This window comes from Lissotriton vulgaris, chromosome 3_1, assembly GCF_964263255.1.
Source record: "Lissotriton vulgaris chromosome 3_1, aLisVul1.2, whole genome shotgun sequence".
NCBI lineage: Eukaryota > Metazoa > Chordata > Amphibia > Caudata > Salamandridae > Lissotriton > Lissotriton vulgaris.
In genome coordinates, this window is record NC_141689.1 from 706,117,070 (window position 1) to 706,189,158 (window position 72,089).

Sequence of the window (72,089 nt, forward strand, 5' to 3'; positions counted from 1 at the left end):
TGGTTTGAGTCTCTCCTCCATTTTTTCTGTTTGCCTCCACCGTTTTACGATGTTTTGCTGGATAATGCTTTGGGCACTGTGCCACTGCTGATCAGAGCCACGGTGCAAGTGCTCCCGATGTTAAATTGATGTATCGATTGAATTCCATGTTTGGCTTATTTGGTTTACTGTCAGTCCCTAGTCTAGTGCACCAGGAGTGCCGGGGCTTGTAAATACAAATGCCGCTCGTGGGCTTGCAGCACGTGTTGTGCCACCCACAAGAGCGGCCTCGTAAAAGAATGTCTACGGGTCGGTGATTGCGAGACCTACGTGCAGTCTGGTACTGTCACGCTGATTGCGCAAGTACACCTACTTGCCAGTCCCTAAACCTCCCCTTGACTTCATGTTAGCCACCCCTATGGTAGGCCCACGGGCAGGGTGCATTGTAAGTATAAGGTAGGACACGCCTGACAAAGTTGGCATGTCCTAATAGTGAATTACAGCCATCTTTGTTTTTCACTACTGCGAGGTAACCTGCTCTCCATTAGTTAGAATGGGCCGCTGGGATTATTAATGCTATGATCCTAGCTGGCTCAGGGAGCATGGTGCAATGTCGAGTTTGGTATCCCTAAACTCGGGTTTTAATTACGCATCCGTTGGTGTGGATGGTTTTTGGACTCTGGGTTTGAAAATAACACTTTTAGAAAGTATCTATTTTCTTGTCTAACCATTTCTGGTTTCTGCTGGTTTTGCGTGTGTGTGACAGGAGCTGGGTGGCTCCAGAGGTCTGGATGAGTCAGTGTGGGATGAGTGGGACATTTGCGTTGAAAGTAGGGGGAGAGTAGTTGCTGATAGCCTGCCCTGCCTGATACAATGCTGGCTCCACCTCCTGCCAAGCGGCTGATGGCTCTGTGCCTGCCATGGACGATCCTAGCCCCACCTCCTACCAGGAGACCGATAGCTCTGCTCCTGCCAGTGACAATGCTGGCTCTACCTCCTGCTGGGCGTCTGAGGACCCAGCCCTGCTCAGTGAATAGGCCAGGTGCCTCTGCCTGGCTCCACCCACAACAGACCCAGGATGTTGGGAAATTCCCCTGCATGGACAAAGGGATCAAAGCCAAAAAGGGGTATAAGAGAAGGACCCTGGAACCAAGAATTTAGATCACTTCTGACAAGGAGCCCTGAAACCAAGGACAAGAAGCCTGCTGATCCAAGGACTTGCCTACCCCTTCTGTCAGTGTGCTGTTTGCTGGGGGGAATCCTGCAGTGCTTCTTTATTTTTGCCAAGGAACCAGGAGAGAGGAACTGTGTGTGTACTCTCTCGCTTTGCTAAGAAAATCTCCAAGGACTGGAAGAGTGCCAGTCTCCTGTTGAAGTCACAGGGCTAAAAGACTTCATCTGCTTAAAGTGCTATTTGCTGGAACCTGTGAATCCAGCACCCCTGAAAGAACCAGCAATCTCGACGCCGAAGGACGTCGCCGAATCCAGCTCGACATAGTGAGTAACGGCTCCAGTGTCCCGCTTCCTCAACGCCGGCCGCCGGGCCTGATCAACGCCAGCAGCAACGCCAGTGAGCAGTGAGTTCGGCTCCAGCTCCAAGGGACCGCGTGTCTGCACCGCTGCTGATCGCATCGACTTCGTGCCCTCTCGACGCCGTGAGTGCTGCTCACACCGTGCAACAGCATCATCGACATCGACGACTACTGAGGCCTGATCGACACCGAAGACACGACCCCAGATTGCTCGACGCCGCTGATCATCGTGTGCTTCATTTTCCTAAGGTACTGTGTTGTTGGGGGGTCCGTGTGACTCCGGGCTCGACGTAGCGCTCCTCGTGGTCGACGCGGAACCTTTGGATTAACTTTGCCTTGACGTCGTGTAACCCCCGTGTGGATTACCCTTGTTGCCAAGAACTGTGTTTCCAGGAAGAAGAGTTGCTTTGATACGAAAAGACTTTTGGGCTAAAGAAGGAACTACATTTGAACTATTATTTTCCCTGCCAAGAGTATTTATTAAGATTGTGTATTTTTGTCGTTATTTGGTCTTGTGCTAAGCCTTATATAAAAATACTTATTTTTATAATACTACTGTGTCATGTCCATTTGTAGTGTATTCACTTTATTACTGTATGTGGTCCTAAATATTTAACACACAGCCTCTGAGATAAGCCTGTCTGCTCTGCCAAGCTACCAAGGGGGTGAGCAGGGGTTATCAAAGGGTGTGATCCCCTTGCCCTGACTAGAAAAGGTGTGTCCCTATTTGTCAGAAGTGCATACCTCTGCCAACTAGAGACAGCCGGTTCTAACATTGGACGCAGCGGTGAGGATTTGAACCTTGCATTTATGACCCATATACAGTAATTAGTGTGCGCTACATAGTGAAAGCAGACAATAGCACAGCCACAATCTACTTGGAAGGATCCTATCTTTGGTTCTCCGCTTTTCTGAAACTTGATTTTTTGAACACTGCCAGTTTTGACCATGAGTGATACCGGAAGCAATTCCCCTGTTGTTGTGGAGGAATTTGATAGAGCAAAGATAAATGTCTACAAACTGAGGGAGCTGAAATCCTTCTGCAGGAAGTTTGAAGTTCCTACCACAGGAATCTCAAGAAAGGAGGAATATCTGAAAGCATTGGAAGCCTTGGTTAGAGGCCAGAAATCCCACTGATCCGGTGGTGGTACCGCCAGTGGAAGGGGATGAGGAGGCGCCAGTGAATAGGCCTGTGTCCTCTCCCGGTAGCAATGTTTCCTCCAAAGGTCTTTCCCCTGAAGAAAGAGAGGAAAGGGCGAAAGAGCGTGCATACAACATGGAAATGGCAAGGCTTAAGATAAATGGGCAGTTGGAGTTAGAAAATGCAAGAGGTGGGAGAGAAGCTGATTTGGAGACCAAAAGGTTGGAGTTTGAAAGAGAAAAGTTAGCTTTGGAGCGTGATACCAAGTTGAGGGAGTTGGAGATCCAAGCTAAGAAGTTAGAATTGAATCCCTCTGGTGGCAGCATCCCATCTGGTCCTGCAGAAAGTAGGTTTTATTTCCCAAAAGATGTGATAAAAGATTATCATAGGAACGAAGATATTGGTCAGTGGTTTAAAGCGCATGAGTTAGCATTGTTGGCCCACCGGGTCCCTGAGAAGGATTGGGGAGCGGGGTTGTGGGGTCGCTTTGTGAATGAGGGGAGCGATACCCTGTTAGACATGCCTGTTGAGGATAGGATGTCGTATGCTCATATGAAAGATGCTTTAATGTTGCGGTATGGCCTAACCCCCGAGAAGTACAGACAAGCTTTTAGAGAATGTAAGAAGTTGCCTGGTACGACGTGGGTTGAATATGTGTCTTATTTTTGCAGAACCATGGATGGTTGGGTAAAGGGCAGCAAAGTGGAAAGTTATGAAGCTCTTTATGATTTGTTTGCTTGGGAGCATTTGTCTAATAACTGTTTTCCAGAGCTGCACCAGCACCTTATTGATAGCAAGATATCTAACCCTAGAAAACTTGCTGAGGAGGCGGACCGCTGGGTCAGTACCAGGGTCCACAAGGGTCCAGTGGGAGACTCAGCCAAAGGTGGGCAGGGTCCCCAGCAGAAGAGTGGGGGGGACAAGGGTAAACAGAAGGAGTCCCAGAAAGGGCCCCAAAGTAATCCCCAAGGGAACCAAGGGAAAGGTTCCCAGCCTACCCCTGAGAAGAAGCCAGGGTCCCCGAAGGGTAAACCTGTTCATAGGGGCCCCCTAACCTGCTACGTTTGTGGGCAGGTGGGACACTGGTATTATGACCCCCAGTGTCCCATGAAGAATTCGAATGCACCGCCGCGTGCACCCCCCGTCAGTAGGAGAGTGTAGCCCTGGGAGGGGAGGAGATAGTTGTCCCTGGTGGGAGGGGTCCCGCAGAAATGTCCCTGGTCTCGCTAGGAGACATGCAAATGGTCCCTCCACCCCCTCTGCCTAGTAACATTAGTAAATATAGGCAGTGGGTGACCATTAATGGCCATAGAGTGGAAGCTCCCAGAGACACCGGAGCAAGTGTGACAGCTGTCAAGTGTCACTTGGTGTCCAGAGAGCAGGTGGTTCCCCACGCATTCTACCCCGTGATAGCTGCTGACAACTCCCAGAAAGAGTGTGAGGTAGCCCAAGTTTCCTTTGAATGGGGGGGAATGTCAGGTACTCTTCAGGTTGCTGTGAGGCCCGCCATGCCTGTCGATTGTCTCCTGGGCAATGATTTAGAAGACTCCCCTTGGGCTAAGGTAGAGAGGGAGACACATCTGAAAATGTTGGGTGTGCCAGAGTGGGTGTGTGCAACCACTCGATCGATGACAGCGAGTAAGGGTGTTGATGGGGTCCCGGAGCCTGAAAGTACGGCCCAGGACCCAGCTGTGAAGAGAAGAGGCAGGAGGCGCGGCAAACCGGCCCCCGTAGTTCCCGTGGTCCAGGAGGAGGTAGACCCTGAGGGGGATGCCCTGGAGCCCACAGGGGAACAAATTGCCGAACTGGGAGACCTGCCCGAGCTGACCCATTGGCAGCAGGATGGTGGTCCCCCCAGGGAGGAATTCTGTGCCGAACAGAAAGTGTGCCCTTCTCTTGTGGGTATGAGGCAGCAGGCCTCAGCCCAAACCTCAGGTGATCAGTCAGGGTCACATTTTGTGTACTGGGAGAACGACCTCCTGTATAGCGAGCCTAAGGCTGCTGAGCCTGGGTCAGCCCGTGTGCTGGTGGTACCCCAGCGCTTCAGAGCCTTCCTACTGGGTTTGGCTCATGACGTTCCTTTAGCTGGACATCTGGGGCAGGACAAGACCTATGACAGGCTTGTCACCCATTTTTATTGGCCTCAGATGAGAAGGGATGTAGACATCCATTGTAAAACTTGTCACACTTGCCAGGCAAGTGGGAAAAGTGGAAGGAAGCAGAAGGCTCCCCTCCAACCTTTTCCAGTGGTCAGTACCCCCTTTGACCGGGTGGGGATTGACATTGTTGGGCCCCTGGACCCCAAGACAGCCCTGGGCAACAGGTTCATCCTGGTCTTGGTGGACCATGCCACACGGTACCCGGAAGCCATCCCTCTCCGAACAGTGACGGCCCCCGTGGTGGGACGGGCACTGATGGGTGTTTTCTCCTGGATGGGGTTCCCCAGAGAGGTGGTGTCAGACCGGGGCACCAACTTCATTTCTAATTACATGAAGTCTCTGTGGAAGGAGTGTGGGGTAACCTACAAGTTCACCACTCCTTACCACCCGCAAGGAAATGGGCTAGTTGAAAGATTCAACCGGACCCTTAAAGGCATGATCATGGGTCTTGAAGAACCAATGAGGCGGAAATGGGATGTCCTCTTGCCATGCCTGTTGTTTGCTTACCGTGAGGTGCTGCAGAAGTCTCTAGGGTTCAGCCCCTCTGAGCTTTTGTATGGTCACCCGGTAAGAGGACCTTTGAGTCTGGTCAAAGAAGGCTGGGAGCAATCTCCCAGGAAACCTCCCCAGGATGTATACAGTTAAATGCTGGCCTTTTGGAACCAGACTCGGCGCTTCAGAGATCTTGCTCAGGCAAATCTGGAGGCCAGCCAGGAGGAGATGAAGCGTTGTTACGACCGGAATGCCACTCTGGTAGAGCTTCAGCCTGGTCAGGAAGTTTGGGTCATGTCCCCTGTGTAACCTTGTGCGCTCAAGGACAGGTGGACTGGATTGTTTAAGGTTGTGGGGAAGAAGAGCGATGTCACCTACCTGGTGGACTTGAAATCTCCCAGGAACACCTTGAGGGTCCTGCATGTCAACCGTTTGAAGCCCCACTTAGAAAGGTCCGAAGTGGGCATGCTCCTAGCTACAGATGCTGGAATGGAGGAGGAGAGTGAGCCTCTTCCTGACCTCCTGTGTGCTAAAGAGCAAGATGGGTCAGTGGATGGTGTGGTCCTCTCTGACACACTGACCCTTGAGCAGAAGCAGGATTGTCGCCAACTGTTGGGACAATTCCCTGATCTGTTTTCCTTGGTTCCGGGTGTCACTCATTGGTGTGTCCATGACGTTGACACCGGAGACAGCCCTCCTGTGAAGCACAAGGCTTACAGGATGACTGACAAGGTCCGAGCATACATTAAGGAGGAGGTCTCCAAAATGTTTGCGTTAGGGGTGGTTGAGTCCTCTAGCAGTCCTTGGGCCAGCCCAGTGGTCTTGGTCCCGAAGGCTGCAGCGCCTGGTGCTTCACCGGAACTTCGGTTCTGTGTGGATTACCGAGGACTCAATTCAGTCACGAAGACTGACGCGCACCCCATCCTTAGAGCTGATGAGCTCATCGATCGGTTGGGGGCTGCCCGGTACCTTAGTACGTTTTATCTAACGTCTGGGTACTGGCAGATCGCCTTGACTGATGGGGCAAAAGAGAGGTCCGCATTCTTCACACCAGATGGGCTCTACCAGTTCTGGGTGATGCCCTTTGGGATGAAGAATGCCCCTGCCACCTTCCAGAGGTTGGTCAACCAGGTCTTGGCTGGACTGGAGGATTTCAGTGCCGCCTACCTGGACGACATCGCAGTGTTCAGCGCCAGCTGGGAGGAACACTTGCGCCACCTCCAGGAAGTGTTGTTGGCCCTGCACAGAGCAGGCCTCACAATCAAAGCCAGTAAGTGCCAGATTGGGCAGGGTTCTGTGGTGTACTTGGGGCACCAAGTAGGGAGCGGCAAGGTTGCCCCCCTGCAACCCAAGATTGATACCATCCTGGCTTGGGCACCGGCTAAAACCCAAACTCAGGTGAGAGCCTTCTTAGGACTCACAGGTTATTACAGGAGGTTTGTCAAGGATTACGGTAACATTGTGCACCCCTTGACTTCGCTGACTTCCAGGAAGCAGCCACGAAATGTAACCTGGACCGATGCCTGTCAAACGGCCTTCGACACCCTGAAAACTGCAATGTGCACAGCACCTATACTCCAGGCACCCGACTTTTCGAAAGAATTTATTGTCCAGACGGACGCTTCAGAGCATGGCGTGGGAGCTGTTCTAGCTCAGATGAATGAAGAGGGCCGAGACTTACCTGTAGCCTTCATCAGTCGGAGGTTACTTCCCAGGGAAACGAGGTGGAGTGCGATAGAGAGAGAAGCATTTGCTGTGGTCTGGGGGCTGAAGAAGCTAAGACCCTACCTGTTTGGGACTCACTTCCGGGTTCAGACAGACCACAGGCCCCTCAGATGGTTGATACAAATGAGGGGTGAGAATCCGAAACTGTTGAGGTGGTCCATTTCCCTACAGGGGATGGACTTCATGGTGGAACACCGCCCTGGTACAGATCACGCCAATGCTGATGGTCTGTCCAGTTTTTCCGCCTTAGTGATGAGGACTCCCTAGGTCAAGGGTAGTTCTCCCCACATTTCAGCTGGAGGGGACATGTGTTAGACCTGACATCATTGGCTTGAGTCTCTCCTCCATTTTTTTCTGTTTGCCTCCACCGTTTTACGATGTTTTGCTGGATAATGCTTTGGGCACTGTGCCACTGCTGATCAGTGCCACAGTGCAAGTGCTCCCGATGTTAAATTGATGCATCGATTGAATTCCATGTTTGGCTTATTTGGTTTACTGTCAGTCCCTAGTCTAGTGCACCAGGAGTGCCAGGGCTTGTAAATACAAATGCCGCTCGTGGGCTTGCAGCACGTGTTGTGCCACCCACAAGAGCGGCCTCATAAAAGAATGTCTACGGGTCGGTCATTGCGAGACCTACGTGCAGTCTGGTACTGTCACGCTGACTGCGCAAGTACACCTACTTGCCAGTCCCTAAACCTCCCCTTGACTTCATGTTAGTCACCCCTATGGTAGGCCCACGGGTAGGGTGCATTGTAAGTATGAGGTAGGACACGCCTGACAAAGTTGGCATGTCCTAATTGTGAATTACAGCCATCTTCGTTTTTCACTATTGCAAGGTAACCTGCTCTCCATTAGTTAGAATGGGCCGCCGGGATTATTAATGCTATGATCCTAGCTGGCTCGGGGAGCATGGTGCAATGTCGAGTTTGGTATCCCTGAACTCGGGGTTTAATTACGCATCCGTTGGTGTGGATGGTTTTTGGACTCTGGGTTTGAAAATAGCACTTTTAGAAAGTGTCTATTTTCTTGCCTAACCATTTCTGGTTTCTGCTGGTTTTGCGTGTGTGTGACAGGAGCTGGGTGGGTCCAGAGGTCTGGATGAGTCAGTGTGGGATGAGTGGGACATTTGCGTTGAGAGTAGGGGGAGAGTAGTTGCTGATAGCCTGCCCTGCCTGATACAATGCTGGCTCCACCTCCTGCCAAGCGGCTGATGGCTCTGTGCCTGCCATGGACGATCCTAGCCCCACCTCCTACCAGGAGACCGATAGCTCTGCTCCTGCCAGTGACAATGCTGGCTCCACCTCCTGCTGGGCGTCTGAGGACCCAGCCCTGCTCAGTGAATAGGCCAGGTGCCTCTGCCTGGCTCCACCCACAACAGACCCAGGATGTTGGGAAATTCCCCTGCATGGACAAAGGGATCAAAGCCAAAAAGGGGTATAAGAGAAGGACCCCTGAACTAAGAATTTAGATCACTTCTGACAAGGAACCCTGAAACCAAGGACAAGAAGCCTGCTGATCCAAGGACTTGCCTACCCCGTCTGCCAGTGTGCTGTTTGCTGGGGGGAATCCTGCAGTGCTTCTTTATTTTTGCCAAGGAACCAGGAGAGAGGAACTGTGTGTACTCTCACGCTTTGCTAAGAAAATCTCCAAGGACTGGAAGAGTGCCAGTCTCCTGTTGAAGTCACAGGGCTAAAGGACTTCATCTGCTTAAAGTGCTATTTGCTGGAACCTGTGAATCCAGCACCTCTGAAAGAACCAGCAATCTCGACGCCGACGGACGTCGCCGAATCCAGCTCGACATAGTGAGTAACGGCTCCAGTGTCCCGCTTCCTCGACGCCGGATGCCGGGCCTGATCAACGCCAGCAGCAACGCCAGTGAGTAGTGAGTTCGGCCCCAGCTCCAAGGGACCTCGTGTCTGCACCGCTGCTGATCGCATCGTCTTCGTGCCCTCTCGAAGTCGTGAGCGCTGCTCACACCGTGCAACAGCATCATCGACATCGACGACTACTGAGGCCTGATCGACACCGAAGACGCGACTCTGGATTGCTCGACGCCGCTGATCATCGTGTGCTTTATTTTCCTAAGGTACTGTGTTGTTGGGGGGTCCGTGTGACTCCGGGCTCAACTTAGCGTTCCTCGCGGTCGACGCCGAACCTTTGGATTAACTTTGCCTCGACGTTGTGTAACCCCCGTGTGGGTTACCCTGTTGCCAAGAACTGTGTTTCCAGGAAGAAGAGTTGCTTTGATACGAAAAGACTTTTGGGCTAAAGAAGAAACTACATTTGAACTATTATTTTCCCTGCCAAGAGTATTTTTTAAGATTGTGTATTTTTGTCGTTATTTGGTCTTGTGCTAAGCCTTATATAAAAATACTTATTTTTATAATACTACTGTGTCGTGTCCATTTGTAGTGTATTCACTTTATTACTGTATGTGGTCCTAAATGCTTAACACACAGCCTCTGAGATAAGCCTGTCTGCTCTGCCAAGCTACCAAGGGGGTGAGCAGGGGTTATCAAAGGGTGTGATCCCTTTGCCCTGACTAGAAAAGGTGTGTCCCTATTTGTCAGAAGTGCATACCTCTGCCAACTAGAGACAGCCGGTTCTAACATTTATTTATTTATTATCAAAGTTTTATATAGCGCGAACAAGATCCTACAGATCCCAGAGTCCTTTACATAAATATGAGATATGAGGACAAAAAGAATACTTAACAAGGCATTTTGTGCAAAAAGAGAACAGTGCAAGGTAACAAAATGTGAATGGGTAGTCGGTTCAGACAATGTAATAAAAGGGAGAGATAAATAGTCACAGTATTTCCACAGATTATGTTCATGTGAATTGAGCCAAGAGGATTGATTTGACTTCCTTCTTGAAGGATGCTGAGGATGAGATAAGTCTTGTTTCTGGAGGGAGGGCATTCCAGATCCTGGGTGCCATCCCTGAGAAGGAGCGTTTATATGTGTTTTTTCTTGTGGAATCTTTGTGGTTTCAATAGGAGAGTTTCTTCACTTCCTGTGGCTCCTGAGCCTCCTGAAATTGTCAATTTCTGAGCAATGTAACTGGGCGAATTGTGGTGTAAGGCCTTATGAGTAATGCACGCGATTTTCAGGTGTACTCTGGCTTGGAAGGGTAGCCAATTCAGAGATTTTAATTCAGGAGAGATGTGTGAGCATTTTTTTGATCCAGTGATGAGTTTCTCTGCAGCATTAATAGAGGCTCTTAAGGGTGCGGTTGTTGATAGGGGGAGGACATAGAGAGCGGCACTTCCATAATCAATCGGAGGGAAAACTAGCGCTTGGACTGCTGGGAGAAAGGGTTTCAGCTTCCTCAAGGTATTGATTTAGAAGTTAGCTCCCTTCATTGCATTGCTGATATGTTGTTGCATATCGAGATTGCAGTCGAGGGTTATACCTAAAGATTTTGCTGAGTCTACAATGATAGGTTGAACGTTGAGTGCAGTGAGGTGTTTAAGCCAAACCTGAGCGATGGGGATTTTGGAGGGGGATGCTATTAGGAGAAATTCTGTTTTTAGAGCATTAAGTTTGAGATGGTTCTCTGCTAGCCATGTCTGTGTGTCCTTAAGTGTTGAGTTGAGGAGTTTGATGTCTTCAGGGGATTGTAGTTTAAGGTAGAGTTGGGTATCGTCCGCATACATGTGAAATTTCACATTAGAGGCTTGAAGCAGTGCGGTGAGTGGTTCCATGACTAGATTGAACAGAGTTGGGGATAAGGAGGATCCTTGCGGGACACCTAGTCTTACTGGAATGGGTGTGGACATAGTGTTGTTAATTTAGAATTTCTGAGTCCGGTTATGAAGGAAGGAGGTGAACCATTTGAGTACTGTCCCTGAAAGAACCATTCTGATATTCAACAGTTCGAGTAAGTTCTCGTGTTTGACCGTGTCGAAAGCTGATTAAAGGTCGAGTAGAATGAGGAGGCAGGTACCATTTTGATCAAGAATTTGAAGCGCGTCATCAATTATGTGTGTCATGGCTGATTCTGTGCTGTGGCCTACACGGTAGCCTGATTGGTATCGGTTGAGGAGGTCAAAGTGCTTGATGTGTTTTGTCAATTGGAGGTGAACACATTTTCTCTAACAATTTGGCCAAGGTAGGGATATTGGAGATAGGGCAATAGTTATTAAGGTCAGTAGCGTAAGCTGGGGGTTTCTTTAGTATGGGGGATACTTGTCCCACTTTGAGGGAGTCCGGGATGCGTCCTTGTTGAAGTGAACTGTTAATGATTTTGGTCCAGAGCGGGAGTACCCATGGGATAAAGTCCTTTACAGCATTTGCAGGTAGAGGGTCTGATAGGTGATTGGAGGACTTCAGGGTATTGAGGATCTTGCGGATGTATGACGTGACAACGCATACTGTTACCACACATACCTTTACAACGCGGTATTTACAACGAATACCGTTACAACGCATAGCGCTTAGAGGTGCTGGATAGTGGTAAGTATAATTTTATATTCCAACTCCAGTCCCCGTGGACACTAGGGAAGGTGTTGGATATAAAATTATACTTATTCCCTATCCTAGAGCGCCCCCCAGCGTAATGCGTTGTAATGGTATGCGTGGTAATGCCTGCGTTCTAATGGTAGTGTGTTGTAAAAATTCCGTTGTAAACGTTGCATACCGATCTTGCCTATAGATTCTTCCGTGTAAGTATCAAAGGATGACCATGTAGCATTGTTTTTTAGTTTAATGGATGTTTTGCTGAGGGGGTTGGAGTATAGGCTTAGATCAATGAGGAGATCATTCTTGATGTTATCTGTTTTTAATTTGAAGAAGGAAGAGAATTCTTCACAGGACGGTAGAGTGCTGGTTATGGTATGTGATTGTTGAGGTTCGTCCTTGGATTGGGTTTTGATTAGCTCAAATTGTTTTTTTAAGTGGTTTTTGCTTGGTCTAGTTGATGGCTAAAGAAGTCAGCTTTCGATCGTTTAATTTTTCTAAAGTAAGCGTTTCTCTTTTCCTTTAGTGTTTTGAGGTGCATAGCCGACGGGGTAGATTCCATTTGCGTTCAGCTAGTCCCATAGCTCGTCTTTCTTCAATAAGCAGACCGTCATACCATGGTTTTGAGTTTTTAGAGTAGACTCTCTTCCACTGAAGGGGGGCATTTCGTTGACTATTGTGGTCATTGACTCGAGGTAGTGGTGGGTGAGAGCCTGAACGTCGTTGTTGCCGGTGGGGGTATGAGAAGATTGAAGCTGGGAGAGGGTGACGAGTTGGGATTGAGTTTCTTCAGGTCTCTTTTCCAGGCCTTGGGTTTGGTGGATTGGGCCGGGCTGCATTTCACATATTCATTGATGAAGAATGTGATAATGTGGTGGTCAGACCAATCACAGGGTTGGATTGAGTTTGGTTCGGTGGCGTCACCTTTGGAAATGATGAGGTCCAGGATAGAACCTTTGTTGTGCTCTTGCAGATTTGGGTGAGGTCTAGGGCGTTGAGGAAGTTTTTGAAACTATTGACCACCGAATCTTTGTGATTATTCTAATGAAGGTTGAAATCACCAAGGAATATTTGTGTGTTTTGTCGACCCGATTTAGTTGTGATCATGTACATGAGGTGTTCAGTGAAGGTGAGGTTGTCTCCTGGTGGGTGGTAAATAATATGTAGAGAGCATACTGGATTACCCTCACTGTTGACGTTGAGGCAGATGTGTTCACAAGAGGAGAATGAGGGGGAGATGGCTCTAGTTACTGAGAGTTTGCTCCAGTGATTACATACTATTCCACCTCCTGTCTTGCCGGTCCTGTTTAATCTGATGATGTGATAGTTAGAGGGTACTAGAATGTCAATGAGGGGAGGAGGATTCTGTTAACCAGGTTTCGGTGAGTATGGTAAGGTCCAGGTCAAGTGAATTTGAATTTGAATTTGAATGGGGATTTATAAAGTGCGTAGCTACCCTGGGGCGTCCCAGCGCTGTAAATGGACCTATAGTTCCGGAGGGGGGGGGGGGGGCGGAGGAAGTGAAATATTATGGGAAGAGCCGTGTTTTTAGTTGCCTACGAAAGGCCAGAAGATTGTGTTCTTTCCGAATGGAAAGTGGGAGGGCGTTCCACAATTTTGGGGCATTGTAGCAGAACAATCGCCCCCCGGAACGGGCCTTTTTTATTCTAGGAACGCTGGCCAGGGAGAGGGAGTCTGATCTGAGTTGTTTGTTAGAGTGATGGGGTTTGACGAAGGATCTCAGGATCGGAGGGCCTCTGCCTTGCATTATTTTGTGTGAAATGCATAGGGTCTTAAAGGTGATCCTTTCTTTAATTGGGAGCCAATGTAGACTTTTGAGGGCTGGTTTGGCAGAGCATCTCGATTTGGTTCCGGTTAAGAGTCTGGCGGCGGCGTTCTGAGCGCATTGCAGTCTGTTAATGACTGATGCGGGTGCCCCTAGGTACAGGACATTTCCGTAGTCCAGTCTGGAGTTCACCAACCCCTGCATCAGCAGTTTCCTGGATTGGAAGGGGATCAGATGGAGGATTTTTCGCGCTGTTCGAATGAGGCCGAAGCAGATGCCAGTGGTTTTTCTGGCCTGAGCTTTGAAGTTGAGGTCTTGGTCCAGCCAGATGCCAAGGCTTTTGACTTTGGGTTTGGGGGTTGGAGGTGATCCCATGCAGAGCGGCCATGAGAGGGATGGAGGGAGTTTGCGTGGGTTTCCCGGGAGAAGCCTGGATTTTTCTCAGTTTAATTTCAAGCGTGATTCACACATCCAGTGGAAGATGTTCTCGAGACACATTGCCAGGTTGTCCAGGTTTTTGCTCGACTGGATTATGGAGACCACCAGCTGGGTGTCATCGGCATACATGACTGTTTTTATGCCGAATGGGGATATGATGTCCTCTAGAAGGGACATGTAGACGTTAAAAAGTGTGGGGCTCAGGGAGGAGCCCTGGGGGACCCCACACTGTAACGGCAGAGCTTTGGACATGACTGTGCCATCGGATACTTGGAAGGTTCTTCCTTCAAGGAAGGATTTGATCCAAGATAGGGCGGTGGCAGAGACTCCTACCAAGCTCAGCCGGTGGATGACGATGGCATGATCCACCGTGTCGAAGGCGGCACTCAGGTCGAGGAGGATCACTGCCACTGATCCTCCTGTGTCTATGATGGTTCTTGCCTCTTCGACCACGGCTAGAAGTGCGGTGTCAGTTCCCTGTCCAGGTCTAAACCCTGTTTGGGATTGGCGCAGGAGATTGTTGGATTCTAGGAAGTTGGAGAGTTGGTGATTGACAATTCGCTCGGCCACTTTGCTGATAGTCGGGAGGAGAGAGATGGGTCTGAAGTTGGATAGGTCCATGGGATCGAGGTGGGGTTTTTTGAGAAGTGCCCTGACTGTGGCTTTTTTCCAGTTGGCTGGAACAGAGCCTAGTGCGAGAGAGGCGTTAATGAGGTGAGTGAGGGGAGGGGCGACAGTGGAGGCGACCAGTTTTGATTTGCTCAGAGGAGCTGGGTTTAATGGGGCACCGCTCTTTACGGATTGTAAGGTGGACAGAAATAGCTCTGTGGTAACCTGAGAGAATGTTTGGAGGCGTGGAGCCTCAGAGCAGAGGAGGGGGGGGTGGCAGGGAGTTGAGAGGAATTGGGAGCTGGAAGTGAATTAAGAATTTTATCAATTTTCGATGCAAGGAACTCTGCTAGCTGGTTGCATCTAATGCCCGATGGGTCGGGTGTGGGTAAAGGGTCTGGGGTTTTAGTGAGAAGGCGTACGATGCGATAGGTTTCTTCAGCAGAGTTAGCTGCTGCTAGTATTATTTCCTCGAAGAAGGTTGCCTGGGTGTTTTTTATACAGGTTTTATAGTGCTTGATGACAGACCTATACTCGTTTTTGCTTTCCTTCGCCCAGTCCTTTCTCCAATAGCGCTCAAGTTTTTTGCACTTCTTCCTAAGATTACGTAGTTCTTGGGTGAACCACAGGGATTTAGCTGTTCTCTTTTTGCTGGGGAGGGTTTCCACTGGCAGGGTAGCGTCGAGGGATTGATTGATCCAACCGTGTAGTTGGACGTCTGCTCTGGAGGGGTCTGGGTCCAGTACTGGTAAGGTGGAGGCAAGTACTTGTGCCCATGAGGTCGTATCCAGTTTTTGCCACGGGCGGGAAGGTGCTTGGGGGGTAGGTCTCTCTGGTGCCTCAGCCGAGAATTGCAGCTTAAAGGGGACTAAGAAATGGTCTGACCATGGGACAGGGAGGGGGGTATTCACGACTAGACTCGCGAGGTTAGTAAATATGGGTTCCAGCAGGTGGCCCTTGGTATGGGTGGGCTGGTTACTTTGTAAGTGGAGGTTCAGGGAGGCTAGGTCTGTTTTAAGGTCAGCAGCTGTTTTATTGGTGAGGTCATCGAAATGGAGATTCAAGTCTCCTAAGACCGTAAAGTTCGGAGATGGACAGGCAAGGGAGGAAATGGTTTCCATAAGAGAATCGCAGAACAGTTGTTGCTGTCCTGGGGGACGATAAACTAATATCCCTGAGAGGGTTGTGGATGGGGGCTGATGGATAGAGAAATGGACATTTTCACAGTCCAGAATAGGGCTGTCCTTAAACTGGCAGGACAGGTAGTCTCGGTGGATGATCGCTATCCCACCTCCAATCCCGGCGGGTCTGTCCTGGTGCTTGATAAGGTAGCCAGAGGGGAGTGATTGAATAATGTCTGGGTCTGAGTAGGAGTTGATCCACATCTCGGTGAGAAAGAGGACCTCGATCTCCGAGTCTTGCAGAAGCATGTTGATTTCTGCCTGGTGCTTGGGGAGGGATCTGCAATTAAGCAGAGCCATCCTGAGCCAGCGTGGTTTAGGGGGGAATCGTGGTGTAAGCCTGTATGGACAGTTTGAGCAGCAGGAGTGTCCCTCCTCTAAGGAGATGGTGCTGCGACAAGGCACGGAGGAGGGGTCCCTTAGCATGTGGAGGGCTTCCTGGGTATACCTCAATGGTAACGGTGTAATTGAGGCAGGAGTCCTGGGCTCCGGGCTATAATGCGATAATGAGGTTCGCTATGTCAGACGCGTGTCTAGGGGCGGATCTACAATTAAGTAGTGTGCATTTGAGCCGCAGGGTGATGAGGGAGGCGGAGGGGTCCAGAGTGAGGGTGACTTTTTTAAGATTATTAGAGATGGTACCTCTATTATTTTGTGTAGGGGGCCTGTGAGGGTTGGAATGGATCATAGGGATGGGAAGGTGTGTGGTGGCTGTGTGGGCCATGGGAGTGGTATCATCGGAGTGTAGGAGGGCACATATGTCATACTGTGTCAGTAGGTTGATGCTTCGGATAGGGCAGGTGGATGAAATATGGGCAGGAATTGAGGTCCAGTAAGGAGGGTTGTGTTTGTGTGAGCATGTAGAAAGGGTGGAGGGCTTGCGGGATAAGAGGGTACTAGTTAGAGAGGGGAGTCTAGGTTGATTTGCAAACTGTTCTTTGAAAGTTTGTAGCTCATCTTTAATTTGGAGAAGGGTGGACATAATCTTGTCCAGAGTGGAGTTAGGAACGGTAGTGGTGGGGGTGGTAGCGCGTGGCATAAATTGAGGAGATTTGGCTCAGTTTGGTGTGAGAACTGATGGAGGCATGGGGAGAGTATGGGGAGGAAGTGGGTAGAGTGTTGGGTATGTGTTAGGCGTGGTGTGGAGGAAGTTAGGGTGGGTGGTGGAGGAAGAGGAGGTGTGGTAGGAGTTTCAATAGTAGGTACGTGGGTGACTACAGTGATAGGGTGGGGGGAGTGCCAGCGTAGGGGGGAGGGTGGTATAGGAGGAGGGGGGACTAGATGTGAGAGGAGGTGGGGTGGTGATTGAGGAGGGGGGCTAGGTGTGAGAGGAAGTGAGGTGGTGATGTGAGAGGAGGAGGGGGACTAGATGCGAGAGGAGGGAGGGTGGTGATGGAGGAGGGAGGGCTAAATGTGAGAGGAGGCAGGGTGGTGATGGAGGAGAGGTAGCTAGATCAGAGAGGAGACGGGTGGTGATGTGAGAGGAGACGCTCAGTGTGATTCTAGACAAACAAATTTAAACCATACATTTTACCAAATCACATTTACTACACTAAAACTTTTTAGTGACTGAACACATTCCATGTATATAACTACTACATTTCAGTGGACAACCCTGACTCATTTTGCAAATACATTTCCAATTTGCTGCATTATTTTTTGACAAGATTACATCCAAAAATGTGACACAATAAAACAAGAAAGAGGCCCAAGGGGCTTGTAAATCTGCCCAAGAGTGTATGCAGCAGTCTATGTATACTGACTGGGGAATTGTTAAGAGGGAGGTATGAGGAGAGAGGGAGGATTAAGAGGACAGAGGAGGCAGTATAAAAAGAAGGGGGAGTATTAGGAGACAGACGAGACAATGAGGACAGAGGGGGGCTAAGAGGACAGGAGGGACTATGAGAAGCAGCAGCACTATGAGAAAAGACAAGTGAGAATAAGGAAAGAGGGGAACTAGCAGAAGAGAGGGGACAGTATGAGCAGAGAGAGGTAGACTGTGAGGAGAGACAGGAGAGAATATTGAAAAGGGGCAAGTATAATTCCTTAATGTACACAGACCCTGAGTGTGATTCTAGACAAAAAAATTAAAACCATACATTTTACCAAAACACATTTACTACACTAAAACGTTTAAGTGACTGAACACATTCCATGTATACAACTACTACATTTCAGTGGACAGCCCTGACTCATTTTGCAAATACATTACCAATTTGCTAAAAATGTTTTGCCAACATTACAGCCTAAAATGTGACACAATAAAACAAGAAAGAGGCTTAAGGGGCTTGTAAAACTGCCCAAGAGTGTATGCAGCAGTCTATGTATACTGACTGAGGATTTGTTAAGAGGGAGGTTCGAGGAGAGAGGGAGGATTAAGAGGACAGAGGAGGCAGTATAAAAAGAAGGGGGAGTATTAGGAGGCAGAGGAGACAATGAGGAGAGAGGGAGACTAAGAGGACAGGAGGGACTATGAGAACAACCTGGACTATGAGGAAAGACAAGTGAGAATAAGGAAAGAGGGGAAATATCAGAAGAGAGGGGACAGTATAAGTAGAGAGAGGTAGATTGTGAGGTGAGACAGGAGAGATCACTGAAAAAGAGGAAAATATAATTCCTTAATGTACACAGATGCTCAGTGTGATTCTAGACAATAAAATTTAAAACCATGCATTTTATCAAAACACATTTACTACTCTAAAACGTTTAAGTGGCTGAACACATTCCATGTATCTAACTACTACATTTCAGTGCACAATCCTGACTTATTTTGCAAATACATTTCCAATTTGCTGCATTATTTTTTGCAGCACATAGCAGATAGGCTTTATTCAAATCAAGGCGAGAGATAACCTTTGCACTATTCAGTTGCGTTATCATATCAGCAATATGTATACCTGGATGTCATTCTTGTTCAATTGCCTTGTTTGCTTGGCACATATCAATGTATATGTGTAAAGCTCCTCTAGTGTTCTTTTTAGGCACTACCACTATGGGAGAAACCCATGGTGTTGGACCAGCTGAACGCAAAAACACAGGCGAACTCGTAATAGCGCGCCGCACACAACGCGAGATTGCCAATAGCGCCTGAACCGGAAATACGCAATGGGCACAAGATGGCCGCGCCTATGTACGACCGCATGGGTAACTTCACGGTCGGTGCGCTGCAAGCGACTTGCGAAGACGCAAAAAACCCTGCGAACACTCAAAAAAACCAATCCGCTAATTTGCACGATTTCGCTGATTGCGAGTTCGAGTTCGATTTAGCACGAATTTGCGCCCCGCGAATCTTGCGAAATTGCACAAAAACGTATTTTGCAAAACTGAAAGCACTTAGCAGGTGCAAAAGTTCAAGCTAATTTGTAACCATTCCCTGTAGTGCTTCCTGAGGGGCCCCTCTAAAGTTCAGTTGCCTACTTGCAACTATTCTCTGACCCTGCTCTGACCCTCAAAGCAGGGTCAGAGAATAGTTACAAGTATGGCACAATGCTCCTGTAAAAAAAAAAAAAATTACTGCAACAGGAAGCACTTACAGCTAAGGAAGCAGGTGCCAGACTTGAAGCTCAAATTCAGTGACACATTAACCAGCCCCAAATTAATTCATCTCAGTTGAGGCTGGGCAGGTGTGCTTTCCCCCATAATCTACAGTGGTGAACCAGAGGGTGCTGTGATGAACCAGATGGTGGCAGTGCTGAACCAGAGGGTGGCAGTGCTGAACCAGAGGGTGGCAGTGCTGAACCAGAGGGTGGCAGTGATGAACCAGAGGGTGGCAGGGACAAACCAAAGGGCGGCAGTGGGGAATCAGAGGGTTCTGTGATGAACCAGAGGATGGCAGTGATCAACCAGAGGGTGGCAGTCTTGAACCAGAGGGTGGCAGTGATGAACCAGAGGGTGGCACTGTTGAACCAGAGGGTGGCAGTGCTGCTAGAGGCCCTTGCGGGTGAGTAGTGCGCTATACAAGTATCAATTTACAATTTACATTTAACCAGAGGGTGGCAGTGCTGAACCAGAGGGTGGCAGTGAGGAACCAGAGGGTGGCAGTGCTGAACCAGAGCGTGGCAGGGATGAACCAGAGAGTGGCAGGGATGAACCAGAGAGTGGCAGTTGTGAACCAGAGGGTGCTGTGATGAACCAGAGGATGGCAGTGATCAACCAGAGGGTGGCAGTCTTGAACCAGAGGGTGGCAGTGATCAACCAGAGGGTGGCAGTGATGAACCAGAGGGTGGTATTGGTGAACCAGAGGGTGGCAGTGCTGAACCAGAAGGTGGCAGTGATGAACCAGAAGGTGGCAAGGATGAACCAGAGGGTGGCAGGGATGAACGAGAGGGTGGCAGTGGTGAACCAGAGGGTGCTGTGATGAACCAGAGGATGGCAGTGATCAACCAGAGGGTGACAGTCTTGAACCAGAGGGTGGCAGTGATCAACCAGAGGGTGGCAGTGATGAACCAGAGGGTGGCAATGGTGAACCAGAGGGTGGCAGTGATGATCCAGAGGGTGGCAGTGGCAAACCAGAGGGTGGCACTGATGAACCAGAGGTTGGCAGTGATGATCCAGAGGGTGGCAGTGGCGAACCAGAGGGTGGCAGTAATGAACCAGAGGGTGGCAGTGATGAACCAGAGGGTGGCAGTGGTGAATCACAAGGTGATGAACCAGAGGATATCAGTGATGAACCAGAGGGTGGCAGTCTTGAACCAGAGGGTGGCAGTGGTGAACCATTGGGTGCTGCGATGAACCAGAGGGTGGCAGTGGTGAACCAGATAGTGGCAGTGATGAACCAGAGGGTGGCGGTGGTGAACCAGAGGTTGGCAGTGATGATCCAGAGGGTGGCAGTGGCAAACCAGAGGGTGGCAGTGATGAACCAGAGGGTGGCAGTGATGATCCAGAGGGTGGCAGTGGCGAACCAGAGGGTGCAGTGATGAACCAGAGGATGGCAGTGATTTATTTATTTCAAAGATTTTATATAGCGCTACTGGACCCAAGAGTATCAGATGGTGAACATAATGAGATAAAATTAACAATTAAGCGAAAACGAGTTACAGTATGATAATGCATTCAACAGGGCTAAGGGGGCAAAGAAACTGAGAGATAAAAATGAAGTGGTAAATAAATAATTAAATGTTAGGAGAGAGAGGGGGGAAGAGAGGGGGAGTGAGAGAATAAGGGATTGAGAGGGGGTGGGAAGAGGAGTGGACAAGGGAAGAGAAAGAAGTGAACATGGTCAGAGTCAGTAACATTAGATATCCCAATACTTGTTGAGAAGAAGTACTTTGAGTTCCTTTTTGAAGAGAGGGTAAGAGGGGTTGCAGTGAAGATCCTTAGGGAGAGAGTTCCAAATTGTAGGAGCGTTACCAGAGAACGCACAGGATTGGGTCTTTTGACATTTGAGTCTGGGCGGATCAAGACAAGGGAGTTTGTTCTCCTCAGGGACCTGGAGCAACCTGATTTGTGTAGTTTTGTTGTAAGGTAAAAAGGGGTGTTTTGGTGAAGAGCTTTGTGAGTGATGCAGGCAATCTTGTAGGTGGATCTTCCTTCTATTGGGAGCCAATTGAGATTTTTGAGGACGGGGGAAATGTGATAACATTTTTTACAATCAGAGATGAGTCTCGCAGCTAGATTGAGGACAGATTTCATCAGAGCAAGATGGATTTTAGGGGTGCCAGCCAAAGTGGCACAGTGGTGAACCAGAGAGTGGCAGTGGTGAAGCAGAGGGTGCTGTGATGAACCAGAGGGTGGCAGTGGTGAACCCGAGGGTGATAGTGATGAACCAGAGGGTGGCATGGGTGAACCAGAGGGTGGCAGTGATGAACTGGAGGGTGGCGGCGATGAACCACAGGGTCGCAAACAGGCTGGACAGGTAGAAACAACATGGTCGTGACCGTTGCGACCACACAAGTAAGTTCGCATTCCCGAACTTGTGAAAAAACCCTCGCGAACTGGCAAAAAACTTTGTGAACGAGCAAAAAAAAACAAATTCGAAAATTTGCACGAATTTGCGGATTTTGCGAATTGCAAGTTTGCTTTCGGACGAATTTGCGGAGCGCGAATTCGCAAATTTCGCCCATGCTTAGTCTGAGCATGACAAGAGTATAGGGCAGTCAAAAAGCCGAGGGATTGAGAACATAGAATGGTCAGCACAAAACATTACACTCGGATTCAGATATCTTGGCAACCCCCACCACCTCAATTTTAGACATAATGCTGATGTTGCAGAAAACATTGCAAGGGTTATTATAAGTAACTATGATGAATAATGATATTCTAAAAACTCAAACAGATCAACTACAGAATATTGTGGGAAAATTAAAGAGTATTAGGGGCCTTCTGCCAACTATAGTAAGACCTGTGGTTGGAAATCAGAACATGGGAAGTGTTCGGGAAACGTGGCAGCAGTAAGGGTTGCAGAGTGTGTATATCTCTAGATGCCCGATGCTGATAAAGAATGGGGTGAACTCTCATGGTATATGCAACATATTCCATGGATAAAAATGGGGAGGAAGAACTATCTATAGGGGATGGGTAAGGCAGGGATATTGCAGAAAGGAAAGGATGGAGGGAGCTTACAATGAGTGAATAACCAAAGGAAGAGAGCTTCTGGTAGTAATGAAAAGAAATGGGTGAGGAAGGGGTCATCAGGAGAAAAGGAGATGGAAGCCAAGCAGAGAAAAAGAAAAATCAATTAGAACCCATACTGAAAAATGAAAGGGAGGGAAGAATGGACAAACCATATGTAAAGAGTTTTAAAGGAAATAAAAACACCACGGACCAAGGCGAAAGAGGAAGAAAACCACATTTAACTCTCAGCAAGAAATTCGGGCATGAAAGAGGGAACACTCACAATGTAGATAAGAAATATATGGGCAATAGGTGGCTGTATTTTGAACTATCCCAAATAGAGAGGGGTTAGAAAAAATAAGAAAGCTTCAACCGATAAATCGATCCCAGCTCATATTTGCTTTGTCAAAATATGCTAATTAAAGGGAAATTGGGACCAAGGACCTTAGACAAGTAAGCTTTAGTCAGAACAACAAAGGGAACAAAATCATTAAGGTGTTAATATACTCAGGGTTGGTAAAGGCAGCTATTGTAAAAGTAGAGCGTAGAAAATGAGGATCTGCTTCCTATGGTTACCCCCACTTTTTGCTTGATGTGATGCTGTTTTTGACTAGTCTGACTTTGATCCTGCTAATTAGGACTCCCATCTATCTGCTTTCTCCCTAAATTGTTGTGTTCAGTACTTAAGTACATCTCAGATTGGATATTGGGGTACCCTTGTCAGTCCCTAGTTTATGGTACCCATGTACTTATGGCAAAGGTGCACCAGAGGTCTCCCATGGGCTGCAGCATGTATTATGCCACCCATGAGAAACCATACAAAATGGAACTACAGGTCTGCAATTGCAGCCTGTGTAATTTGGTGAATGCACCACTTACTTAAGATATAGGTTTACTATATCTAATGGTCACAGCACTTAAAGCCTATAAATCAGTTCTTTAGCAGGGCTTTACAATCCTGAGGGCAGGGTGCTTAGTTCTAAGTGAGAGGGTGCACCTGCATGAGGACGACACCCCTGCGGCCTACAAAGTCAATTTTCCCTGGTTGTTAGTGAAGCAGCCGTATACTATATAGAGGGGCACTGCGTAATCGCGCAATGACCAGCTCGAAGATGGCTGCACCGAATCCTATCATGTTTCATATCAAACATGTTGGAATCATACCCCCACACTATAAACGGTGTGAGAGGTATGGTTTCAAGCACTGGAAGGGCCCTCTGTAAGGCTCTCAGTGTTCCTGGTACCAGCCTTCTTGACCGAGACATCACAAAAAGGTATTTGCCATCCAGAGACACATTTCTGCCCTCCTGCTGCTGATCCAAGCTCGAGCAGAGGAAAGTGGAACAATAGATATCCTGTCACAGGGAGGTGTGACCACCTCCCAAACAGGATTTAGTGTATTAGGGCTGGTTGGGTGTACTTGCCAGCACCAGAAAGTCTGCATGAGGGGCACATTTGGTGTTCCTGTGCATAGTCCAGTTCAAACCAGTCCTGGGAGCCGTTGGCTCCCACTTTGGCTCGAAACTAGAAAAAGGCAATGGAAGAAACCACCTCCATGTCCAGACCCTCCCCTGGAAGGGTCCCCTGAATCTTCCCAACCCTTTCCCTAGGTTACTTAAGGGCTTACCTGGGTGTAGGTCTTTAGATTCGTTGTGGGATAACATTCAGAACTGAAACCACTATACATCTACTGTATTTGCTCTCAGGACTTCACTGGACTTCGTTTGGGCCTCACTTCATCTCCCTTCAAGTCTCCTGGATCGTCTGTGACTGTGCATCATACAGGATCCATGTAGGAGCATCCAAGACACCTGAAGGAATCTCCCTTGAAGTGAAGGAGTCACTTCCCTTTAGTCACAGGCACCTCAACGCTGCTGACCAGTCTGCTGATCCCAAGCCCTGGCAGACTCCAAAGGGTTCAACAACACAGGTGGTGGTTTTCTATGTCCTCTAGGCCTGAGCTGTCCTCTCACTGAGTTTGAGGTCAGAATCACCTTGTGGGGGCTGCATTAACCGAATCCCTGTGCACGCATACTTTTGCACGTGCAAATGCTTGTTGCAAGTTTGCAAAAAGTTCATTGGGCTTCAAGTAGCCCTAACCTCCAGCAAATTCTTCCACAAAGATCTTCAGCCACACCACCTCGTGGGCTCCGTGGCCTGCTCCTTTTGGTGAGCTGCTCAAGGTCCTATCGCGACTCCTGTGCCTCCGGCCTGTGGACCCATTTGAGGGTCACCTTTGTTTTCCTTGGGCTACCCAATCGCTCAGGGCCTGCCCTGTCTCCCCTGCTTGTGGTTAGTCTCCTGGGCCTTGCTGGTCCCAACCATTCACCTTCTTGATTTCCAGAGTGGATTGCATTTGCCCTGGCTTGTTGGTGCTTCTGCCGGGCACTAACCCCTCAGCCCTCAACATCATTTGTGGGAAAGCTCATATCTGTCATCCTCAGCATCGCCTGGTCCTCACCGCCGCAGAGTCAAGGTCATCGTCATCTTTACTGAAGCAACTGATATCTGAGGGCATTTGTCTTCCAGGGCTCTTGGTCACTCATGAGTGACATAGGCCCTGTCCCCTCTGCTTTCAGGTACTCCTCTCCAAGAATCAACATTTGGATTCCTCCGGACACCTTATCCTCTTCCAGCAGCAGCACTTTCCTGAAGTCCTCCACTGAGTGCGACAGCGGTTTCAATGCCACTTCACACCTATGTAGCCGACTTCCGTGGGATAGGTAACTTGGGTACCACAGTATCCACAGGTAGGATGGCTCTCCAACCTTCTGTGTTCCACTGGGTTTCTTCAGGGTCCACTGGAAAGGGTCCCTAATCTTTAAAAATCCAAACAGGACTTGCATATAGACTTGTACGGAGCACGCTGTCATGTTCACACACTGCACACGCTCTCAGTGGGGTCCCTATCTACTTAACTTGGGTGGTTCTGTGAGTCCCCAGCAATTCTACATCCTCTCAACATCGTCCTGACTCGAGTCGTGGTTCTTATACCACTTTCTTAGTATATCGTTCGGTCCCCCTCAGGGCCCGCTGGGTATTCGTGCTATTTACTGTGACTTCTCTGCTAAAGTATTGTGTGCTTAGTGTCCATCTCTGTGTGGGAGATACTGTACTGTACTAGATACTAAATACATATTTTTATAAATACTCTGTGTTGTTCTTTTTCATGTCATCTATACTATAAGATTGCATTCGGGTACAACAAGCTGCTTTATACTCCTTCAAGACTAAGCCTTAAGGCTGCTCTCCACAGATACCACTTGGATAGCTTTTTAAGGATGTTTAAGACCTCTTAAATCACCATAAGGGTTGTCTGGACTGGTGCAAGGGGCCCACTTATATAAGTGATTCAGAAAAGGGGGTGGTGATGAACAGAGTGTCTGAATTAAGCAGACCACTCTTACCCAGTCCAAAGATCAGGGCTTGATCCATCACCGTTTTTTAGCTCACTGCACCATCCCAGCTCAGAACTTGGCTATATGCAAATGAGTCTGACCCTGGCCCAGTGCATCATGGGAACAGGGCAGACCAAACTACCAAGCCAATTCTTATACTGGGAAGGAAACAAGCTACCGGGGACCGGTTTCTGGCATTTCAGCCGTCTTCGGCCCGGCTTGCTTGAATCCTGATGGTGCAATGAGCTAGGGACTCACATCTGAGTATACCCTTCCACGCTTATGGAGGACAAAAATGATTCAGAAAAGGGAGTGGTGATGAACAGAGTGTCTGAATTAAGCAAACCACTCTTACCCAGTCCAAAGATCAGGGCTTGATCCATCACCGTTTTTTAGCTCACTGCACCATCCCAGCTCAGAACTTGGCTATATGCAAATGAGTCTGACCCTGGCCCAGTGCATCATGGGAACAGGGCAGACCAAACTACCAAGCCAATTCTTATACTGGGAAGGAAACAAGCTACCGGGTAGCTTGTCTCCTTTCTGGTGAAGAATTGGCTTGGTAGTTTAGTCTGCCCTGTTCCCATGATGCCCTGGGCCAGGGACAGACTGATTTGCATATAGCCAGGTTCTGAGCTGGGATGGTGCAGTGAGATAAATAACGGTGATGGATCAAGCCCTGATCTTTGGACTGGGTAAGAGTGGTCTGCTTAATTCAGACACTCTGTTCATCACAACCCCCTTTTCTGTATCGTTTTTGGCCACTATAGGTGTGGCAGGGTATACTCAGACATGAGTCCCTTTCTCACTGCACCATCAGGATTCAAGCAAGCCGGGCCGAAGACGGCTGAAATGCCAGAAACCGGTCCCCGGTAGCTTGTCTCCTTTCTGGTGAAGAATTGGCTTGGTAGTTTAGTCTGCCCTGTTCCCATGATGCCCTGGGCCAGGGACAGACTGATTTGCATATAGCCAGGTTCTGAGCTGGGATGGTGCAGTGAGATAAATAACGGTGATGGATCAAGCCCTGATCTTTAGACTGGGTAAGAGTGGTCTGCTTAATTCAGACACTCTGTTCATCACCACCTCCTTTTCTGTATCGTTTTTGGCCACTATAGGTGTGGCAGGGTATACTCAGACATGAGTCCCTTTCTCACTGCACCATCAGGATTCAAGCAAGCCGGGCCGAAGACGGCTGGAATGCCAGAAACCGGTCCCCGGTAGCTTGTCTCCTTTCTGGTGAAGAATTGGCTTGGTAGTTTAGTCTGCCCTGTTCCCATGATGCCCTGGGCCAGGGACAGACTGATTTGCATATAGCCAGGTTCTGAGCTGGGATGGTGCAGTGAGATAAATAACGGTGATGGATCAAGCCCTGATCTTTGGACTGGGTAAGAGTGGTCTGCTTAATTCAGACACTCTGTTCATCACCACCCCCTTTTCTGTATCGTTTTTGGCCACTATAGGTGTGGCAGGGTATACTCAGACATGAGCCCCTTTCTCACTGCACCATCAGGATTCAATCAAGCCGGGCCGAAGACGGCTGAAATGCCAGAAACCGGTCCCCGGTAGCTTGTCTCCTTTCTGGTGAAGAATTGGCTTGGTAGTTTAGTCTGCCCTGTTCCCATGATGCCCTGGGCCAGGGACAGACTGATTTGCATATAGCCAGGTTCTGAGCTGGGATGGTGCAGTGAGATAAATAACGGTGATGGATCAAGCCCTGATCTTTGGACTGGGTAAGAGTGGTCTGCTTAATTCAGACACTCTGCTCATCACCACCCCCTTTTCTGTATCACTTATATTAGTGGGCATCATATACCAGGCCAGCTTCTCACACAGAGAAAGAGTACTGAAGGAAGGTATACTAATTATCCCAGAATCATATTTAGATGTGAGCAGACATCAAGGAAGAGCCTTTATGAAGTGCCATGCAGTTCTAGGAGAAAGACAGGTCAGGTTGATAAATCTAAGTTGTGAGGAGAAAGCAAATATTGAAATTACCGTAGGTATTGTAGAGTTTAGCAAACATTAGGGTAATGGGAGCATCGAAAATAGTTTGACAGCCCCCCTCTTCGCCATCTCTGGAGGTGGTGGACTGCCTCAGTGAAATTGATCAGGATCATGGGTCGCCTCACAGCCTTGGATTGTACTGTGGAACATAAATGGGCTTGGAAGAATGTCAACACTAGAATGCCTCAAAGATTTGGAAATGATGTGTTAGCAAGAAACATGGTTTTGCAACTAAACAGGCTGGCGAAGAAAAAACCGCAGGGGGATTATGACTTTAATATCAACTAAAATTGTGAAAAAGGTGACACTTATAACGGTAAAATGTAAATGGTTACTGGCTTGCAGAGTATGCCTGTTGGACTCAGATATCATGTATGATAATATGGCAATTATGAATGTTTACATGCAGTGGGCGAGCCCCGAGGAATATAGGACATAGATGGAAAAGTTTAAGGAAGATGTGGAGAGTCTGTCTGAAAATTATGACAGTGATATGCTTATATAGATGGGAGATTTTAACCATAACATGAACCTAAAAGGATAGATCCCTGGTTTATAGAAATACTATCATCATATAATGTAAGGACGGTCGACTTTCCTGAAAGTTCCTGAAAGTATCTCTGGAACCGTATTGGCGGTTCCAGAGAGAGAAGGTGAAGCTCTGTGAACCAATGTTAGCGCCGAAAGCTGGGGCTATTAGAATGAGTCTCCGCTTTCAATTTCCTGAGGACTCTGGGAATCATTGGAAATGGTGAAAAGGCGTATGCAAAGACGTTGCACCATGCGATCCAAAATGCATTCCCTAGAGATCCCATCTGGGGATGCCAGCTTGCGAAGTGTTGGCATTTGGTGTTCTGTCTTGTAGCAAATAGGTCTATGAGAGGAGTGCCCTATTGTGAGAATATTTGGTTGAGGATCCCCTTGTCCAATTCCCACTCATGACACGTTGTGTGTTGCCTGCTTAGTGAATCGTCCAGAACGTTGTCCGTTCCTGGGACATACTCCGCCCGAAGGGAGATATTGTGAAGGATCAGCCAGTTCCAGATTTTTTGTGATTCGTGAGAGAGTGTTAGTGAGCGAGTCCCTCCCTGCTTGTTGGAATAGTGCATTGTTGTGGTATTTTCCGTACGCACAAGCACTAGAGAATTCCTGATTCTTGGAAGAAAAGGCTGAAGGGCGAGGAAGACCGGTCGCAGTTCAAGGAGATTTATATGAAGCTCTTTCTCGAAAGGGGACCATTTCCCACTTATCTGCAGTTATTGCAGGAAAGCTCCCCAAGCTCCCAGTGAGGGGTCTTTTGTAATGAAATGCGGCAAAGCTGGAAGCAAGAAAGGCAAGCCTTGAGAAAGGTTCTGAGGACAAGTCCACCATTGCAGAGCCTTCAACATCTGAGGAGTCATTCAAATGATGTTGTCGAATGAACCTTTGCATTGCACCCATTGCGCTTCTTGGAGAGGACGCATGCGTAGACGGCAGTGTGGAATCAGTAAGATACATGATGACATCACCCCGATTAGGGACTTGAAGAGGCGAACTGTCAGGGATCTCTTGGAAGTTATGAGAATAGCCAGTGACAGAAGCTTGTCCTTTCTTTCCTGAGATGGAAAAGCTTTCTTTTGCTTTGTGTCGAGGTTGGCGCCTAGGAAACTTATACGCTGAGAAGGCAGAAGGACTGATTTGTCCTGATTGAGTGTGAGTCCCAGATTATTGAAGAGCTGTAGACAGGCGTTGAAAGACCTTGACGCGTCTTCTAAGGATAGCGCCTTGATTAGCCAGTCATTCAGATATGGAAAAACTTGATGGTGTTGTTGCCTGAGATATTCAGCCACTGGAGAAAGGCATTTCGTAAAGATGCGTGGTGCTGATTTGGAATGTCTGACATAATATCGACAGACAGAATATCGAAATACAAAAATATCGGAGCAAAAATATCGACATCAAAAATATCGGCATCCTATCTTCATAAAGGTAAGTACAAAAATATCAAAAAAATAATATTGTAGTACAAAAATATCGGAATCAAAAATATCGTTTTTTTAAATGTATTAATAATAATGTAAAAATAATTTTAAAATACATATAATTTTACAAATATTAAATAAAAATATTAAAACAAAATTAAAACTAATACATATACATTTAAAATAAATAAAACACTTAATAATTTAATGTAAGTTTTTTTTTAATGTTATTTATTTGATTTAATGTAATATTTTTTTGTTTTTACCCTGTACGCCTGTACCCCAAAAACCCAAAACTGACCCTGAACCCTAAAAATATCCCTGTACCCCAAAAACCCAAAACTGACCCTGAACCCTAAAAATACCCCTTTACCCAAAAACTGAAAACTGACCCTGAACCCTAAAAACACCCCTTTATCCAAAAATTGAAAACTGACCCTGAACCCTAAAAATACCCCTTTACCCATGAACTGAAAACTGACCCTTATCCTTAAAAATACCCCTTTACCCAAAAACTGAAAACTGACCCTGAACCCTAAAAATACCCCTTTACCCAAAAACTGAAAACTGACCCTGAACCCTAAAAATACCCCTTTACCCAAAAACTGAAAACTGACCCTGAACCCTAAAAATACCCCTTTACCCATGAACTGAAAACTGACCCTGAACCCTAAAAATACCCCTTTACCCAAAAACTGAAAACTGACCCAGAACCCTAAAAATACCCCTTTACCCAAAAACTGAAAACTGACCCTGAACCCTAAAAATACCCCTTTACCCAAAAACTGAAAACTGACCCTGAACCCTAAAAATACTCCTTTACCCAAAATTAATTAATATTATTTAATTACCAATTAATTATTAATTAACAATAACAATAAAGTAAATATATTAGCACATTAGCTGTAATTAATTTAATTTAATAATTAATATGATTTTTCCCAATTAATTATTTAAGAATAACAAAAAATTATATATAAAAAAATTACTATAATTAATGTAATTAAATAATTAATATTAATTAATTACCAACTGATTAATAATTATAAATATGTACAAAATTATATTAATTAATTAACTAATTAATATAAATTAATTACCAATTAATTATTAATTAAAATATGTACAAACATATATTAATTAATTAATTATTATTAAATTACTTCCCACCCTATTCCCCTATAAACCCATAACCCGCTACAGAACATATTTATCAATTAATCAATTAATTAAAATTAATTACAAATTATTTATCAATTAATTAATTAATAATTCCTACTAATCAATAATTAATTTAACATAATTAAATTACTTCCCACCCTATTCCCCTATAAACCCACAACCCGCTACAGAAGTAAAAGACAATATTTAATTAAATTACATTAAAAATAAATAATAAAACATAATAAATACAATATAACATACACTACATTTATTTAAAAATTGATATTAGTAACATCGAAGTTATTTATTTCGATATTATTGACATCGATATTTAAAACTTCGATATTACTGATATCATACTAATATCGATATTAAGACTGTCGATATTACTTACCTTCGATATTTTGTCCCATCGATATTTAAACTTCGATATTTTTGTATATCGATATTTAAAAATCGATATTTTGTCTGTGTACCGCTGATTTGAGCCCGAAAGGTAGGACGCAGAATTGAAAGTGTCTGCCCGCTACTGCAAACCTTAAGAACTTTTGGTGATTCCGGTTAATAGGGATAAGAAAATAAGCATCCTGAAGATCCAAAGACACCATGTAATCTTCCGCATCTAGAAGTTGTAGAACCTCCTGGGTTGTCACCATACGAAACAACTGCTTTTTCAAGAATTTTTTGAGGGATCTCATGTCTAAGATTGGTCGCCATTTTTACTCCTTTTTCTGAATCAGGAAAAAACGGGAGTAAAATCCTTTCCCTGTTGAGAAAGAGGAACTCTTTCTATCGCTCCCTTCTGGAGCATAATAGAAATCTCCCGGAGAAGTATATTTAGATTTTTGTGAAGCATAGGTCGGGGAGGGGTTGGTGGAGGGATGTGAACAAATTCCAGTGAATGACTGAATTGAACTAATTGGAGAACCCAACGGTCCGTTGTAATTTGCTTCTAATTTATTAGAAAATGGGAAATTCTTCGTCCAATTTTTGAGGGCAGAGATGAACTGGAGAATGGTTGAAGTGAAGGATCATTGTCATCGAGTAGGTCTTTTTGTTGACATTTTCCACCAAAAGGATGATTTATTATAAGATGATTGCTGCTTATGTTGTTGCTACTGTGGACAATGTTGTTGACCAGAAGAGTAGGATGACCGATATTGGTAATGGCCTCTAGAAGAAGACTGCCCTCTTCGTCTTGATCCACGAAAGGAAGGGTTTTTAAATTGGAGGGTTCCCAACGCTCTGGCTGTGTCCGTATCTTTCTTTATAGTTTGGAGATCCTCATCAATTTTTGTCCCAAAAAGAAACTGGCCATCATAGGGCATATCCAAGATCTTCATTTGAATTTCAGGTCAAAAAGACATTGCCTTCAACCAACCTTGTCATCTCAACAATGCTGCGCCAGCCAGCTGATGAAAACCAGTTGACGCGATATTCATAGTGCAATCTTTTATTTCTGATCCCGAGCGTTCCTTTTCAAGCTTTGAGTCTTCAGGTAAGGCTGCTAGGTATGGAGCTATGTCTGCCCATAACTGCCCAGTGTATCATCCCAATAGTGCTAAAGTATTGGACGCTCTTACTGTCAACGCAGACATCGAAGAAAAACATTTTCCAATATTATCCAATCTTTGGCCTTCCTTATCCGGCGGTGCTGTTAACGGGGCAGAAGGATTTTTGGATTTCCTTTGGGCCGCTTGCGTTATAGCGAATCCGGCTTGGGATGTCCTATTAAGCAAGCTCGAGCAGTATCGGGCACCTTGTATTTTTTATCCAGGCGAGGCAACACCGGAGGCACCGAGGAAGGATTTTGCATAATCTTTACATCCTGACCCATAAGTATTCTATTATGGGTATAAATCTTCCTGACTTCTTGAAAGGCTCCTTAAAATCATATAAGAAGCAATCCTGTGGGTAGAAAGTCATGGGTATTTTAAAACGTAGAGCTGCTCTCTCAAACAATGTTATGGAACCCCCCAATGTCTTCAGGTGGTGAGTCAGCCTGTGCAGGTACTGGAGAAGCAGGACAGGGAATGACGAAGTTGTCCCATTCATCATGGTTAGAGTGGGTGTCTTGAGGTTCTCCCTCTTCATGCTGATCTTCCTTCTCATCAGGTGGAGGCCGTGGACTTGGTGGTGGAGACACCGCTGTGGATTGAGGTTTAGGAGATGTTGGAAATCTCTGTTTGTAATCTGTAATGAGGTATTTCAAATCCGAAACCAAGGAGACTGGAAGACAAACCATTGGTGGAGGAGGTGGTTGATATTCTTCCTCCTGATCCTGGTCTTCCTCATCTGAACTTTCTTGATATTTTACATTAAATTCAGAGGGGCTTGTTGCCGTTTGAAACATGCTACCCTCATCCGAATCCTCTTCTTCCAGAAGACATGTTGGAGGCAGTGGTTGGACCCTACTTGAAGATGTTAGGGCTGGCGTCAACATCTTCTTTGTAATTCTTAAATGCACATAAGTGTTTTTCATATTTGGATCAGTCATCGTCGACGCGCCCGTCAGCGATATGGTCGTCGACGGTAAAATGTCGACAGGTGTCGTAGTCGATGCAGTTATCGAAGACTAAGCCATCGTCGACACTGTCGTCATCACAGATGGAGATCTTGTCGACGGTATGGTTTTCATCGACGGAGCGTTTGTCGACGATGGTGCTGATGTCGACGGGACTGCCTTCGTCGCGGAGCTCGATGACGACCCAGTCGTCGGCAATCTCAGCCCCGGCAGCTGATTCTACATCGATGATGTCTTCTTAATCTTTATCGTCATGGACACGTTTTACCTGCTGTAGACACAGATCTCTTTGCCGCTGAAGTCGTTGTCGACGATGTCGTCGTTGACAGAGTGGAAGACGGCTTTTTGAAGGTGGTAACTTCCTGAGAGGACACCTTCGATGGTAGAGCCTTAGAATGGACCTCTGAAGACTTCTTAAGTGTCTTCTTTTGAGGAGGCTGTGACGAAGGGCTTGGAGATGCCACCCTTGGTCTTTTTTGAGAGGCTTTAGAGGATATTGAAGAGCCCTCACTCTCCTCAGAAGACTCTATTTGGTCTCTGTCCTTCAGCCTTTGTAACCATATTAAAAGGCGTCCCTTCCGGTCTTTGAGGGTTTTTGTGGAGAAGGTACGACATACCTTGCAATCTTTAGAAGAATGGTCCGGATAGAGGCAGCAGAGACAATCTTGATGTTGGTCATCTACATGTAGTCGCTTTTTCCCACAGGAACCGCAGGACCTAAAAAGTCCCTTCTTAGGTGTCTCAGCCATGAGGATACCAAGGAACTTCAGTCAAGAGATGATGAAATATAAAGCCATAAAAAACACTGGAAAACCAGATGAGAAGTAAACTGAGCAGAGCTCAGCGAAGACTCCCTTACCACGACATGCGGTAGAAAATCTGAGGAACAGGAGCTCTTTCCAGGATGGTTCTAGAGGGAGGTGACAGCTGATTGGCTCTTCTCTAGAGTTTGGTCCTTTTTACAAAAGGACATGGATATGTTACTAATGTGGGGCGTTTGGCCCATAACTCTATCAGCCTTATTCATCAAGGCCGAATCGGCTCGCAAAGGGCCAGATTCTGAGAATCTGGCCCTTTGCGAGTGCGATTTTTGCATTTGGGATTCAACATCCCAAATGCAAAAATCACTATTTGCTAATTCGCATATTTGCGAGGATTTACATTTAAGGAATCTCTATTTGAGATTCCTTAAATGTAATTCATCATCCATTTTACAATTGCGAAATCGCAATTTCGGACCGCAATTTACCGCGAGGTCAAACCTCGCGGTAAATTGCGAAAACTCAGAAAAATGCATTTAAATGCATTTTTCTGAGTTGCACGTTACACACACACATGTCCTTTGGACATGTGTGTGTGCAACACCTTTGTTAATTTCCATGCAGGGGTGCTACAGGGTGTCCTTTGGACACCCCTGGCACCCTTGTACTCGCAATCTCATTTGCGATTAGCTAATTGCTAATCGCAAATGAGGAATGACTCCCAATGCATTCCTATGGGCCTTTTGGCCCATAGGAATGCATGGGGAGTTATTCCTTATTTGCGATTAGCAATTAGCTAATCGCAAATAAGGAATCAGTGGGAATCGCAATTACTATTGCGATTCCTACATGAATACCTTTTTGCGAGTCTCAAATAGCGATTCCTTATGATTCGCTATTTGAGCCTCGCAAAACGGCCCGTTCATGAATCAGGCTGTATATGTCTAATGGGATATTACTTTATTTATGCACCGGGGACTCCCATCCCGACGACGGGGAATGATTCAGGCATGTGAATCTATGAAAGATACACTGGTACTGGATAACACTCGACTTCCAGATCCAGACCAACCCCAGCACCACACTTTGGGGAACCCTCGCCGACAGACCCCCCAGACCACGCACCCAGGCCACAACCACCATCACCAACCACATCACACCCCACGCCTTCACATCCAGTGATTACATGCTACTCGGTGACCTCAATTTCCACCACGACAACCACAGTGACCCCGACTCCATCACCCTCCTTGACAACCTCTCCAACTTCAGACAGAAGCAGCTTGTCACCACTGCCATGCACAGAGCTGGACACACCCTCAAACCCATCTTCGCAGGAGGGATGAACATTCATTTCAGCCATACCTCGCAGCCCCTTTGGGCGGATCACCACTGCATACACTTCACCTTCAACACCTCCACTGGACTCAAACCGCCCTGTGCCGCCTCGAAGGAACTGGAGCAAGTTCACAGAGGAGCACCTTAGCACCACCCTCCTCCTAGACCCCCCTGCGCCACTACTGACACCAACTCTGCAGCCAAGGAACTTCACCGCTGGATCTCCAGCTGCACAAACAAGATTGCACCCCTCCACAACCCCAGCAAACCACACCCCGAAAAGCCGCCTGGTTCACATCTGAACTCCAAGTAGCAAGGCGCTCCTGCAGACGCCTTGAGAAGACCTGGCGAAACCAGAAGACAGTAACAGCCAATGGAATGCTGTGAAGGCCAACCACCAACGCTTAAGAGGCACCAAGCGGACTTCCATAAAGAACTAAATCAACGCCACCGCAAGCAACGCCAAAGAACTTTCAGCGTCATACAGCAATTCACTAAGCCCCCCAGCGAAGCAACGGACATCACACCATCCCAGGACACCACCCCTCTCACCACCACCACTGGCAAAGAGCCGACCATTATTAGTTCACAACCTGGAATCCTGCGGCCATCAAAATCACCATTGTGACCATGAGGAACACCCACTCAGGAGCCCCCTCGGACCCCTGTCCACAACACATCTACCACAGAGCCGCTGCTGCCATCGCACCTGAACTAGGACGGACCATCACAGCCTCCTTCGAATCCGGCATTTTCCCTGATGACTGGAAATGGGGGGATGTCAAACCCCTCCTCAAGAAGCCCACGACCGACCCGACAGACCTTAAGAACTACCGGCCTATCTCGCTACACCCCTTTGCAGCCAAAGTCACGAAAGACTTGTAAACACCCAGCTGACCACCTTTGTTGAAGAGAACTCCATCCTAGATGCCTCTCAGTCCGGATTCCGCAAGAACCACAGCACTAAGACTTTCCTCCACGCAGCCATGGATGACATACGCATGCTACTAGACCAGGAACTCACGGCAGCCCTAATCCTACTAGACCTCTTCACTAAGCATGGGCGAATTTTGCGGATCTTGCGTTCGCGGATTTTGCGGATTTGCGAACTCGCAATCCGCAAAATCCGCGAATTCTCGCGAATTTGCGGATTTTTTTTTATGTTCGCACGGGTTTCTGCAAGTTCGCGAGGGTTTTGTACAATTTCGCAAATTGCGAAATTGTACAAAACGCGTGCGAACTTGCAGCAACCCGTGCGAACACGAAGAGAAAGAAGCTCCTGGTCACAGGAACAGCACGGGGATTGCGCTCATGAAAGTCAAGGATGCAAAGGCCTCTACCCAGCATCACAGCTGATTTTCCACGGTAGATTTGGGAAGAGGCACACCTGTCCAGCCTCGAAGACGCTCATGATTGTTTTTGGGCTAATGAATGAGTCACTGAATTTGAGCATTAACTAGTTCGAGCGACCATGATTTGCGGATTTTGTGGTGGGGGGGTGCTTCCATGCGAGTTCACATGCCTCTTGTATGTATAAAAGGTCAGAGAAAGATCGGTTCAGCAGATGAAGAAAAAGAATTTCCTGGTCACAGGAACAGCACGGGTATTGCGCTCGTGAAAGTCAAGGATGCAAAGGCCTCTATCCAGCATCACAGCTGATTTTCCGCGGTACATTTGGGAAGAGGCACATGATTGTTTTTGGGCTAATGAATGAGTCACTGAATTTGAGCATTAACTAGTTCGAGTGACCATGTGTGTGTTACTATGCAATCGCCCTGAAGGGCGCAGGGGTCCCTTGAGTGACCTGTAAGGCTGTGCTGCCCTGTAACTATTTTACAATGGCGCCAGCAAGCTGCCAGCGCCGTTGTAAAATAGTTACAAAGTTAGCTTGCACAGGAAGCACCTGCTTCGTTTTATCTAGTGGTTCCTGTGCAAGCTAACTTTGTAACTATTTTACAACGGCGCTGGCAGCTTGCTGGCGCCATTGTAAAATAGTTAAATGAGTGTGGGTTCAACTTTTGAACCCGTTACGTTCGCGGATTTTTTTTTGCGGATTGCGGATTTTCCGAAAATCCGCAAAATCCGCAAGCATAACGGATTTCACGCTCATCTATACTCTTCACAGCCTTCAACAATGTCTCGCACCACATGCTTACAGCCAGACTCCACGATGCTGGGATACGATGAGCTGCCCTCTCCTGGCTCTGATCCTTCCTCACCGGCAGAACCCATCGGATCAGACTTTCTCCTTTCCTCTCCGACCCCACACAAATCAACTGCAGAGTGCCCCAAGGATCCTCGCTCAGCCCCACGCTCTTCAACATCTACATGGCCTCCTTCGCCGCCATCGTCAGACAACATGGGCTCAGCATAGTATTGTACACCGACGACACCTATTTCCTCCCCTACCTCACAAAGAATGCCAAAGACACCAGACTCTGCTTCCAGGAGGGAATGAAGGATGTAGCAGGCTGAATGAAAAGCAGATGCCTAAAGCTCAACTCGAAGAAGACCGAGGTCCTCATCTTCAGACCCTCCACCTCCACCTAGGACAACGCCTGGTGGCCCTCCGCCCTTGGGAGCCCACCCAGCCTGACTGACCACACACAGAACCTCAGCATCATCCTCACCTCCTCCCTCACCAAGACCCGCCAGATCAACTCCATCGCTTCCACCTGCTTCAACTGCCTCCGGATCAACCACAAGACCTTCAAATGGGTCCCCCCAGAATGCAAAAAAAAATCACCCACACTTTCATAACCAGCAGGCTGGATTGCGGCAACGCCCTCTATACAGGAATCAACAAAATCCTTTTGCACAAGCTCCAAACCATCCAGAACGCCGCAGCAAGACTCGTCCTCGGAACCCCGCAGCACCAACAAATGACCCAAAACCTGCGAGAACTCCACTGGCTCCCCGTAGATTAACAAGTAACCTTAAAACTGCTTACCCATGCCTACAAATCCCTCCACAACATCAGACCCAAATACCTCAACGAGAGAGTCCCCTTCCACTACCCAAGCGGAACCACCGATCTGCAGAACTCGCCCTCGCAGAGACCCTCCACATTCTCTGGACCAGAGCAGGCAGAAGAGCTTTCTCCTACATCGCTGTCAGGACCGGGAACGAGCTCCCTGTCAACATCAGATGCCCTCCCAACCTTTACACTTACAGAAGGAACCTCAAGACCTGGCTTTTCTGTGGAACTGGAGCCCCCCCCTCCCAGGGCCTTGAGACCCTCACGGGTGTCAGATTGTCTCCCACTAGGAACCACGCTGCAGGAGCGACGATATTCCCAGCCCTCTATCCCCACCCAAACCGCAGTCCGCAATATATATACCACTGCACACTACAGCCTGAGCCAGGAGAGAGGGAAGGATAAAAAGAACAAAACCCGGGGAAGAAGAAGACTTCAGAGGACCCAGTGCGTCTCCAGCTCTTAAGGCTCTCAAGGGGTACAGAAAGAAACTCACACCCTGTAGAGGAGAGATAAACAGAAAGAACATAGATAAGAATTCACACCCCGCGTCTCTCTCTCTATGCACATACAGTGTTTTGGGAGACACAACAACCCCTTTCCTCTTACCCGCAGAGGGCTTTAGTATAGCTGTAACGGAGACTTCGTGCCTCTTGACTTGTATTGAAATCTTCTAGAGTTAACACCACTCTGTGGGAGTTTCCTTGACCCTCATTACACATTAGGGGAAAAAGTCTTCCGACACAAAAAACCCATTGTCTTGGATATGTGTAAATAAAACGTCCCGCTTCCCAAAACAACCCGAAAATTCAGTGGCCACAAAAGGAAAAGAAAAAACGCCAACTAACAGCTGGTTCGTAAATGAACCCTAATTTCTCACAAGGACATCGAGTGAGATCCAATACCCGGAAATAAATGCACTGGCGTTCTTCAAATGTCCGCACGCAGCCGCGTACAAAACTCCAATGCAGAATCAGGTACTTAGCGCTCCAATGTCCGTAATCCCAATCCAGATTCCGAAAAGTATTTCCTTTTCAGAGCGAAGCCTCGCTCTACAAACAAATAGTCTCTCAGCACAAAACACGAACTCAGCAGATAAACCCACGCAGCTCGGTCACCAGAAAAGACAACGTGACCGGTAACAAAACCAAGCACTGACTGCCCGGTTACTTCCCCTTAAAAGCGATCACATGGGTCAAGAGGGAGGGGTGAATTCATCCGCATGTGCACAGAGAGAGGACTGGGTTCAGCCCGCTCTAAATCCCAACAGTACCTCCCCGCAAAGGCCTCCATACCAGACGGGGCTTGGATGGGTGACGTAAATGGAAAAGCCTCACCAATATACTACTACATTTACATCTAGGGGCGTGTACCCCACTTGCTGCCTCCCACGTACGATCCTCAGGGGGATATCCTTTCCAATCGATCAGATACATGAGTTTCCCATTTCTTCTTCTGGAATCCAAGATAGCACTAACCTCAAACTCCTCATCTTCACCTACCACCACAGGAGGGGGGGAGGCAACACCTGCGTGGTAACTACATTTGGTTTCAAAAGGGAGGTATGAAAGACAGGATGGATCCCATACTCATCTGGTAATCCCAACTTCATTGCTACAGGATTAACCACTTTAATGATAGAAAAAGGACCCACAAATCTAGGCTGTAATTTACGTGACCCCTCTAGTCTCAAATTCTTGGTGGAAAGCCACACCTTATCCCCCACCCGGTAGGAAGGAGCAGGGGCCCTATGTTTATCTGCCTGCTTCTTCATGTCAACCTTGGCCCTCTCTAGATGTTCCACTGCCGTGTTCCAAATCTGAACCAATGAGAGCCCCAATGTAGTCACTGCAGGTACCTGGCCTGAGGGTTGGATAGGGATTGCTCGAGGGTGAAACCCCATGGAACAAAAGAAAGGGGTCATTCCCACTGCTGAATGTACACTGTTGTTATATGCGAATTCAGCCAGAGGGAGAGCCACAACCCAACTGCATGACAATGACGTTACCAAACACCTCAAATATTGCTCCATGGTTTGATTGGTGCGCTCCGTCTGACCATCCGATTGAGGATAATAAGCGGAGGACAGACATAGTTTCATCCGTAAAGCAGCACACAACTCGGTCCAGAAATGAGAAACAAACTGAGCCCCCTATCCGATATGATTGCCAAAGGCAGTCCATGCAAGCGTACCACGGAAGACACAAAGATCGTTGCCAATTCCCCAGCAGTAGGTAACTTAGCTAAGGGCACAAAATGCGCCATCTTAGTGAATGAATCCACTACCACTAATATGGCTGTGAAGCCAGACTCCAATGGTAAGTCTGTCACAAAATCCATACTTATTGTTTGCCATGGAGCGTTGGGTACTGGGAGAGGATGCAATAATCCCGAGGGTTTATTATGGGTCAGTTTATTTACTGCACACACAGGACAAGCCTTTACATACGACTGTACGTCTCTAGCCACTGACTCCCACCAAAACCACCGCAAACAAAACTCCATAGTTTTGTTGGTACCAGGATGCCCAGCTAGAGCGGAAGAATGGCACCATTCTAAGACCATATTCCGAAGATCAGGGGGAATAAACAGTTTGTCCTTATGATACAACAACCCATTTCTTAAGGAAAACAAAGGTTGAGACAGCCAAGGTGTAAGATCGATCTTTCCCAATCTTAACTGAACCAACTCTTTACAGTCCTCAGTGGAAATGCTACCCACTATCCTTTCGGGAGCAATGAATGAACACCTCTCTTTCTCAACTATCAGGTCAGTGGGTTTCACATGGATACGGGACAATGCATCTGATTTTAACTGCTGCACTGCGGGCCTATAGGTGATGATAAAATCATACTCATTAAAAAATGAAACCCACCGCATCTGGCGAGGGGTTAAGGCTCGTGCTGACCGGAAGAACTCCAGGTTTTTGTGGTCAGTGAAGATCGTTATCGGATGCCGAGCACCCCACAAATGATGACGCCACTCTTCAAAAGACAATTTAATGGCCAACAATTCACGCTCCGCCACGGTATAATTCCTCTGAGCGGGCAGCAAGGTTTTAGAAAAAAAGGCAATCGGATGCATGTATCCATTCTCCACGTCTCTCTGGGACAACACCCCACCCACTGCGCACAAAGAAGCATCCGCCTCCACGAAAAAAAGGCAATGTAGGGTCAGGGTGAACCAAAACAGGTGCGGTAGTGAACCTTTCAATCAATAGATTCAAAGATGATTGAGCATGATCTGACCAAACAAAAGGCACCCCATTCCGTAACAACACCGTCATGGGGGCTATGATCTCCGAGAAATGTGAGATAAACCGCCAATAGAAATTGGCAAACCCAAGTAGGACCTGAATATCTCTCACACAAGTCGGCGACGGCCACGAAGTGATAGCTTCTGTTTTCTTCGGATCCATCATAATCCCCTTTTCGGAAATCACAAACCCCAAAAACTCCACCTTACGTGTGTGAAAGCTACACTTCTCTAGTCGGACGTACAGCTGGTGCTCTTTCAGGCGCTGCAATACCTGCCCAACATGGACTTCGTGTTCCTCAACAGTGTTAGAGAACACAAGGATATCGTCAATGTAGACTATGACGCTCAAATCCAAATATTCCCTCAGTACCTCGTTGATGAAAAACTGAAAAGCAGCCGGAGCGTTACATAGCCCAAAAGGCATAACGCAATACTCGTAAAGGCCGAATTTGGTCCGGAAGGCAGTTTTCCATTCATCACCTTCACGGACGTGGATGAGATGGTAAGCACCCCTAAGATCTAACTTGGTAAAAACCGTCGCATGCTTCAGTTGATCAAGCAACACAGGTATCAAGGGAAGAGGGTACTTGTTCTTAATCGTACCCTTGTTGAGCGCTCTATAGTCCACACATGCCCGATGTCCACCCTCCTTCTTCGGAATAAAGAAGATAGCCGATGACACAGGCGAAGAGGAGGGACGGGTGAACCCTTTCTCCAACATTTCTTCGATATACTCCTTCAAATGCTGTTCCTCAGGGCCCGACAAAGCATAGACACGACTACAAGGTAGCGTGGCCCCCGGCATCAAATCAATCCGACAATCGAAAGGGCGGTGAGGGGGAAGTTCCCTCGCCTTTCCTTTATCGAACACTTCACTAAAGGCTGAATAAGTTTCAGGGACTCCCAACTCCTCTTCTCCCGTTCCTCCGGAACTCACCGCACAAGTCAAGGGGGTTATCCAATCAGTGGCTACCCTATAACAACTCTGCAAACAATGAACGGAGTCAAGGGTCACCGTTCTCCTAATCCAATCTATTTTGGGATTATGTGTCTGCAACCACGGTACTCCCAAAACCACGCCAAAAGAAGGGGCATCAATCAAATCAAATCCTATTTCCTCCGAATGACCATTGTCTCCTACCATACATAGAGGTTCCGTCTGCCGTGTAATCGTCCCCGAAGACACTTCAGTACCGTCTATGGCCCGCACTGGCTCAGGCTGTTCCTTGTAAACCCAGGGAACTCCAATTCTTTCAGCCAACTTGATGTCCATAAAATTCCCCGTAGCACCGGAGTCTAACAATGCCGACACTGGAGCCCTATGGTTATTTGAGATAACCAAACAAACTGTGATGGTGAAATGTCTGGGGACCCTCTTCACAATGCCGGGTATCTGATACGGGGTACATTGAACCATAGATTCCCTGACCAAGGCGTCCCTGTGCACACAGGCCACAGCCTTACGAGAGGGCTCTTTAGAAGGTTTCACTGGACAGTCCCTTGCATAGTGTCCCTCATGGCCACAATATAAACATAGATTGTTGGATCTACGCCTTTCTTTCTCTACCGAAGTCAATGGTCCCTTTACTCCACCTATCTCCATCGGTTCGGGGGTCTGTTTTAACTTCCCCCCAGATCCCCTTGATTCACTCCGAATAGGCAGAGGTCTTGACAAAAAGTGTCTAGTTCTTTCTCCCTTCCTTTCCAACAACCTGTGATTCAACTTCACCACCAGATCAATAAACTCAGTACAATTCGACGGAGGATTAACCACCTGGGAAACCACATCCTTTAGTTCCTCGCATAACCCCTGATAGAAAATGGAGGTTCGTTTGTCAACTGGCCAATGAGTCTCTGACACCAACCTATTGAAGGTGAACACATATGTAAGTAGATCTTGTTTGCCCTGTCGTAACTTCAATAGCTCAGCGTCACTAGCTTGCATAAACGCATGTTTAGCAAAAAGGCCATGCATCAAATCCTTGAATAAATCATAATTATTCAACACAGGATCATCATTCTCCACTAAAGGCACAGCCCATGTAGCTGCCGTCCCTGCCAAATAAGAAATCACAAATGCCACTTTGGCGGAATCGTTAGGGAAGGCTGTGGGTCTGCACAGAAAATGGAGATGACACTAATTCATGAAGACTGCAAATTTATTCGAATCCCCCGTAAAGCGTTCAGGAACCGCTAATGGGACAGGAGTAGGAGTGGTGACATTGACAGTCATAGGAGCAGAGCTATTACCAGCACCTCTGTCATACTGAAAAGTGGTGGGTTGTAGCAAAGGTTTACCCGCTCCCCAACTTCCCTGATCTCGTGACCTGGCCACATCCAACTCCCGACGCAACCCTTGGTTCTCTTGTTTTAGGTCCTGCAATTGCGTCTGTAAAGCCGTTATGGCACCCATTAATTCCTGCATAGTGGGGACCCTCTCTTCCTGCCCATTTTCCTCAATCTTATCAATATCCATCCTCGCTCGGGCAGCGCAACTATTCGTGGGCTTGGTTTTTTGTCAGATTGTCTCCCACTAGGAACCACGCTGCAGGAGCGACGATATTCCCAGCCCTCTATCCCCACCCAAACCGCAGTCCGCAATATATATACCACTGCACACTACAGCCTGAGCCAGGAGAGAGGGAGGGATAAAAAGAACAAAACCCGGGGAAGAAGAAGACTTCAGAGGACCCAGTGCGTCTCCAGCTTTTAAGGCTCTCAAGGGGTACAGAAAGAAACTCACACCCTGTAGAGGAGAGATAAACAGAAAGAACATAGATAAGAATTCACACCCCGCGTTTCTCTCTCTATGCACATACAGTGTTTTGGGAGACACAACAACCCCTTTCCTCTTACCCGCAGAGGGCTTCAGTATAGCTGTAACGGAGACTTTGTGCCTCTTGACTTGTATTGAAATCTTCTAGAGTTTCCTTGACCCTCATTACACATTAGGGGAAAAAGTCTTCCGACACAAAAAACCCCTTGTCTTGGACATGTGTAAATAAAACGTCCCGCTTCCCAAAACAACCCGAAAATTCAGTGGCCACAAAAGGAAAAGAAAAGAAAAGAAAAAACGCCAACTAACAGCTGGTTCGTAAATGAACCCTAATTTCTCACAAGGACATCGAGTGAGATCCAATACCCGGAAATGAATGCACTGGCGTTCTTCAAATGTCCGCACGCAGCCGCGTACAAAACTCCAATGGAGAATCAGGTACTTAGCGCTCCAATGTCCGTAATCCCAATTCAGATTCCGAAAGGTATTTCCTTTTCAGAGCGAAGCCTCGGTCTGCAAACAAATAGTCTCTCAGCACAAAACACGAACTCAGCAGATAAACCCATGCAGCTCGGTCACTAGAAAAGACAACGTGACCGGTAACAAAACCAAGCACTGACTGCCCGGTTACTTCCCCTTAAAAGCGATCACATGGGTCAAGAGGGAGGGGTGAATTAATCCGCATGTGCACAGAGAGAGGACTGGGTTCAGCCCGCTCTAAATCCCAACAACGGGTGAGTAGCGCGCTTTATAATTCCCTGATTGATTGATTGATTGATTGATTAGTCAGTTATTTGGAATCAGAATGATAAAGGAGATATAGAAGAGGGAAGGGTTTGCTGTATATAATACTTGCTACCCCTGATGGAGTGTTGACATACTTTTTCGTCGAGTAGCACTCTACTCCAGAACCCATAAAGGATTAGTGGTGAATTAGCATAGTGAAATATTAAAGTAATTTGAGTGGTGCATATGTTAGTCAGTTATTTGGATTGAGAAGGATTGCATATGGATGGAAGAGGGAAAAAGGTTTGCATTTATATAGTGCTTGCTACCCCTAACAGGGTGTTGAAGTGTTTTTTTCGGTGAGTATCACGCACCAGTTCAACCCATAAAAGATCAGTGGTGAATTAGTATAGTGAAATATGAAACTAATATGAGTGATGGATATGTTAGTCAGTTATTTGGATTGCGAAGGATAGCGGCGGGATAGAAGAAGGAAAAATGTTTGCATTTATTTAGCGCTTGCTAACTCTGATGAAGGCTTGAAGCTCTTTTTTGGCGAGTAGTATGCTAATTTGAGTTGGACATGTTATTCTGTTATTTTGATTGAAAAGGATAGTGGAATGGTAGAAGAGAAAAAGATTAAAACATTTTTTATTTGTTTTTGTTTTTTGTTTTGGAGGTCATAGGCGTAGGAGGATGCTTGGGATGAGTAAAAGGGGTGTGGAGGGGGAAGAGTCAAAGGGAAGGGTTTAAAAAGGTTTGTTTTGGGGGATTGGAAAAGTAAAAGAGGTATGAGATGATTAAAGGAGGGGTAGAGTAGGGAAGAGTTTAGAAAGGGTTATTTTGAGAGGAATGAGAGAGCGAAGGTAAAGGGTATATTGCTAGAGGTATAGAGTGAGGAACAGGGTAGTGCATTGGAAAAGTAGTAGAAAAGTGGTTTGAGATGAGTCAGAGGGTTGAAGTAGAGGATATATTGAGAGGGGTATAGGGTGAGAAATAGTGTACTGCATGGGATATGCTTATGGTGCATAGGCCTACCTCCCTAGACTGCATGGAACATAGAATATGACTTCAGAGGCACAGTGGAAAGATAACTCTCCCAGAGCACTCAAAAAACCCAGAAGAGTAGGTTTGTGAGACTGCTTGAACTTAACCACATTGGGCCAAGTATAAATCCCGGCAATCTATGATTTTGATATACTTGCTGACTAGCGACACTTATAACCCTTTTCAAGCCAGATTGTGCGCAATTTAACAAAGTGCAGGTTCAGGTTGAGGGGTGGGTGCATTTTGCTGTTTTTTTAAACATGTTTTCTCCACACGGATGAAAGTAGCAAAAGACAAAACCAACCTCCATTGTAACCAAATCAGTCCCCGTCCCTCCAGCCTCCTGGGGAAACCCCTGACGCCCGTTATGCCCAGACTGCCTTGGTGCCTCATCTTTATATATATGGTGCTGTTCTGCTCTCTCCCGTTCACACAAATTAGCACAATAACTTCACCTGCCATCCTGTGTTACTTGATTTCTTTAGTAATCTAGGCATTAGTTCTGACAGTAGCACCATTCTAGGCTAAAAAACGTTTACAATGAATTGACCTTGAACCAGTTGTATACGCTACCTTTCGGAAATATTTCTATTGCCAGTTCTGTTGTATGGTTTGCTTTTAGCACCTGAGAGCTCTCGGTGTATTGGCATTGTAAGTCTCCCATAACAAATGGGAATTATTTCATAGTAAAAGCTAAATAAAATTACTGTCACTGTTAATGGATGCTGCAATACAAGTGTGTCCTTGAGTTGCGGTGAATATTTGTATGGTTCATTGGTGACTCAAGGCCACCTGACATTCAGTGTGCACATACACATTCTTGCTTTTTTTGTGAATGTAGAAGCATGAATGGATGAACTAGATGTAGTGTTGACAGTTTATTAAAGGGAAATGGCATGGCCTAAAATCAAGACCTTCGATAGAGCACCTTTGAAAGCTTTTTGAAGGATCTTCTCAGTTATACCTGACAATAGCTGCCAAAGCTTTGCTTTTGTTGCAGAAGTATAGCTTTAAACACTTTGAGTGGCACCAAAAATGCACCAGTTTGTGAAGGATTTGTAAAATACTCCATTTAACTATTTTCTGGTGGAGAATACGCCACCTTCTTCCAAACGGTTATTAATACACCTTGATTTCCAATTTTGTTTGCTCCTCTTTTGTTTGAGTATGTATAAATACCATTTAAAAATGCAAAAAAAGCAGGAGAATCTCCAACATACAAAAAGCACAGCCTAGGTCATGTGCTGGTTGAGATCACAGTGCCTCTGTTTAGTTACAGTTCATTGATCATCCTCAGCAGTATGCCATAAACAATAAAAAATTCGGAAAAACAAAAACAAAACTGTAAAATAATTGAATATGCATGAATTTACAAGTTAAAGATGCCTCTAATATCTCCAGACTTTACATGTATAGCAAGTAACAACAAACTGGTTATTTTCTTCTGTACAACAAAAATGGCATTACACATCATTTTTACTCTAGCGTGAATCGGTATTGAATTGAACCATCTGTCTTTAACTTTGTCAAAATATGTCAGCTAAAGTTTACTAGGGCAATCCGCCAATTTTAAAATGGTGCCTTAACTACAGTTGCTCTATCAACTTCAAATTTACCTCATCCCGTTCATGTTTCAAGAGGATTCATTCAATCCTTAAAGAGGTTTTTGTGGCATCAATAATAGGCCTCGCATCGCCCTGAAAAAATATTAAAAGTCCACATTTGATAGGGATTTTGCTTCAGCAGACATCACTTAGTACTATTGGGTGGCAAATGGTGGTTCGCCTTTTGGGAGCCTGTCCAGCACTGGGCAATGAAGGGAGTGGAGTTACTGCATTTGTCATATGGAGTTAAGTCATGTGGTCCTCTGCCGCCTGCATATATGGATTGATACTCTTAAGACCCTAATATGGAGTCACAAACTTACCAAGAAGACGCCTCTGTGGGTTTGTGACTTGTTGGGTCAGGTGCCAGGGTTGTCAAGATTCCAGTTCATAGGCACTGCAGGGGTCTTCATATGAGAGAGGTCATGTCAGGAGCAGTGAGGAAGTCCTTCATGGCCCTTTGGGAGAAGTTTGGACTGGATTGCTGCCAGATTTACAAGCACCTACAACTGTGGCATGCCCTGAGATCTTACATAAGTTGGTTGGAGAATCTTACTGATTTTAGTATGCTGGAGACCAAATCCCTGCTGGAGGAACTGTAGGACCATAATATATCACAAGTATATAGAACATTAGTGAACAACTCTTCTGACTCTTTCCTCTGCTTCAAGGAAACCTGGAAGGGGTATTGGGCACACGGTCTGAGGATGACAGGTAGGAGGAGCAAACCTCCCCAGGGAAAACAGCTATAGCCTCGCAGTTCGGGAGTATTCACCTAAACTTTCTACATTGCACCTATTTCACCAGAATTAGATTGTAGCCAGCAGAAATGGCGGCTCCCCCTGTTTGTAACACAGGGGTGATTGTCTGCCTGCAGTGTGGAGATGTACAGTTATAGCAACATTTTGGGAAGGAGTGCTCCCGATTCTGAGGGCGATTTTGGGTTAGTTAGGGCCCGATGTAGGTAAAAGGGATTTTCCGATTTCAAAATACCAAGGCGGTCCGAATCGGTATTCTGAAATCGGAAAACGAGATGTAGCTAAAAAAATGCGAATTAATACCGAATCGGTCGGCATCGGTAATGTGAATCGGTACGTTCCGAATCGGCACGGACCGAATCGGGAAGTACCGAATCGGCTAACACCGAATCGGAAAGTACCGAATCGGCTAACACCGAATCGGATAGTTCCGATTCGGCTAACACCGAATCGGAAATAGCCGATTCGGTAAAATCCGATTCGGCAATCATAGAATCGTAGCCATGAAAACACACCCATGGCGAAAAAGCCCATAGGAATGCATTGAAGAAACCGAATCGGTAAAATACGAATCGGATAATACCGAATCGGATTTTACCGATTCGGTAATATCCGAATCGGTAAAAGCTGATTCGGCAAAAGCCGATTCAGCCAATGAGGTGGCTCCCCCTCCCCCACCCAAACAGGGAGTGGCAACCCTGGCAGGTGCAGCTAATTAAGAAGTTTCTGGAGAGCCAGCCTGAGCTCAACACTCACAGTTAGCAGCAGTGGGAGTAGGAGGTTGTGAACTGTAGTGAAGAACATGGCAAACCAGAGCGAGAGCCAGAAGTGCTCCCAGAAGAGGAAGCCGAAGTTCAGCACCACCGAGCTTCAGGTGTTGGTCGAGGAGGTGGTGAGGGTGCACCGCCAGCTGTTTGGAAAGCTGTCCCTCAATGTGCCAGACAGCACCAAGAGGAGGATCTGGAGCGAAATCGCCCAAAAGGTGAATGCTGTGGGTGTCACCCCCAGGTCCGTGGATGAGCTCAAGAAGAGATTCTACGACATCCGCAGCCTCACAAAAAGGAAGATGGCAGAGATCCAGAGGCAGGCTGGAGTCACTGGTGGAGGCAGGAACCCGGCGCCACCCCTCACAGACCTCGAGGAAATGGTCTCCACCACCATTGAGAGGGAGAGTGTTACTGGAATTGGGACCCTGGACAGCTCTGCGAGAGCTACAGCTACAGGTAAGAAGCATGCGCATCATGACACACCCTACCAGACACCTCCCCATTAGACACAATGCATAGGCAAACCCCAGCACAGTACTGTAACCAACATACAAGAGACAAGCATCATGGTACATGTAGTCAGCAGAAGTTAGCAAAATATGGCAGTGCAGATTCACAAGACAGGAAACAGTGTGACACAGTCTAAGGAGATGCAAGGACATGTGGAATGCTTTAATTGTACTGACTGTAATACATCGGCACTCAATTTACAAATGCTTCTTTGTACCTAGGGGCACCATCAGGCGGACAAACATTGTCATCAGAGGCAGCAGCACCATCTGACACTGCACTCGCAGGGCCGAGCACCAGCCAGGCTGCCGAGGAGGAGGAGGAGGACGGAAACACCCTAGGGCTTGGTATGGAGGGAGACCTGGTGATAGACTTCGAAGCACTGCACTCCCCACAAATGCCCAGCACACCCCCCTTGCAGTTCTCCCCAGAGAACTCCCCTACAAGGGACCCCCTTCCACCTACACCAGCTCCTGCCACAACCATGGATTTGCCACCAGTACAACCTGTCCTGGGAGCAGGGGCTCAGGGACCGGCCAGCACCACACCCCCACCAGTGGCACCCCAGCCCACTCAGCAAGCCGGCAGCAGCAGTGCCCGGCGCCGTGCCATCACCACCACTGCTGCACCAGCACGGGAGGGCAGTGTCTTCCTGGGCCTCGAGGGAAAGATGGTCAAGATACAGAGGCAGCAGGCAAAATCCACGATGGCCTGCCAACGCCAGCTCCTGCAGCACAACCTGCAGATGGGAGCAATGGTAAAGGGATTTCAGGCCTTCGTGGAATCAAACAAGGAGGTGGCAGCAGGTTTAGGCAGGCTAACCACTGCCATAACCCAGTGTGTAGCAGAATGGAGGAGCAGGAGCTGGTGCGCAGGCGGGATGCCCGGGTGCAGAACCGCTGCATGAGCCGCCTTGCTGCGGCAACGGCACAACTGTGCCAGCGCAGCGCAAACATGGAATCTAGCCTGAGTCAGAATACGGCAGAGCTCACAAGGGGAATGGCCCGGATCACCACTGCTATGGAGGCCATGATCATCTCGAACACAGCCACCAATCCTGCCCTGGACCTGGGGGATGCTGGGGACAGCAGCAGCTGCAGCAGCCCGGCCAGCGCTGCGTCTGAGCCACGTAGGAGCACCAGGCGCTCCGCAGATGCTGCTGGTCATTCAGAGGGGGCTGAGGGACACCCCAGTGGGTCTGGCAAGCGGGCAAAGAAATAGCCTTGCAAGGGCGGGTGAGGCAACCTGAACCTTGGACTTTTGTTTTCTTTTCCATTACACCATTATTTTGTTGCACATCAGTGCAGTAACTGTGTTGCAACAGTATTAAAATTTGTTTTTTCCCAACAACCATTTAGCTGTCTTTGCATCTGTACTCACTCAGAAATAGTTTTCAGTAATCTCCTCACGTCTGTATCTGCCATCACTTGGCGTACACACCCCAGCTGGCTGTGTCAGTGGCACAGCTTCGTCGTCGTCATGGTCCTCGTAGTCAGACAACTCCACCTCAGTGCCCTTCTTCACCGCAAGGTTGTGTAACATTGCACATACAGCTATGATCTTGCAGCAGGTGATGGGGGTATACTGCCTTGCACCTCCACTCTTGTGCAGGCATCTGAATCTACTTTTCCAGATGCCAAAGGTCCGTTCGACAACATTCCTTGTGCGTATGTGGGCCCGGTTATACCTCCTTTGGCTGGGTGTGGAGGGGTTGAGGTAGGGGGTGAGTATGAATGAGCGGAGGGCATATGCACTGTCGCCTGGAAGAGAAAGGGGTTACATTACACACATGCATACATGTATTCCACCTAGCTACTATGTGTTATGGGGGTCTGATAATGTGTCTCACCTAGGAGGTATCCTTCACCAAATTCGCCAGCCATCAGCCGTGCATAGATGCCGCTCTGTTGGAAAATATAGGAGTCATGGGTACTCCCTGGAAATTTTGCTACCAGGTCTGTGATGGTGCACTTTGCATTGCAGATCACCTGCACGTTGATGGTGTGTGTAGACTTCCGATTGCGGTATATGTATTCGGTGTCCGCTGGTGGGCAAATCGGAATGTGCGTGCCATCTATGCAACCAATGATTTGGGGAAATTGTGCCATCTGGTAGAAGTCAGCTTTAGTTTGTAGCAGTTCTGCGTGGGTTGCAGGGAAAGAGATGTATTGGTCCATCCTGTGTATCATGGCGTCAAGGAATGTGTGGAAGAACCTTGACAGGCTGCTCTGGCTCACCCCTCCTGCCGCTGCAACTCCACTTTGATAGCTGCCAGACGCTAGCAGGTGTAGGCTGCATAGCACCTGGATGTGCGCAGGGATGGCGTGTGCCCTTGGGGTGTGGTGGTCCAAGAATGGTTTGAGATCCCTGATGAGCTCAAGTATGGTGTCAGAGTCCAGCCTGTATCTCTGCAGGATCTCTGCCTCTGTGAGCATGAACAGGGTTATCCTCTGTCTGTAGACCTGTTCATTTCTTAGCCATTCCCTCTGTCCTTCCTGCTGTAGCCGTAGCCGCCTCGCAATGACATAAAAAGCTGCCATCCTGCAAGTTGCAATGCATTTTGGGACTGTTTATATGGGTTGGAGTTGGTTACCACCTGATTGGAATCCATGGTAAATACCGAGGGAATTCTACCGATTCTGAGCCGATTTCGGTGTTTCTGTGCCTCCCTACATCTCCCCATCTGTCGGAATCGGGGAATTTCCCGATCGGCGATTCATACGAATCGGTATGTTTTCCGATTCGGCTCATGTCCGAATCGGTCTATCTACCGATTCGGTACATGGACCGAATCGGTGATTTTCCGATTCGGTGTCACTACCGAATCGGTACATGGACCGAATCGGTGATTTTCTGATTCGGTGTCACTACCGATTCGGTACATGGACGGAATCGGTAATTTTCCGATTCGATGTCACTACCGAATCGGTACATGGACCAATTCGGTGTTTGCATCCGATTCGGTGTGTTACCGACTCGTTACATATCCGATTTTCGGTATGTACGTATCGGATTCTTTCCCATTCGGTACTCATTCCGATTCGGATTTCACTCCGATTATTTATTTTTTTGGTTCCCTACATCTCGATGGCTGTTTACCGATCGGTAAGGGCCAAAAATCGGTATTTTCGGCCGTTACCGATCGGTAACGGCCTACCTACATCGGGCCCTTAGTCCCTTCCTATTGACCCTAAAATGATACTGCTTTACATGTACTTGCTAAAAGACAGTATTACAAATGTGAAAAATGCTAACCTGCCAAAAAACAACAGCAATCACGAATCAGAAATAAGCCATAAAAAGTTAGAGGCTTATTTAAAATCCTGCGGTGCCACAGGTACATCACTTTTTCCCATATTAAAAGTGATGCACAGGCAGCACAGGGGGCTTGTAAATAAGCCCCTCAATGTATATAAATTATTATAAAATAGAAACTCACCCCAAAAGCAATTCAAATAAATCCTTCAACGGATAAGCTGCAAAAAGTGTGCAAAATTATAGAAGAGCATACATGTAAGTATAAATAATAAAATTAGCTGCATAATTTTAGATGCAAATAACAAACTTATAAACATTATACATTGCAATTATTTATACTATTGCACTACTTTCAGGCACAGTGACAGAATGAAGAAGAGACAAAACATCCCAGAAAGCAAAGCATTTACTAAGTCACATGGGCTACAACTACAGCCTGTAAATTACAGTGACAGAAAATGTGATTAGGAAATGTGCCAAATGTTATTCTAATACATGCCATTGAAGGGCTAGTACAAAAATTGATGGTGTAATTAATGTAAGGGAGCACAGTCACCCCCCAAATGTGGCAGAAATAGAAGTAAGGGAGTTGCAGGATATGAGAGCCCACAATCAGAATCCTGAACAAATATACTCCATACACTCCCTGAACACATCACAGGTCAACTACCCCAATACCTATATTAAAACGTTTAATGTGCACAAACTGTAAAAAGTCAGCAGTTATACTCCTCCTGCCCTAGACGATACCAAGATATAGAAATACCTGAATACTTGAGAGTTGCACATAATGAGGAACCCTTTCTGTTATGTGACAACCTAAGCAATGAATACTAATATTTTCCACAGCAGATAACTTACTAAAAGTGTCTTTGGGAGGCCCTGAGAAATTACGAGGTTCCTGCAGACCTTTTGTTGGTAATTCAGGAGTTGCACAGCCAAAAGTGGGCGCAGGTAATCAAAGAAACTTCTGGTGGTCTAACACCTGCAACAGCGATAAATAACGGATTGAGGCAAGTATGTCTTTTGGCTCCGCTTCGTTTTGCAATATTCATAGCAGATTTGCCTCTTATTTTAGGGTCTGCGAGAGGCGCAAGCCCAAAGGTAAATGGAACATGGAAGGCATTTGTCCTGTTTGCTGTATGCCGATGATTCAGTCATATTGGGCTAAACCTAGGTGGGTCTACAAAGGAAGCTGAATATATTCAGGGAATACTGTACGGCAAAACGACTTACAGTAAACATGGACAAAACTAAAATTCTGTGTTTCGGGAAGAGAAATCTGAAGTTTAATTGGTATCTGTGCCAAACAAAACTAGATATCATAAATGAATACAAATACCTCGTGATATGGTTTACAAACTCCTTGAAGTGGGGCATGCACTTGGAGTCACAGAAAGTAAAAGCATTCTTAGAGGTAGGTGGGCTGAAAATATTTAATCACAGTTATGGTGATAAATCCCATAAACCTCTTTTGACAGCCTACAATGCTATGATTCCTACAACTCCAATATGGTTCAGAAATCTTTTGTATTGATGGTAAAAGTTCTTGGGATAAAGACGAAGGGAAATGCTTAAAATCTCTATTGTCTCTCCCCAGTTTGGCAATGGTCCAGGCAGTTAGAATGGAACTAGGCCTGACTGCGTGGAACAATCAGGTGCAATTAAGTGTACTTAGATTCTGGAATCGTTTGGGTCTTGAGGAGGTCATAAAGGTGTCTCAATGGTGCATGAAAGAGATTCAATCTAGCGAGTGAAAGTGGACTAAAGCCACAAGATGCAAACTTCAGACCATTTGTGACCACCTGAAAGTGGAAATAGATATGAAGATATTTGCAAATCAATGTAACAAAGAGCAACAGACAGAGAGTATTTGAGTAAGAAAGATTGTGTAGAATGTATGAGTAACAGCTGGGAGAAAGATATAAGCTATCCCTACTTAGACACACTACCGATTCGTTGGTTAAGAACAAATGTACTAAGAATTAGAATCAGTATTAACCCGGCCATAATAAATAGTGCAATAAATTCTGCCCTAATGCAACAGGATGGCAAATGTATGTATAATATAGGGATGAAATGTAACATTTTACACATTTTCTTGAACTGCCCGAAATTTTTACATTTACATAAATTACTACTTCGTCCGATTTTTTTAAAGTATGATGTTAGGCGGGTTCACATGCATGGGAGGTTTTCGCTGATATGGAACATCTAGACATTGCGATAGCCATTAGGAAATGTATGCAGGGTGTGTATAGGTACCTTGGTCCTACAGAGGCATAAGAGAAGCGAGGCGCCTCACAATCAAAAATGAAATTAGTGGTTTTAAAATTGGTAGGAATGAGGTTTTTAGGACATTTTGATTTTATCTGTTTAAGAAAGTGACTTTGTAATGTGTAGACTTTTTAAATTATAATGTATGTGCTGTGGTTTAAAAACCAAATGGTCTAAATAAACTTTATTTTGACTTGAAACTTACTAAAAGGAAGCCATTGTCAAACCTGGATGATGTTTTGGGCCTTCAAAATGTGTCTCAGACCATTCATTCAGATATACACCATACATGGTGAATATCAAAACACAAATATCACACAACGTAGCACAGTAACTTCACCTGCTATCCTGTGTTGCTTGATTTCTTTAGTAATCTAGGCATTAGTTCTGACACTAGCACCATTCTAGGCTAAAAAACGTTTACAATGAATTGAACTTGAACCAGTTGTATACTCTACCTTTCGGAAATATTTCTATTGCCAGTTCTGTTGTATGGCTTGCTTTTAGCACCTGACAGCTCTCGGTGTATTGGTATTGTAAGTCTCCCATAGCAAATGAGAATTATTTCATAGTAAAAGCTAAATACAATTACCGTCACTGTTAATGGATGCTGAAATACAAGTGTGTCCTTGAGTTGCGGTGAATATTTGTATGGTTCATTGGTGACTCAAGGCCACCTGACATTCAGTGTGCACATACACATTCTTGCTTTTTTTGTGAATGTAGAAGCATGAATGGATGAACTAGATGTAGTGTTGACAGTTTATTAAAGGGAAATGGCATGGCCTAAAATCAAGACCTTCGATAGAGCACCTTTGAAAGCTTTTTGAAGGATCTTCTCAGTTATACCTGACTATAGCTGCCAAAGCTTTGCTTTTGTTGCAGAAGTATAGCTTTAAACACTTTGAGTGGCACCAAAAATGCACCAGTTTGTGAAGGATTTGTAAAATACTCTTTTTAACTATTTTCTGGTGGAGAATACGCCACCTTCTTCCAAACGGTTATTAATACACCTTGATTTCCGATTTTGTTTGCTCCTCTTATGTTTGAGTATGGATAAATACCATTTAAAAATGCAAAAAAAAGCAGGAGCATCTCCAACATACAAAAAGCACAACCTAGGGCATGTGCTGGTTGAGATCACAGTGCCTCGGTCCAGTTACAGTTCATTGATCTTCCGCAGCAGTAAGCCATAAACAATAGAAAACTTCTGAAAAACTAAAACATAACTGTAAAATGTATGTAATATGCATGAATTAACAAGTTAAAGATGCCTCTAATATCTCCAGACTTTACATGTATAGCAAGTAACAACAAACTGGCATTACACATCTTTTTTACTCTAGCGTGAATCAGTATTGAATTGAACCATCTGTCTTTAACTTTGTCACAATATGTCATCTTAAGTTTACTAGGGCAATCCGCCAATTTTAAAATGGTGCCTTTACTAAGGTTGTTCTATCAACTTCAAATTGACCCCATCCCGTTCCTATTTCAAGAGGATTCATTTAATACTTAAAGAGGTTTTTGTGGCATCATTAATAGGCCTCGCATAGTACTGGAAAAATATTAAAAGTCCACATTTGATAGGGATTTTGCTTCAGCAGACATCACTTAGTACTATTGGGTGGCAAATGGTGGTTCGCCTTTTGGGAGCCTGTCCTGCACTGGGCAATGAAGGGAGTGGAGTTACTGCATTTGTCATATGGAGTTAAGTCATGTGGTCCTCTGCCGCCTGCAGACATGGATTGATACTCTTAAGACCCTAAGATGGAGTCACAAACTTACCAAGAAGATGCCTCTGTGGGTGGGTGACTTGTTGGGTCAGGTGCCAGGGTTTTCAAGATTCAAGTTCAGGGGCACTGCAGGGGTCTTCATACTGAGAGAGGTCATGTCAGGGGCAGTGAGGAAGTCCTTCATGGCCCTTTGGGAGAAGTTTTAACTGGATTGCTGCCAGATTTACAAGCACCTACAACTGTGGCATGCCCTGAGATCTTACATAAGTTGGTTGGAGAATCTTACTGATTTTAGTATGCTGGAGACCAAATCCCTGCTGGAGGAACTGTAGGACCATAATATATCACAAGTATATAGAACATTAGTGAACAACTCTTCTGACTCTTTCCTCTGCTTCAAGGAAACCTGGAAGGGGTATTGGGCACACGGTCTGAGGATGACAGGTAGGAGGGAAATCAGCTATAGCCTCGCAGTTCGGGAGTATTCAGCTAAACTTTCTACATTGCACCTATTTCACCAGAATTAGATTGTAGCCAGCAGAAATGGCGGCTCCCCCTGTTTGTAACACAGGGGTGATTGTCTGCCTGCAGTGTGGAGATGTACAGTTATAGCAACATTTTGGGAAGGAGTGCTCCCGATTCTGAGGGCGATTTTGGGTTAGTTAGTCCCTTCCTATTGACCCTAAAATGATACTGCTTTACATGTACTTGCTAAAAGACAGTATTACAAATGTGAAAAGTGCTAACCTGCCAAAAAACAACAGCGATCACGAATCAGAAATAAGCCATAAAAAGTTAGAGGCTCTTTTAAAATCCTGCGGTGCCACAGGTACATCACTTTTTCCCATATTAAAAGTGATGCACAGGCGGCACAGGGGGCTTGTAAATAATCCCCTTAATGTATATAAATTATTATAAAATACAAACTCACCCCAAAAACAATTCAAATAAATTCTCCAACGGATAAGCTGCAAAAAGTGTGCAAAATTATGGAAGAGCATACATGTAAGTATAAATATTAAAATTAGCTGCATAATTTTAGATGCAAATAACAAACTTATAAACATTATACATTGCAATTATTTATACTATTGCACTACTTTCAGGCACAGTGACAGAATGAAGAAGAGACAAAACATTCCAGAAAGCAAAGCATTTACTAAGTCACATGGGCTACAACTACAGCCTGTAAATTACAGTGACAGAAAATGTGATTTGGAAACGTGCCAAATGTTATTCTAATACATGCCATTGAAGGACCAGTACAAAAAATGATGGTGTAATTAATGTAAGGGAACACAGCCACCCCCCAAATGTGGCAGAACTAGAAGTAAGGGAGTTGCAGGATATGAGAGCCCACAATCAGAATCCTAAACAAATATACTCCATAACCTCCCTGAACACATAACAGGTCAACTACCCCAATACCTATATTAAAACGTTTAATGTGCACAAACTGTAAAAAGTCAGCAGTTATACTCCTCCTGCCTTAGACGATACCAAGATATAGAAATACCTGAATACTTGAGAGTTGCACATAATGAGGAACCCTTTCTGCTATGTGACAACCTAAGCAATGATAGATGAATACCAATATTTTCCGGGGAACATCCTTTACAACGCAACTTTTACAACGCACTACCATTACGATGCAACTTTTACAACACATGTCATTACAACGCATTGCGCTGGGGGGCGCTCTAGGATAGGGAATAGATTTAATTTACTATCCAACACCTTCCCTACTATCCACGGGGACTGGAGTTGGAATAGTAAATTAAACTATTCACTATCCAGCACCCCTCAACACTATGCGTTGTAACAGCATGCGTTGCAAAAACCTGCGATGTAAAGGTAGGCGTTGTAAAAGTATGTGTTGTAACGTCATACATCTATATTTTCCACAGTAGATAACTTACTAAAAGTGTCTGTGGGAGGCCCTGAGAAATAACGAGGTTCCTGCGGACCTTTTGTTGGTAATTCAGGAGTTGCACAGCCAAAATTGGGCGCAGGTAATCAACAATACTTCTGGTGGTCTAACACCTGCAATAGCGATAAATAACGGATTGAAGCAAGGCTGTGTTTTGGCTCCGCTTCTTTTTGCAATATTCACAGCAGATTTGCCTCTTATTTTAGGGTCTGCGAGAGGCGCAAGCCCAAAGGTAAATGGAAGGCATTTGTTTTGTTTGCTGTATGCCGACGATTCAGTCCTATTGGACCAAACCGAGGTGGGTCTACAAAGAAATCTGAATATATTTAGGGAATACTGTACAGCAAAACGGCTTACAGTAAACATGGACAAAACTAAAATTCTGTGTTTCGGGAAGAGAAATCTGAAGTTTAATTGGTATCTGGGCCAAACAAAACTAGATATCGTAAATGAATACAAATACCTCGAGATATGGTTTACAAACTCCTTGAAGTGAGCCATGCACTTGGAGGCACAGAAAGTTAAAGCATACTTAGCAGTAGGTGGGCTGAGAAGATTTAATCACAGTTATGGTAATATGTCCCATAAACCTCTTTTGACAGCCTACTAAGCAATGATTTCTACAACTCCAATATGGTTCAGAAATCTTATGTATTGATGGTAAAAGTTCTTGGGATAAAGACGAAGGGAAATGCTTAAAATCTCTATTGTCTCTCCCCAGCTTGGCAATGATCCAGGCAATTAGACTGGAACTAGGCCTGACTGCGTGGAACATTCAGGTGCAATTAAGTGTACTTAGATTCTGGAATCGTTTGGGTCTTGAGGAGGTCATAAAGGTGTCTCAATGGTGCATGAAAGAGATTCAATCTAGCGAGTGAAAGTGGACTAAAGCCACAAGATGCAAACTTCAGACCATTTGTGACCACCTGAATGTGGAAAAAGATCCGAAGATATTTGAAAAATCAATGTAACAAAGAGCAAAAGACAGAGAGTATTTGAGTAAGAAAGATTCTGTAGAATTTATGAGTAACAGCTGGGAGAAAGATATAAGCTATCCCTACTTAGACACATTACCGATTCGTTGGTTAAGAACAAATGTACTAAGAATTAGAATTGGTATTAACACGGCCATAATAAATAGTGCCATAAATTCTGCCCTAATGCAACAGGATGGCAAATGTATGTGTAATATAGGGATGAAATGTAACATTTTACACATTTTATTGAACTGCCCGAAATTTTTACATAAATTACTACTTTGTTCAATTTTTTTAAAGTATGATGTTAGGGCGCGTTCACATGCATGGGAGCTTGTCGCTGATATGGAACATCTAGACATTGCGATAGCCATTAGGAAATTTATGCAGGGTGTGTATAGGTACCCTGGTCCTACAGAGGCTTAAGAGAAGCGAGGCGCCTCACAATCAAAAAATAAAATTAGTGGTTTTAAAATTGTTAGGAATGAAGTTTTAAGGACATTTTGATTTTATCTGTTTAAGAAAGTGACTTTGTAATGTGTAGACTTTGTAAATTATAATGCATGTGCTGTGGTTTAAAGACCAAATGGTTTAAATAAACTTTATTTTGACTTGAAACTTACTAAAAGGAAGCCATTGTCAAACCTGGATGGTGTTTTGGGCCTTCAAAATGTGTCTCAGACCATTCATTCAGATATACACCATACATGGTGAATATCAAAACACAAATATCCCTTTTATGTATGCCTTACTACCAAATAAACAAAGTAGCACTTACTACGAACCCTCAAACCACATATAACAAAAAACAAACAACTACTACCCACAGCAATATAATCATAATGTTTGAACAAGCCATGGTGGATGTTACTACCAATTCAATCAAAGCATATGGAGGCACCTTTAACAATCAGTAAACAGCATTTACCATGAATCATTTTCCCCGCAGGGAATCAGAGCGCAGTCGTTACAATGACCGTATTTTGAGTCCACATACCATTACTCTGCAAGTCGGAACATCGACTTGCGGAGGGGGGGAGGTATTGGATTTAAAATCCAACACCTTCCCTAGTGTCCGCACTTATTGGAGTTAGAATAGTAAATTATACTATTCCAACTTCCAGCACCCCCCTCCGCAAGTCGTTGTTCACACTTGCGGAGTAAAGGTATGCGGAATCACACTGCGGTCGTTGTGACGACCGCGTTGTGATTCCCTACGGGGAAAATGAATGCGGTAAAGGAACATATATTCCTAACAATCTGCACTAAGTGTAGAATATGCTCCAATCATTTAATTTGCCTTTGAAATAAAAAGAAATTATATCACTAGCCTATGTCCCTGTTCCTAAGCAAGCTAACCACTGCAATTTACTAATAGAAAGCCATTTCTACCAACAAACTGAACATAAACATGCCCAATCTAAGGGATATTTAAAAAATACTTGGGTTGACAGACTACATTGCTCTGGACTCAGGCGCCAGCCGAAATTCCAAAGACTGTGGTGGAATGTCTTTGACAGCACCTTGGCAAAGGACACCAAAACAAACAATGCAGTGGAAGGATGGCACAATGCCTTCCAATCCACATTAGTCAGAACCCAATTTACACTCTATAACTTTATAGAAGCCCCATTGAGAGAGCAAAGCTACCAACAACTATGAATAGAGCAATCGTTAACCCAAATTACTCCTAAACTTAGCAAACAAACCAAAAGAATGTACGACATGCTACAATTTAAAGTCAAATGCTTCATGAACTTAGAAGTAGATTACTTATCAATCATGGCCAAAAACGTATGATAAAATGAATACCAACCTACAAAACTCCCCAAAAACCATAAAATAATTTTAACCAGTATGACAAATCCTTTTAATATAAGTATGAGACATAATATTTTATTACATCAGTCAAAACTTGAAATAAAACTCAAATCTTATATAAAATATAATAAAATTATTTACCATAATATTATTTATAATAAAATCTAAACCTCGCCAACCAACAAGCTCAAAGAACAAACTCAATTTGTTACGTTAACTGATTACAGGATATACAATGGACATTCCATAATAGCAATTACATAATAGTTGCACAAATAATAAAATACAACATTTCCTACCTAAAGTAAATACATTAAATAAGACTTACTCTTCTGTAGCTGCAGATCATCCTCTGTGACTACATAGTCAAAAAGTATAATCCACTAAAAATGGGAAAATATTTTCCAAAAAGCCCCAAAAAATGCAAAAATAAAACCAACCTAATAGAGATCCCTCAAAGCAATCCATAATATCTAGGAACCATCCAAAAATGATAAAACCTTAAATTAAAACCTTACCTTACCTGTTCTGACAAACAGCAACACCTTACCGCAACCTAAATAGAGTACAAAACAGAAGGTAGCGATAAAAGTAATGACCGCTAACATTTAATTAATGTTTACATTTGATGTAACTGTAATGTTAATTATTTTAATAGTATGTAAATTCATAATAGAAAATGTGTACATTTATTACATTAATAATAGTTCATATTTATTTTGAATGTATATATAATTTATATTAAATATAAACAAATATTTTTATGTAAATATTCAAATTATAGGAAATCTGGTAAAATGTAAAATATATCACAAACTAATGTAATTATGTAATGTATTTCAGCATTTGTTTTTTTTAAATATATTTGTTATATTATTATGAATAAAAAAATACTTACATATCTTTAAGGATTTTTTGCACCATTGAAAATTGTAATTGTAAATAAATTGTTGAAAAAATCATTCATTTTTATATTTACATTTGTTGTTAAAGTTTTTGAAGCCTAGTCTACATTCTGAAAATAGAACAAATATATATTATTCATGATGTATAAATTCATATGTTTTCATCAGTCATTCTTCCCATCTTCTCAATGATTTGCTGCCTTCTGCTAACCACTTCTGACACTCAGCCACCATACCTACATATGGCAAGCCGTGCATATTCCATGTAATGTTCGACAGTGCAGTCTTACACAGAGCATACCAAGTAATATCATGCATTCAGACATCATTTTTTTACACTTGTGAAACTAGTATATATGGTAATGGTGTCCTGCTCATAGGGGGTTTTATAGTTCACTGAAGATTGAAAAATACTGTTATGATTTTGAAAAAAGTTATTCAAATCAACTAAAACATTATGTTCCTCAATTGGTCAACATTTCCCTAAATAGCCTTCATTAGTATTATGGTCACTTTGATTCTACGTTGGAGATAAAAAATTTCATTGGTAACAGTCACATTTTTCACGCAAGTAATAATTTGGTAGTAAGTTACGTAGAGCAGCATGCTCAAGTATTTCTACATTTATTAATCACCATTTGTTTTTTTTACATTTTATTCAGACATTTAACACTAATTAAAAGTAAATGATAATTTATTGTGATAAAATCATTGTGAAAGATACTAGTGCAAAAATGTGCTAAAACTGTTGTTCTTGTTTTAGATGACGTCAAAACTATCCTCTTTGTGTCCAGTACTAGAGAAATTCATTATCAGTGACAGGCATTTCTAGAAGAGCATGTGGTCAATTTCCTTTTACTTGTTACACAATTTTAGTGTCTAAAACTTTTTGGGCCATTTTAAATTTCTACCAATATTGGTTATGCAGTGTATGAATCTATGGGAGTATCTTGCACTTCATGGAAAGCCCTCACTCTTTGCTTCTATGTCTTAATTTTATAAAAGCTTCCACTGGTTTTTAGGTCAAGCTTAGGCAGCACTTGAGCTGTCTGCAGGATATGTAGTAATCAGTCTATGGGCTTTAAGCACTTCTATGTATTGCCATTCGTGCTCCGTCATGCTTGTCTTAAATGTTTTCTTTTTATTGGTGCATTTTTCTAAATGTCCCTCTTTTGAGTGCTTAGTTGCTTCCCTAGCGATTTCAATAGGAGAACATTTTTAATGACCATCATACTACGTTGAAGTGCTTTCATGCTTCCACCTATTGAAGTGTGTGATTTCCCCTCCTCCATTATGAGCATGTTTATTCTTTCCATGCTGTTACGTTAAAAGGGTAGCAGTTTCCTTTAGGCTAACCTTACATCGCAAGCTGTTTGAAATGCATACATACCGTGTTGCTAAAAGAGAGAAGTTTGAGTATGTGAAAATGGGAGTATGAGCATGTGTTTCTCTTTCCCTCGTAGTCATGTTCAATCTAAAGGTTAATTCCTATTTTGCATCAAAAGAAAATGATCATCGACGATTTGAGTTGAAGATAAAGTTTTTTTATTGGCCTACTTTCTAAAAGTGGTGTTTGCAAACAGAGAATATTAAAATAAACTTTACTAAAAGATGTATTTTATTATTCTGACTCCAGGCATACTAAACTCGCATTTCTACCACGTTCTCTGAGTTGGTTAGGATTATAAAATGTAATAATTCTAAAAGCTTATTCTGGCCTATGGAGAATACGTAGCCTTGCAATAGTGAAAAACAAAAATGGCTGCACTTCACTATTAGGACATGCCACATGGGGCTTGTCCTACCTTATACTTACAATGCACCTTGCCCTTGGGCCTACCATGGGGGTGACTAATATGAAGCAAAGGGAAGGTTTAGGGACTGGCAAGTGGATGCACTTGCCCAGTCAGCATGACAGTACCAGACTGCACGCAGGCTTTGCAATGGCAGACCTTAGACACATTTTACAAGGCCGTTTCTGTGGGTGGCACAACCAGTGCTGCAAGCCCACTGGCAGCATTTGGATATACACACCTTGGGCTCACTCAGTGCACTGTAGTAGGGTCTGAAAAGTAAACCAAATAGTCAATCTTGGAATCTCGAATTAATACATTAATTTACAGTAGGGAGCACTTGCACTGTGGCACTGAACAGCAGTGGCACAGTGCCCAAAGCATCTAACACCAGAAAAACACATGAGGCAAAAGCAAAAATGTTTGGGAGACCCACGCCAATGGTGCCAGGTCAAACACGTGGCCCCTCCAGCTGAAATGTGGAGAGAACTACCCTACCTCCTGGGAGTTCTCATCACTAAGGCGGAAAAATCTGGACAGACCCTCAGCGTTGGCGTGTTCTATACCAGGGCGGTGTTCCTCCGTAAAGTCCATACCCTGTAGGGTAAATGGACCACCTCAACAGCTTTAGATTCTCACCCCTCATCTGCATCGACCATCTGAGGGGCCTGTGGTCTGTCTGAACCCCGATGTGAGTCCCAAACAGGTATGGTCTCAGCTTCAAAAAACAACAGGAGGGAGGTAGGATTCTTACTCCACGGGCACTGTTACATAAACAAAAGGAATCCTACTCACAGTGGAAAGGGAAAAGTGTCTGCCACAGGTGTGGGGACACTCAGTGTTTTGTAAAATACCCCTCACACACCAACAGGCCCCTTGGCGTCATGCTTCATCAGTTTGAACTGACGAGTTTGCCTCCGTGCTACCCCACACGCTGCTCCGCTCCCCGTCCTGAAGAAGGAGCATATGCTCCGAAACATGTCGACGCACACCAGAGTTACTGTCCATAGTCACGACAGTTAATTACCTCACACTGCACTTCTTTTAACAGTACCAGCCCGGTGTTGTGATTAACATTTTTTCCTATATACCCACGAGCCAGGTACTTTTTAAACCTTCAATATATCCCACCACTCACATTTAAACACCCCTACCACTTCCACCACACACACCACACATAGTCCAACTTTCAGTGCTCCCACGTAGTCATAGGTCGCAGCACGCCGCATCCCGTTAGAGGGGTGCGAAGACCCCTATGATGAAGAATGACACCAAGGGGCCTGTTGTGTTGGTGTGTAAGGGGTATTTTACAAAACACTGAGTGTCCCCACACCTGTGGCAGACACTTTTCCCTTTCCACTGTGAGTAGGATTCCTTATGGTCTCAGCTTCTTCAGTGCCCAGACCACAGCAAAAGCCTCGCCCTCAATTGCACTCCACCTGTGGAAGTAACCTCCTACTGATGAAGGCTACAGGTTGATCTAGGCCCTCTTCATTCATCGGTGACAAAACAGCCCCCACACCATGCTCTAAAGCGTCTGTTTGAACGATGAACTCTTTGGAGAAGTTTGGTGCCAGGAGCACGGACGCCGTGCACAAGGCAACTTTCAGGGCCTCAAAAGTTTTCTGACAGGTGTCAGTCCAAATCATTTTCTTGGGCTGCTTCCTGGAAGTCAGCTCTGTCAAGGGTGCAACAATGTTGCCATACCCCTTGACAAACCTCCTGTAGTACCATGTGAGTCCTAAAAAGTCCCTCACCTCTGTATGGGTTTTGGGGGTTCCCAAGCAAGGATGGTTTCAATCTTGGGTTGTAGGGGCGCCACCTGGCTGCTCCCAACTTGGTGTCCCAAGTACACCACAGAACCCTGCCCGATCTGGCACTTACTCGCCTTGATGGTGAGGCATGCCTTCTGCAGCGCCAACAATACTCCCCAGAGGTGGCGTAGATGTTCCTCCCAACTGACACTGAACACTGCAATGTCATCCAGGTAGGCGGAACTCATACAGTCCAACCAAAACCTGGTTGACCAAAAGGACTAACATGGAAATGGAAATACCCATCTGATGTGGAGAATGCTGACCTCTCCTTTGCCCCATCAGTCAAGGCGATCTGCCAGTACCCAGACGTCTAGTCAAACGTGCTGAGGTACAGTGCAGCCCCTTACCGATCAATGAGTTCATCAGCTCTAGGGATGGGGGGCGCGCCGGTCTTCGTGACCGAATTGAGCCCTCGGTAGTCCACACAGAACTGGAATTGGAGTGTGGTACCCGGCGCCGCAGTCTTCAGGACCAAGACCACTGGGCTGGCCCAAAGACTGCTGGAGGACTTAATCACCCCTAGCGCAAGCATCTTTGAGACCTCCTCTTTGATGCAAGCCTATACCCTGTAAGACTTGTGCTTCACACGTAAGCTCTCTCATGTATCCACATCATGGACGCACCAATCTGTGCTACTAGGAACCAGGGAGAACAGATCAGAAAACTGTCCCAGCAACTGATGGCAGTCATTCTGTTGCTCATAGGTCAGGGTGGAAGAGAGGTTAACACCATCCACTGACCCATCTTGCTCTGTGGCCGACAGGAGGTCAGGAAGAGGTTCAGTCTCCTCTTCCATTCCAGCATCTGTCGCCAAGAGCATGCCCTCTTCAGACCTCTCTAAGTGGGGCTTAAGGCGGTTGACATGCAGGCACCTCAAGGGGTTCCTGGGAGATGCAAATCCACCAAGTAGGTAACTGGACTCTTGCCCTCCACAACCTCAAAGGATCCAGTCCACTTATCTTGGAGTGCACAGGGCTCGTCTGGGGCCATGACCCACACTTTCTGACCAGGTTGAAGCTCAACCAGAGTGGCATTCTGGTCGTAACACTGCTTCATCTGCTCCTGGCTGGCTTCCAGATTCTCCTCAGCGAGTTTCCTGAAATGCCTAGTCTGGTTCCTGAAGGCCAGCATGTAGCTATATACATCCTGGGGAGGTTTCCTGGAAGATTGCTCCCAGCCTTCCTTGAACAGACTTAGAGGTCTTCTGACCGAGTACCCATAGAGAAGCTCAAAAGGACTGAACCCTAGAGATTTCTGTGGCACCTCCCGGTATGCAAACAACAGGCATGGTAAGAGGACGTCCCACTTATGCCTCATGGGTTTCTCAAGACCCATAATCATGCCCTCTTTAGTTACCCCACACACTTGCCACAGGGACTTCATATACTTGGAAATGAAGTTAGTTCCCCGGCCATACGCTACCTCTCGAGGGAATCCTACGCGTGAGAAAATTCCCATCAGTGCTCGTACCACCACGGGGGCCATCACTGTCCTCCGAGGTATGGCTTCCGGGTACCTGGGTGCATGGTCCACCAAGACCAGGATGAACCTGTTACCCATGGCTGTCTTGGGGTCCAGTGGCCCCACAATGTCAATCCCAACCTGCTCAAAGGGGGTACTAACCACAGGGAATGGCTGGAGAGGAACCTTCTGCTTCCTCCCACTCTTTCCACTTGCCTGGCAAGTCTGACAGGTCCTGTAATGAGTGTCTGAAATCTTGCGCATTTGGGGCCAATGAAAGTGGGTGACAAGCCTCTCAAAGGTCTTGTCCTGCCCCAAATGTCATGCCAACTGCAAATCATGAGTCATCCCCAGTAGGAAGGCTCTGAAGCTCTGGGGTAACACCAGCATACGGGCTGACCCAGGCTCAGCAACTTAGGCTCACTATACAGGAGACTATTCTCCCAGTAGATCCAATGTGACCCAGACTGATCACCTGCTGCCTGGCTTCCAGCCTGTTGCCGCAAGCCCTCAAGAGAAGGGCATTCTCTCTGCTCTCTGCAGAATTCTTCCCTGGAGGGGCCTCCTTCTTGCTGCCATTTGGTCAGCTCAGGCAGGTCTCCCAGTTCAGCTACCTGTTCCACTGTAGGCTCCAGGGCATCCCCCTCATGGTCTACCTCCTCCTGGGCTGTGGGAACTTCGGTGGCCAGTTTCCCGCACCCCTGCCTCTTCTCTCTAAGGCAGGTTCCTGGGCCTCCCTCTCAGGCTACAGGTCATCTTGAGCACCCCTACTGGCTGCCATTGACCAGGTGGTCACGCACGTCCAATCAGGCAGACCCACCATCCTCAGGTGAGTACTCTTCTCCACCTTCTCCCAAGGTGAGCTCTCCAAATCGTTCCCCAACAAACAGTCAACAGGCATGGCCGGCCTTACAGCTCCCTGAAGAGTACCAGAGACCCCCCACTCAAAGGGATCCTGAACCATTGGACAATGGCTCTCTGAGTTGTCGGCATTAACAACTCAGCAAAATGCATGAGGGACAACCTGCTCTTGAGACACCAGGTGACACCTGACAGCTGTCACACTGGCCCCTGTGTCTCTAAGAGCCTCCACCTTTTGGCCACTGCCCATATTTCTTAGTGTTCCCGGGCAGTTGGATTTCTTGGACCACCTCACAGTCTCCTAAAGAGACAAGGGACATCTATGCGGGACCCCACCCACCCTGGACTTCAATCTCCTCCCCAAAGGCTACACTAGCCATCTGCTGGGGCGGAGTACCAGTGGGTGCTGCTTTTCCAAATAAAATGGGCTGCCCCAGCCTGTCTCCTGGAATCCCCCAGCCCTGTCACTCACAAACCCAGACAACGGGATACACAACCTAGCAGAGGCAGGCTTTAAAGGTGAGACAAGCAAATACCTACTTTCTAAAAGTGGTATTTGCAAACAGAGAGTATTAAAATAAATTTCTCTAACCGATGTATTTTATTATTCTGAGTCCAGTCATACTAAACTCGAATTTCTACCATGTTCTCTGAGTTGGTTAGGATTATAAAATGTAATAATTCTAACAGCCCATTCTGGCCTATGGAGAACAGGTAGCCTTGCAATAGTAAAAAACGAAAATGGCTGTAATTCACTATTAGGACATGCCACACACATCAGGGCTTGTCCTACCTTATACTTACAATGCACCCTGACCTTGGGCCTACCATAGGGGTGACTAACATGAAGAAAAGGGAAGGTTAGGGACTGGCACTTGCCCAGTCAGCATTACAGAACCAGACTGCATGCAGGCTCTGCAATGGCAGACCTTAGACACATTTTACAAGGCCGCTTCTGTAGGTGGCACAACCAGTGCTGCAAGCCCACTAGCAGCATTTGGATTTACACACCCTGGGCACACTCAGTGCACTGTACCAGGGTCTGACAAGTAAACCAAATAGTCAATCATGGAATCACGAATTAATACATCAATTTACAGTAGGGAGCAATTGCACTGTGGCACTGGACAGCAGTGGCTCAGTGCCCAAAGCATCTAACACCAGAAAAACACATGAGGCAACAGCAAAAATGGAAGGGAGACCCACGCCAATGGTGCCAGGTCTAACAACTGTCATACATTTACCCCAGTGCAAGTGGCCTAAATCCATCGTATTTTTGCTCCCCAGGCCATTCCAGTTTGAACCCAGCCATATGCAATTCTAATTCACACTAGCCTGGCTGATGAGGGGTGTTATCCCTAAACTGGTACCAGGATGCTTGTGTCTGGTCCATGGAAGACATGGCTTGGCAGATCTGGCTGGACTGTTCTCATGAGGCACAGGGTCAAGACTGCTTTGCATATTGCTATGTCTGAACTGGGGTGGCAAAGAGAGCTAAAGAATGATGATGGGTTCCACCCAGATCTCTGACTGGGGGTGAGTGTTTGAAAAGTTTCAGCACTCCATTCATCACCTTGTGTTTACTTTTATAGAGAAAGCATTCCTTCCGTTGTAGGTATTTAGATAGCAGTTTTGTTGAACTCATTTCATCAACCCTTGATGGATGAAATGCAGGGCTTAATTTCTAAAAATTAATATATGACTAAATAGATAAGTTCTGGGATCCAACGCATTCTTCAGGAGGCAGACGCCATTAATGCTGAATATTGGGGTTGTCTACTCCTGATTTCACCTCATGCTTCTTTCTTTCTCCACCCTAATGGGACTTCCAGTCTCTTTATCTTAATCATGAAGTCTATTTTTTCTCCCTTTTCTCTTCATCCTTCGTTTTCCTTTTCCACTCTCTCTCATTTGCTACAGGCCAAAGACTAATTCTGTCACAGAATCTCGAAAATGATCCCCAAATTAAGCATTAATTGAAAGGTTGATCTAATTGGCATCTGTTGGTGTCGCTCAGCTCAGTTAATGTTGTCTTCAGTTCCCTTGAGTATTTACCTCCACGCCCTACATCTGGAATTCATCAGCATGAACAATGGCATGCGCTCGGAACTGGAGCCCTCCTACCCTAGCCCCCCCCTGGCTTCCAGGATCACTCTGTGTAGAACACAAGAATTAAGGGTATTGGGACCCCCTGTGGCTAATGACTTCAACCTCACAGGCCTGGCTGTGCCTATTTGCAGTGAAGGCCGGGCTGCAGTTTCACCATGAACGACCTAGCACGTTAAAAAAACTATATTTGGCAAGCTAGTAGGTTTAACCAAAGATCTGTGAAAATGCCTGTGATTTTTAGGACTGCCACTGACTATGTAAATGATGATGTCCATTCAGAATGATTGCCAGTAAATTAACAAATTCTTATTGTAAAAAAAAGACACTGGATGTTTATATTTTATGTTGACATTGTTCAACAGCTCAGTGGTGCTCCCCATCTGATATGTTATTTTGCTGTTTTGTATAGCTCATAATCTTGGTGCTTTCAGCTGTCTGTGGAGCCTCTGCCAGTGATTCCTGGTTCCAATTGTAGACTAGAGTCAGGTTTATCATGTGACATGTTAGTATTGTTTTGTTGTAGTCTCTGGATTCTCTGGGAGCAATGGCTGTTCCTTGCATATCTCTTAATATGGTAACACATCCTTCACCCTATGATTGTATAGTTTAGGCCTGATGTTTTTGGCTTTGTGGCTTCTAAGAGTTGTTTGTGTGTGAGTTTCTGTCTGTCGTGGTCTGCTGAATATTTGAGTGTGGTGTGTCGTAGTTGTAAGTGATCTTAGCAGCAACTTGATCACTGACTAAATGGGTATGTGTGTGCTGCACGTGTGTCTGATGTTACATCTAATGTGTGCTATTGCATGTTTATCCATGTGTGTGTTTCATTTTATAGTAGTGAGTGATTGAGAATGCTTTCCCTGTGACTGGGCTTCTTAGTGCAACCTCAGCCAGAAGGGCCTGATGGTTAATACCATTCCAAGCAGACCTTACTATGCAAGGGCCGTCTTTCAAGCACTCTGAGTAAGATGTTTCATATGTTCAAGAGGGAAAACACATGCAAACGGTACAGCAATGCTTTTTTAAAAGGGGAGAACAGCTAATGTTTCTCATTCAATGCCAAGTGGGTACCAAAAGAGAAATCAGGGTAATTGTCTGCCTGACAATGGGCACGCCTTGGCTTTTAGGTCGCTGCCTAACTAGACAGAACAGCTGTCTGCTTTGCCAAAGACATCTTGGGACATTCAGAAAGTTGACCTAACAAGCATTCCACCCATAGCTTACCATTATCTTTGTGTTTTGTAACTCACATTTTCTGGATTTCTAGTTGCTGGATTTATTTGCTTTCGCCTGTCCAGCTCGAGTTTGTCACTTCCGTTGCCCAAACCTTACTTACTGTATTGTTCCAAAACCTTGCTTTCTGTAAACAGGCCTTTAGATGTTAATCTTATCTTGTCAAATTTGCTGTGCATTCAAAGACAGAGGTCAAATGTTTGGCTGTGCCTTCCAGTGAGCTTTGTATTTATTTTTCTTTCTCTGACATCAAAGTGAGAGGATTTATGTGACAATCATGCTGGCTA